The following is a 72,089-nucleotide window of genomic DNA, read 5'->3' on the forward strand; positions in this document are numbered from 1 at the left end:
GGATAGTAAATGGCAAACACCAGACCTTTGGCTGTTGAGTGCATTTCTATCAGAAGCTCTGATTATGCCCTGAACTACTGTGAAAGATTGACATATTTGTACCTGATGTCAGGCTCCAGGGAGATAATTAGATGGTTTGGTGGTTTACATTAATTATATTAATTTAAACAGATTTGTGCAGCTGCTGCTGGACTCGTGTTTTTGTTTTGATGGAATGAACTATTTTTCAAGGAAACTGGCACAGCTGTAAAGTGAAATACCCAGAGAATACACTCTGAACCGAGTTACAGCTATGTTAATGAAAAGTTTAACTTTGGTTGCAATGGTGAAAGTAAACTTTGTGCAACAGGAATCCCCAATTATAAACCCTTTAATGCTGAGTTAAATGCCCTCAGCACAAGGCATAACTGACCAGAGATACTCTTGGCCTGAAGGAACCTGCAGCCAAGACCTCACTTCTGATCAGTATACACCTCCAGTCTGTGATCCCAGGGCATATGCACCTGACTCCAAATCCCTCTCAATGGTGCATTCACTTCAACGCAGCTGACTGTATTCAGTGTGAAACACTCGAGATCATCATGGTACTTTCACCTGTGCATGCTAACATTTTGTGTGGAAACGTTCAGTTGAGCACACTTGCATTTGGAATTGATGGTCAAATTCAGTGCTGTTATCTTCAGTGGATACATGTTCATTTGGGTGCATTTAAAATTCGTGTGGACTGGTGGAGGGTGACGCATTTATATGCAGTGTCATCAGGTCAGGTTGAACCCGGTCACAATCTGTGTGCACAGGTTTGATTAAACACGGTTATATTCAGGGTACAGAAGTTTAGTTCAGCACAGTTACTTTCATTGATAACGTGTTCTTCTCAGTTACATTCCACGTACACGGGTCCAATTTGCATTCAGTATTGACTGGTCAAGTTCAGTGCAGTTGCGTTTGGCAGAGACAAGGACAATTAGCACGGTGATACTTAGTGTGGACTGGTTCAGATCTGCACGATAATATTCAGTGTCAAAAGTTCCAGTTCAACACACTCAAATTCTGAGTGGATGGATCCAGTTTTGTACTGTTACTTTCAGTGACGGCAGCTTCAGTTCCACCGGTTCCAGTGAATGTGGACAGGTACAATCAACACGGTTATTGCCAAAGTGATCTTGCTCAGGGGGTCAACGTGCTTATGTTCACATGCAGATGGCTAGATGAGCACGGTTATTGCTGGCGTGTGCAGATCCGGTACTCTACATTACTTTCAATTTGGAGAAGTAAAGTTCTTCAGCAATACATTTACTGCAGAAACAGTCAATGTCTAACGGTGTCATTCAGTGTGAACAGGACTAGTTCAGCATGCTTACATTTAGTATGTAGAGATCCAGTTCGGTGAGGTTGCATTCAATCTGGACAGGTTTTGGGGAGAAAGGAGGTGAGTTACTCGCCACAGAAATCCCAGCCTCTGACCTGCTCTTGTAGCCACAGTATTTATATGGCTGGTCCAGTTAGGTGTTGGCTGTTGAATATCAACCATTGTTACAGAGTCCTTTTATTTCTTCATGTGCATCGCTGGTAAGGCAGACATTTTTGTTGCCCATCCTAATTGCCTTAGAATAATATCATATCCAACAGTATATCTGCTACTAGGACGCCTGCAAATTCCTCTCAAATGTCTTAGCTTCTCCAAGCTATTTTGTAACTCTCCGCATACTGATTTTATGTCCCACTCTTTGAGCCAAGATCCTTCCTAACTATGCCCTGACGTGGTCCTTTATTATCAGGGCTAATTAACTCATTTTTCATTTTATCTGTCTTTGCGAAATACCAAGTACCCTGGAATACGTATTACCGAACCATGGTCACCATGCAACCACGTCTTAATAATGCTCATAGGTTAAAGCATCTATTGCTGGTTTGCCATTACTCTGTCTTCGAACATATAAACATACGAATTAGGACCAGGAATAGGCTACTCGACCCCTCGAGCCTGCTCCACCATTCAATAAGTACATGGCTGAAATGATGACTCCACATTTCCAACTACCCCTGATAACCTTTCACCCCCTTGTTTATCAAGAATCTATCTACCTCTGCCTTAAAAATATTCAATGACTCTGATTCCCTTGAGGTTCTGCTTGCCAGTCTCATTCTTCGCTCCCCAAATCAGATTAAACACTGTCGTCCCTCTTTCAACCTACGTCATTGGTACCAATATGGACAATGGCCTCTGGCTGTTCACCCTCCCCATTCAGAGTGGCCTGCACTTATCCTAAATTCACAGAGTTCTGCTCTCAGTCACTAACTCTCAATGTTCCACCCCAGCTCTCATCTTCCATATTAGCTGCTGCTGACTGTTCTAGAGTGACTGCTGCTGAGTCCAAGTGTTTCTTCTGCTCCTGGAACCTGACAGTGTGCTCCAGTGTTTCTGTCTTCACACTTTTCTCCACAGTGAGTGAGGCCATTGATCTGATGTCATCTCTAATGAGTCTAAAGGTTTGAAGTTCAATTCCTCCTATATGACAAAGCCGATTACATTTCTTGATAACACAGTGCAGTCCTGAGGAAGTGTTGAGGCAATTTTGGTCCTTATTGGGATACAGCCTATTTCAAATGCAAGTTTTTTGCCCTACTCTCTTGTTAGTTCCCACTCTTTTCCACGGTTTTTGTGCTATTTATCCTCTTTTGTGTCTTCTGACGTGTTGCTGATGTCAGATTCCTGTCTATTTGATGTCCAGGTGTTTTCGATGCCTTCTTTCCATTATGCTTCATTAAATTATGTTACATTCTGATGTCATTGATCTGTCTTGTTTTTAATCTGCTTGATTGATATAGATACAGAAACATTTGCCTGTAGCTGAAGCAGTAGTGCCCAACTCAAGATCACTTATCAAAGTTGTGAATTTCACACAGAATCCTGTAAAACGGCTAATTTTGCTGGGTTTGAACCAAAAACTGTCCTTTTCTTGCTCACTCACACGCATACAATCTCTTGCTTTCTGTTAGCCTTTTCTCTCTCTGTTACAGCTAACATGGCAGTGATTGTGATCCTGTCCCGAGGAAGATGCGGTCGAGCATGGCTTTAACTCTTTTCAACTATAGAGGATAAGGTATTTAACTGGGGAATGACGTGTGAATTTGTTGTGGATACCGTCATATTTGACGTTGCATCGGAAAATAGTAACAGTTCGAAGTCATTCATCACTTTATCCTGTTCCGAAATGCAGTTCCTTCACAGCAGATTGTCATGTCAACTTCATTCACCCACCTTGGTTCCATATCCTATAGCTTTAAAATGTTCAGTTGAACTCGCTTCAAGCGCCTTTTGGGGGATGCTGAAGTGTATATTTGCACGACGTTCTGTGAAAAAGTACTTTCTGACAACATGTCTCATGCTCGAGCTCTAAATTTAAGGCGAGGTCCCTTTGTTCTGAACTCACAGCCTGAGAAAATAGTTTATCTCCATTTTGTCCCATCAAATGCTTTAAGCATTTGGTTCATCACTTAGACCTTTATATGCAAGGAAATGCAAATCTAGCCGATGCAACCAATCCTCATAATGCAACCACGATATCATTTCAGTGAATATTTGTCGCACTCCCTCCATGGCCAACATATCTTTCGTTTGTTGCAGTGCCTATTCTGATGAAAGATTAATGACCTGAATGGTTAACTCTGTTTCTCCCTCCACAGATGCCGCCTGACCTGCTGATTATTTCCAGCATTGACTATTTTGATGTCAGATTTCCAACATCTGCAGTATTTTGCTTCTGTCAAACATTTGATTTCCTCCTAGAAATGGCTGGTTCATTCTGTAAACAGCGGGCCATTTATTGCTTCATAACAATGTCATTCATTCCATGTTTAATTTCCTTGATTAATCGCCCCTATCCGAGTCGATCGCTGTGTCCTTCCCTGATATCTTTGTCATTCTGGGGAAGGGAGGGGAAATTCGCAAAGTCACATGGGTTTAATGAACAGGAAGGACAATGAGTAATGATTGGCCAGTTACCAACCAAGACACGTCCATTGTTACACTCTTCACATGTGAGCATGAAGTGAAGGAGTTTGGTCATTTCTCTTGATGAAATACGTGGTATTGATTTTACTTTTACCAAAGAGTGTTATTCGACCCTCCTCTCAAAGTAGATTCTGCGTGAAAGATGAGGGCCTATTATTTAGTAGTCTCTTGTGACCCTGTTCCTCTCCAGAAGTGTGCACAGTCACTGCCGTCCGGAAGCGAAGTCTTGATGACCTGGGCGCTGAACTCCCCGATTCTGCAGTGGTCACTTATGACCCTGTGTCTCTCCGATAACAAGACCCCATCATCGGGCGGAGCGATCTCAGTGAGTTCGGCTCTGAACCGTTATTTACAGAAGGCAGTTTTTGTGGCCGTTTTCCAGAGTGTGTTGGAACCTTTGTGTACTACAAACGAATGCAAATCGGTGCAAATAGTCGCGCTCCAGAATCCTCATTTATTTATATTGCATAGTTCACCATTCATTGAGTGTTTTAAAAGTGTCCTGAACTGCTGCTCTGCAGCCAACGACTCACTTCTCTATACTCCACTTACATCATTGCACATTGATGCATCAAAATTAAACCTTAACCCGAACACCATCCGGTGATGTTTGTCTCAACAGCGTCACATATATAAACAGAATCAAATCTAAATGCAATTGAAGTTGGGAATTGAAAACAAAAATAAAACGGGAAACACTTGGCAGGTCTGACGGCGTCCGGGGAGAGAACTGAAGAGTTCATGTTTCAGGCAGAGAACAGAGGGCCTGAGGTTTCTGAGCAGCTGCTCCTTCAGCAGGATCCACACCTCCGACATTAACTGCTCCCTTCTCTCCTCACGTGACGTCTGACCTCAGCATTTTCTTTATTACGTAAATAACTTAAAATAGATTAACCAATTCATTAATGAAAACAAAATAAACGATTCAATGTATAAACAAATACAACTAGAATTAGAATTAGAACATTACAGCGCAGTACAGGCCCTTCGGCCCTCGATGTTGCGCCGTCCTGTGAAACCATCTGACCTACACTATTCCATTTACATCCATATGTCTATCCAATGACCACTTAAATGTCCTTAAAGGTGGCGAGTCTACTACTGCTGCAGGCAGGGCGTTCCACGCCCCTACTACTCTCTGAGTAAAGAAACTACCTCTGACATCTGTCCTGTATCTATCACCCCTCAGCTTAAAGCTATGTCCCCTCGTTTTTGCCATCACTATCCGAGAAAAACGACTCTCACTATCCACGCTATCTAACCCTCTGATTATCTTATATGTCTCTATTAAGTCACCTCTCCTCCTCCTTCTCTCCAACGAAAACAACCTCAAGTCCCTCAGCCTTTCCTCATAAAAAACCTTCCCTCCATACCAGGCAACATCCTAGTAAATCTCCTCTGCACCCTTTCAATACCTTCCACATCCTTCCTATAATGCGGTGACCAGAACTGCATGCAATACTCCAGGTGCGGTCTCACCAGAGTTTTGTACAGCTGCAGCATGACCTCGTGGCTCCGAAACTCGATCCCCCTGCTAATAAAAGCTAACACACCATATGCCTTCTTAACAGCCCTATTAACCTGGGTAGCAACCTTCAGGGATTTATGCACCTGGACATCAAGATCTCTCTGTTCATCTACACTACCAAGAATCTTCCCATTAGCCCAGTACTCTGCATTCCTGTTACTCCTTCCAAAGTGAATCACCTCACACTTTTCCGCATTAAACTCCATTTGCCATCTCTCAGCCCAGCTCTGCAGCCTATCTATGTCCCTCTGTACCCTACAACATCCTTCAGCACTATCCACAACTCCACCGACCTTCGTGTCATCCGCAAATTTACTAACCGACCCTTCTACACCCTCTTCCAGGTCATTTATAAAAGTGACAAACAGCAGTGGCCCCAAAACAGATCCTTGCGGTACACCACTAGTAACTAAACTCCAGGATGAACATTTGCCATCAACCACCACCCTCTGTCTTCTTTCAGCTAGCCAATTTCTGATCCAAAGCTCTAAATCACCTTCAACCCCATACTTCCGTATTTTCTGCAATAGCCTACCGTGGGGAACCTTATCAAACGCCTTACTGAAATCCATATACACCACATCCACTGCTTTACCCTCATCCACCTGTTTGGTCACCTTCTCGAAAAACTCAATAAAGTTCGTGAGGCACGACCTACCCATCACAGAACTGTGCTGACTATCGCTAATGAACTTATTCTTTTCAAGATGATTATAAATCCTGTCTCTTATAACCTTTTCCAACATTTTACCCACAACCGAAGTAAGGCTCACAGGTCTATAATTACCAGGGCTGTCTCTACTCCCCTTCTTGAACAAGGGGACAACATTTGCTATCCTCCAGTCTTCTGGCACTATTCCTGTCGACAATGATGACATAAAGATCAAGGACAAAGGCTCTGCAATCTCCTCCCTAGCTTCCCAGAGAATCCTAGGATAAATCCCATCTGGCCCAGGGGACTTATCTATTTTCACACTTTCCAAAATTGATAACACCTCCTCCTTGTGAACCTCAATCCCATCTAGCCTAGTAGCCTGAATCTCAGTATTCTCCTCGAGAAAATTTTCTTTCTCTACTGTAAATACTGATGCAAAATATTCATTTAACGCTTCCCCTGTCTTCTCTGATTCCACACACAACTTCCCACTACTATCATTGATTGGCCCTAATCTAAGTCTAGTCATTCTTTTATTCCTGATATATCTAGAGAAAGCCTTAGGGTTTTCCCTGATCCTATCCGCCAATGACTTCTCGTGTCCTCTCCTTGCTCTTCTTAGCTCTCCCTTTAGATCCTTCCTGGCTGGCTTGTAACTCTCAAGCGCCCTAACTGAGCCTTCACGTCTCATCCTAACATAAGCCTTCTTCTTCCTCTTGACAAGCGCTTCAACTTCTTTAGTAAACCACGGCTCCCTCGCTCGACAACTTCCTCCCTGCCTGACAGGTACATACTTATCAAGGACACGCAGTCGCTGCTCCTTGAATAAGCTCCACGAGTTAATGGATCTTTTCAATAAAGAACTATGTGTAGATCCACATGGCCGACTAGTGGCATGCTGTAATTTCAGTATGTGGGAGTTTGTGGAGAGCATTGCGATCCCAGACAGTCTTCCAAGATTTCTGCACTCCATCAATAGCCTTTTTTGCAACCATATTTTAATCGCCCCACCACTGTTGGCCGTGTCTCCAGTTGCCTGGGCCCGCAGCTTTGGAATTCCCTTCCTAAATCAGTCCGTTAATAAGAGTGAAGAAATTAAGGCAAATAAGAGCAGCAGAGAAAAAGTACTGGAAACACACAAGGGACTAAAATCTGACAAATCCCCAGGACCTGATATCCTACATCCTCGGGTTGTAAACGAGATAGCTGCAACGATAGTGGATGCGCTGGTTATGATTTTCCAAAATTCCATAGTTCTGGAACGATTCAAGCAGATGGGAAGTTTGTAAACATAACTCCACTATTCAAGAAAGGAGGGAAAGAGAAAACACGGAACGACAGGCCATTTAACCTGACGTCAGTCGTCGTGAAAATGGAGTCATAGAGTCGTGTAGCATAGAAACAGGGCCTTCGGCCCACCACGTCCATGCGTACCATAATGCCTATCTATACTAATCCCACCTGCCTGCATTAATTCCATATCCCTCTATGCCTTGCTCATTCAAGTACCTGTCCAGAAGCCTCTTAAATGTTGCAACTGTTCCTGCCTCCACCACCTCCTCAGGCAGCTCATTCCAGATACCCATTATTCATTGTGTGAAAAATGTACCCCTTTGATCCACTTTAAACCTCCTCCCTCTCACCTTAAATCTATGCCCTCTAGTTTTAATCACCCCTACCATGGGAAACAGACTCTGGCTAACTACCCTATCTATGCCTCTCATAATTTTATATACCTCGATCATGTCCCCTCTCAGCCTCCTTCGATCCAGGGTAAACAGACCCTGCCTGTCCAATCTCTCTTTATAACTCAAGCCCTCCAAACTAGGCAACATCCTTGTGAAGCTTTTCTGCACCCTCTCTAGCTTAATCACATCTTTCCTGCAGTGTGGCGACCAAAACTGCACACAGTACTCCAAATGCGGCCGAACCAACGTTATGTCCAACTGTAACATGACATCCCAACTCTTGTACTCAATGTCACAGCCGATGAAGGCACGCATGCCATATGCCTTCTTCATCACCCTGTCTACCTGTGTTGCCACTTTCAGGTAACTATGTACTTGTACCCCAAGGTCTCTCTGCGCATCAACACTCCCCAGGGCCCTGCCATTCACTGTATATGTACTGCCGTAGTTTAATTTCCCAAAATGCATCACTTCAGACTTGTCTGCGTTAAATTCCATTTGCCAATCCCTTGCCCACTTTCCCAGTTGATCTATATCCTGTTGTAACCTCAGACAACCTTCTTCACTGTCCATTAAACTACCAATTTTGGTGTCATCTGCAAGCTTACTAATCATGCCCCCCACATTCACATCCAAGTCATTGATATGTATGACAAACAACAGAGGGCCCAGCACCGATCGCTGTGGCACGCCATTGGTCACCGGCCTCCAATCTGAAAAAAACCATCCACGATCACCCTCTGCCTCCTATCACCAAGCCAATTTTGTATCTAATTTGCTAGCTCACCCTGGATCCCATGTGTTCAAACCGTCAGCTCCAGCCTACCGTGCGGGACCTTGTCAAATGCCTTGCTAAAGTCCATGTAGACAACGTCCATCGCCCTGCCCTCGTCAATCCTCTTGCTCACCTCCTCGAAAAAAATAATCAAATTCGTCACACATGATTTCATATGCACAAAGCCAACCTGACTATCCCTAATCAGACCATGCCTTTCCAAATGCATAGAAAACCTGTCTCTCAGAATCCCTTCCAATAATTTTCCCACCACTGATGTAAGGCTCACCAGCGTATAGTTCCATGGCTTATACCTGCTGCCCTTCTTAAATAAAGGCACATTAGCTATACTCCAGTCTTCTGGTACCTCGCCCATGGCTAGCAATGATACAAAAATCTCTGCCAGGGCCTCAGCAATCTCCTCCCCTGCTTCCCATAGCATCCTAAGATACACCTGGTCATGCCCTGTGGATTTATCCACCTTAATGCACTTCAAAACCTCCAACACCTCCTCCTTTGTAATGTTGATATGCTCCAGGCTATCGCTGTTCCCTCCCTTGAACTCACTATCTTCCATGACCTTCTCCATGGCAAATACTGACGAGAAGTATTCATTTAAGACCTCGCCCATTTTCCGTGACTCCACACATCGATTGCCACACTGATCCTTGAGGGGACCTACTCTCTCCCTAGCTACCCTTTTACTCTTAATATACTTATAGAATCTTTTAGGATTCTCCTTTAACTTATCTGCCAGCGAAATCTCATGGCCCCTTTTCGCCCCCCTAATTTCCTTCTTAAGTGTACTCCTACATCCCCTATACTCCTCGAGGAGCTCGCTTGATCCCAGCTGCCTCTACCTGACATATGCCTCCGTCTTTGTCCTGACCAGACCCTCAATATCCCTCATCAAACAAGGTTCCCTAAACTTGCCAGCCTTGCCCTTCCATCAAACAGAAACATACTGGCCCTGAGCTCTTCCTATCTCACTTTTAAAAGCCTCCCATTTGCCAGATGTCCCTTTACCTGTAAACAGCCTCTCCCGTTCAACTTTTGAGAGTTCCTGTCTGATGTCATCGAATTTAGCCTTCCTCCAATTTCGGACTTCAACCTGAGGACCAGTCCTATCCTTTTCCATAACTATCTTGAAGCTAATAGAGTTATGGTCACTGGTCCTAAAGTGCTTCCCCACTGACACATCAACCACCTGCTCCTCCTCATTTCCTAAGACGAGGTCGAGTGTAGCCCCTTCTCTAGTAGGGCCATCCACATGCTGGAATGTATTATTAAGGAAGCATTACAAATGCACTTCGAAAAGCATTGTGTGAGTACACAAAGACAACATGGTTTTACGAAAGGGAAATCCTGCTTGACAATTTCATTGGAGGTTTACAAAAGTAACTGGTGGGGGAGATAAAGGGGAAGCAACGGATGTAGTATACTTAAATTTCCAAGTAAAAAATTCGATAAGGCGCCACATAAAAGGTTAATACACAAGCTAAAGGCTCTTGGAGCCAGTGGTAATATATTAGCATGAATTGAGTATTGCTTAACATTTTGGAAGCAGAGAGAAGGGATAAATGGGACATTTTCAAGTTGACAGGCTGTGACTAGTGGAGTGAGACAAGGATCAGCGTTGGGGCCTCAGCTATTTACAATCTATATTAATGACTTAGAGGAAGAGACAGACAGTAATCTGTCCAGGTTTGATGTCGCTATAAAGGTAGGTGGTAATGCAAGCTGTGAAGAGGACACAAAGAGGCTGAAAGAGATATAGACAGGTTAAGTGAGCGAGCAACATGATGACATATGGTTTATAAAGTGGGGTTAATTCATGTTGGACGTAAGAATAGAAAAGAAGTTTTTTTTTAAAAAATGGCATGTGTTACGATCAGGTGAGGAGGTGTCGAAGCGCTCCCCTCTTATCCCTCTCCTTTTTTGACCGCAACAGGTTTATTTCTTTTTGAAAAGAATATGCTTGCCAATAACTGTTTACACGCTGTGATGATAAAACAAACCAATCGAACAGGTTTTCTTGAGCTCAACAAGGAAATGGGTTATCTTGGTTGGACTTAAACTGAACTAAGTAACATAATAAAATATGCTCCGACTTTCACACACACGCACACACATACACACACATACATACAAATTGTTTACAGAGTGGGGAAGGGGAGACTGGTCAAATTAGAGTCCAGAGAAATAACGGGGGTATATAGTCTGGGTAGGTCTCAGAAGTAAGAATTTTCTATGCTTCATTGAGATCACCTCTCATTCTTCCGAACTCTAGAGAATATAGATAGAATCTCCTGAATCTCTCCTCATAGGGCAATCCCGCCATCCCAGAATCAGCCTGGTGAACCTTCGTTGCATTTCCTCTTTGGCAAGGGCATCCTTCTTTCGGTAAGGAAAGCAAAACTACACAGTACTCCAGGTGCGGTCTCACCAAGGCGCTCTGTACTGGTAGCAAGAGTTCTTTAATCCTGTACTGAAATACGCTTGCAATACGGCCAAAGTACCATTTGATTTCTTAATTGTTTGCTGCACCTGCATGTTAGCTTTCAGTCCAAGGACATCCGAATCCCTTTGGAAATCAGCACTTCCCAATATTTCAACATTTAAGAAATTCTCAGCATTTCTGTTTTACCTACCAGGGTAGCTTATTTCACATTTGTTCACATTATATTCCATTTGCCATGCACTTGCCCACTCACCTAGTCTGTCTAAATCCCTAGACGTCTCTTTGCTTCCTCCTCACAACTTACATTTCCACCCAGTTTTATTTCTTCAGCAACCTTGGAAACATTACATTTGTTCCCCATATCCAAACCATTTATATAGACTGTCAATAGATAGGGCCCAAGCACCGATCCTTGTGGCACCCACTCGTCACAGTCTGTCAACCTGACTCTCTCTTTTCTGCCCATTAACCATTTCGCAACCCATGCTAGAATATTACCCCCAATCCCATGTGTTCTAATTTTGCTTACTCAGCTCCTGTGTTGAACTTTATCGAAAGCCTTCTGAAAAGCCGTCTGAAAATCCAAATACACCATATTCACTGGTTCCCCCTTATCTGTTCTGCCAGTTACATCCTCAAAAACTCGAACAGTTTTGTCAAACTGTGGAGAAAAGAGTGAAGATGGAAACACTCCAGAACATTGTCAGATGTCAGGAGCAGAAGTCACACTTGAATTCGGCAGTGGTCACTGTAGAATCGTCAGGAGAAGCTAATGTGGAAGAGGAGAGCCAGGGTGAACCATTGAGAGTTAGAGACTGAGAGTAGAAGCAGTGCACTCTGTAATTTTAGGGCAAGTGCAGACAACTTACAATGGGAAGGATGAACAACTAGAAGTTGTTGCCTATATTGGTACCAACGACGGAGGCTGCAAGGGGAATGACGTCCTTCAGTCTGATTTTAAGGAGACAGAAAAGAGACTAGCAAACAGAACCACAAAGGAAGGAATCTCCTCATTGCTTCAGGTGTATTGCGCTGGTGAGTATAGAAATAGGAGGAGGGAGCAGATGAATGTGTGGCTGGAGGTGTTGAAGAGGAAGGTCTTTAGATTCCTGGCGCCTTGGGACTGATTCTGGTGGAAGTGGGAGCTCTAGAGACCAAATAGGTTGTATCTTCACAGAGCCAGGGTAAATGAACTGGAAGTTTTAGTTTGCTAATGCTGTTGGAGAGGGTGTAAACGAGATTGGCATGGGAGTTGGGAACCACGATGTAGCATTGGGTCTGATAAACAAGGTGCACAAAGGATTAGGAGAAGCAGATAACACGAGAGTAAGAAACGACAAGGCATTAGATGTGGGCAGAGTAAGAGGCAACGCAATATGGTCTAATTTATGTTTACTGTGCTTGTATGTCAATCTCCAGAGCTGTGATCCCGGCTCTGTGGAGTTGCAACCCATCCGGCCTCTATCGGTCCCATGGAGCATGGTATATTAGTTCATAAAATTGCAGGTGCAAAGAGACATATGATAATATGATGTGACGATAACAATGAAATGGATAAAAATTGAGTAAGTAAGTAAAAAAATCTTATGGACAGAAAACAGCGAGTTGTAGTAAATGGTTGCTTTTCAGATTGGAGGATGGTAGACAGTGGTGTTCCCCAATGGGCAGTGCTGGGATCACTCTTGGAAACAGAGTAGACTCTCAGAATTTACTGGCTAAACCAAACTTGGAAGTGCGGTAAACAGTGAATCTGGTATGAAGCACCTGTAACAGGATGTATATAGGCTAGCAGAATGGGCAGAGAGGTGGCAGATGTATTTAGCAATGACAAATATGAGGTGATGCATTTTGGCAGATGGAATAGGGAAAGGAAACATATACTTCATGGCACAGTTCTAAAGAGTGTGCTGGAACAGAGGGACCTGTGAGTGCATGCGCATCAATTTTTGAAGGTGGCTGGATGTATTGAGATAGTGGTAAATCATATGGGATCTTGAGATCCATAAATATAGGGATTGAGTATAAAAACAGGGAAATTATGCAAAACCTTTATAAAGCCCTGGTTAGGCTCCAACGAGAGTATTTGTCCAGTTCTGGTCACCACACTTCAGGAAAGATGTCAAAGGAGAGGGTACCGAGGAGATTTACCAGAATGGTTCCAGGGATGAAGGATTTTAGTTACATGGTTAGGTTGGAAAATCTGGGTTTGTTCCCCTCAGAATTAAGGAGATTGAGGGGAGATTAATAGAAGTATACAAGATTATGACAGGTTCAGATAAGTAAGACAATGAAAACTGCTCCCATAAACAAACGTTGCAAGGACTAGGAGACACAGATCGAAAGGTTTAGGCAAAAGATGCAGAGGGAATATGAGGAAGCAATGTTTAAGCAGCTGCCCACAAGGGTAGTGGATGCAGAGATGATAAATGACTTCAAGAGGAAGTTGGATGACCATCCGAGAGAAATCGACTTGCAGGGCAAAGAGGAAAGAGCCAGGGAATAAGACTGACTGCATAGTTCCGTAGAGAGCCGGCATGGACTCCGTGGACCGAATGGTCTCCTTCTGTGCTGTAAATGACTCTATAACTCTATGACCTGACTCAAAAAAGGGAGGACTGGGAAACAAATATTACTGGATCCAAAATATTCAGTCAAGATTCGAATGGAAAGAAAGGAGAACATGTAGCTGTGATTACTAAATAGAATATTTCAGCCCTGGAGATAGAGCATATCCTGGAGCACTTAAAAGTCTCTGTCACTAACGTTTTCCTCGCCTCATGTCTCAGTCTGTTGTAGTCTAGTTTATAGCGATTGCTGTGATCAGTCCAAGACTCCACTAACGTTGTATCATGGGACTACCAGGATTGTGTTCGGCAAAGTGACTGAAGTGCATAGTCGATAGCGAGGATAATATCCTCATTTGATAAGTTTCTTTTTTATGATTTGCGCGCTTATTGGTTATTTTAAAAAGAGGGCACTTTTGCTCGAGTAATTTTATTTTGTTTGATGACACAGTGGTTTTTGTCCTAATTTAGTCAATGAACAAAGTAGAAGACGAACTAGTTTTTGTCTTTTTCCTCGAGTATTTCCTCTGTTCCTACGTTTATGGGCGCAAGATTGCAGCTGTAGTGCGGTGCCCATGGATTGGAGAACAATGCATGGGGCATTACTGGTTTCCATTTCAGAGCCTATTCTACCCTTAAGAACAAATCACTCCCAGCAGGGATATTGATGTACCTTCATTGAACACTTCTTGCTATCTAATAACAGATCAGAGGTCGGACTCTCTGTCACCCCTATGAATGTAAGGATACTGCTGGGCCCTCCGTGCTCATGGGAATGTACCAAGCATAAATCAGCATGGGGAAGAGAACTGATAACTAAATGAGAGCATGCTGCAACACCGGATTGTGCAGTGATGCAGTACTGCTTGTGTATTCTTTGTTTCATGCAATGGGTAAGGATCTCCAAGCGAGTAACTATTTTTCTGGGAGTCGAGGCGGTGTGTGACATGGACAAGAACAACAATGCATGTAAGATAACGTGCAGTTCATGTTGGATTGTATTTTTTCAACATTTAAACAATTTAACAATTAGACTTAGTGAATATTTCACTCCATTCTTTAACTCCTCTCTGAATTTTCTCTGGGTCCCTGCATAAATAAACGGATTGACACAGAAACTCAAAAGCTGAAGCATAAATCCGGCTTCCTGGAGAATGAAATTTGATTCATTGAAATTGGAACCAGAGAAATAACTACCTTTTGCAATTCGAACATAGAGGAAATTTATAAGAAGTACCAAATATAACAGGATAAAACTGCCTGAGATGCAAAAGAGTAAAACAATGGAGTTTCTCCGCTTCTCCATCTCTGGGTCGCTCTGAGTCTCCCCATTGCTGTGGGTCCGGAGTCTCCTGCGGCCTTTACTGGCCACAAGAATGTGTCTGACAGTCAGAGCATTGAGCAGTAAAATCAGAATGAATGGGAGACAAGGGGTTAAAATGCGATGAATCCAATCATATGTGACCCATGCAGGTGACGTATAAAATATTGGTTTTATGCTGCAGAACCAGGGTACATTGTTAATTATATGCAAAGGTTCATATATAAAATACTGGAAGGCATTTTTTAAACAGCTGAGTGTAGACACAGTTCCTATAACCCGCATCGCCATTCTTTTGGTGCAATATTTTATTTTCAGCTTTTGGCAACAAATGGCCATAAATCGATCAAAGGTGAAAGTGACCGTCAACCAGACAGAACAGTCCAGAATCGCAAAGTTTAGGGTAGAACGAAGGCTGCATACCGGTGTGATGAACATGAAACTGACTGGGAAATAAATATCAACAATCCGGTTTAATATCACAACGGTGATAACGACCAGCAGATCTGTCACTGCCATGGACATCAGGTAGCAAGTAATACATCTGGAGAGACCGCATCTTCCTCGGGCCAGGATCACAATCACTGCCAGGTTAGCTGCAATAGAGACAGAGAGACTCAGAGAAAGAGATAGAGTGTTTGTGTGTAAGCGAACCAAAACATAAAAATTACTGGTCTGACTCCTGATGAACTCAGCTGTTTTACAGAAGTCTGTGTAAAATTCACAGCTTTGACACCTGATCCTGAGTGGAAAACGACTGCTTAACCTCCGGTCACTTGTTTCTGTGTTTAAAATAATTTGAATTAAAAATAAGATTGGTCATTATCATTGGAATGTAAAATCTTTTAATAAAAGATAATGGAGAACAAAAAGGCGTCAGAAACACATTGAAGCCAAAATGGGAACATCAAACAGACAAGAAAATTAACCTCAGCAACATCTTCTGGACGATATTTAAGAGGATAAATAACACAACAACTGACAATAAAAATATAGCAGTAAATTAGGAAAAACGTGCATTTCGAGCGGATTATATCCTGCTGGGGAACAAAAAGGCCCTGATCCGATGAATTACTGTAAAATGATTCACTTTTGGGAAATTCGACTGTCCGTGTTCAAAAAGATCCACAAATAGAGAGAACTGAATGGACAATTAGTGTTTTCTGACTTTACGGAGGGGATGTTGTTGAAGACGCGGAGATAATTCCGACCACTTCTCCCATAGGTCAGCTGCGAATTTCTGTGTGGAACAGTGCTCGCAGAAGTGGCAAATTTTCATGTCTCATTTGAGGAAAGGTCCCTCCTAAAATGCAGTACTTCCTCAGTACTGCACTTTCAGCACAGATGATGAGCTTAGTCCTATAGTGGGTATTGAAATCAAAATGCTTTGACTCAGATACGAGAGAGGCCACAAAATATGGAGAAAAGAATGATGGCGGGAACAATCCAGAGGATTACCAGGGGCGTAGAACAGAAGAAACATTCAGACTCAGCAAACTTCACTGCTAATCAGTTCGCAGTATCTAACCTTTGAGAGGAGAGCTGGCTGAAGCAGTTAGAGTTTGAAGCTGACAGCAGAAGCACTGCCCTCTGGGTTTAGGGTAAATCCAGATTCAGTCATACAATGTCCACTTGTTGCATTGCTTATAATTCTGTTAATAACTCGATTCCTAATAATGTCCCATCAATAAATTCAATCATTAAATTCAGTCAGGAATTACTTAATTATTGAACAATTTCAATCTATGAATCATTTGTGAAAATCAGACAGCTTTCAATGTCATTAACACAGTAGACCTCCGTGTACACTGTGGGGACAGTGATAATTCATCCACAGTAACATTTTCAGCAGCTATATAGAACTGCATTTACACTGTGATAACAATGTGATAATTCACTCACAGTTAAAGTGTCAATAATACAACAGAATTGCATTTACACCGTGATATCAGTGTAATAATTCACCCACAGTAACTGGGTCAAGAATACAATATAACTACATTTACACTGCTATAACAGTGTTATAATTCACCAATATGAAGAGTGTCAATAACACAATAGAAAAAGATTTCTACCAGTGTAACAGTATGATAATTCACCAACATTAAGAGTGTCAATAACACAATAGAATTACATTTACACTGCTATAACAGTGCGATAATTCACCAATATGAAGAGTGTCAATAACACAATAGAAAAATATTTCTACCAATATAACAGTATGATAATTCACCAACATTAAGAGTGTCATTAACACAATAGGATTACATTTACACTGCTATAACAGTGCTATAATTCACCAATATGAAGAGTGTCAATAACACAATAGAACAACATTTCGACCTGTATAACAGTGCGATAATTCATACACACTGACAGCGTCAATAACAGAGTATATCTCAATTTACATCATGAAGTGGCACAAATAAAGGGGTAAAATTACTCAGTTAGAAGCAGTAAATTACACTTTCAAGCAGAATAAATTACACCAGTCAATGCTAAAGTGTTATCACTGAAGAGCAGAAATTATGCCGCCAAAGTGGAAAGTGATATTGGAAAGTGGGCAAAATTACACTGCAAATTCAAAGAAATTATGACAGTTATGGGGAGCAATGATGCTTCTAAAAGGAATAAATTATAAATTGTGACGACAAATTATCAGTAAAGGAAATAAATATGTTATTAAAATGGAGAATTAATATAAAGTGAAAACATGATATGTTAAAAGGGGCGAATTTCTAACAATTGGAGGGGCCCATTCCAGTAGAGAAAATGTCCTATTAAAGAGGAGAATAGATATCCAAAACATGAAGGTGCGCTATTGGTAAATGAGAACAGTGACAGAACTAATCAATGATTTCCCTAACAAATATCTGAGTAAAATACTTTACCTGGAACCCCAATAGCTGCAAGGACGGGATAGTAAATGGCAAACACCAGACCTTTGGCTGTTGCGTGCATTTCTATCAGAAGCTCTGAGTACGCCCTGAACTACTGTGAAAGATTGACATATTTATACCTGATGTCAGGCTCCAGGGAGATAATTAGATGGTTTGGTGGTTTACATGAATTATATTAATTGAAACAGATTAGTGCAGCTGCTGCTGGACTCGAGTTTTTGTTTTGATGGAATGAACTATTTTTCAAGGGAACTGGCGCAGCTGTAAAGTGAAATACCCAGAGAATACAATCTGATCCTAGTTACAGCTTTGTTAATCAAAAGTTTAAGAGTGGTTGCAATGGTGAAAGCAAACTTTGTGCAACAGGAATCCCCAGTTATAAACTCTTTAATGCTGAGTTAAATGCCCTCAGCACAAGGCATAACTGACCAGAGATACTCTTGGCCTGAAGGAACCTGCAGCCAAGACCTCACTTCTGATCAGTATACACCTCCAGTCTGTGATCCCAGAGCACATGCACCTGACTCCAAATCCCTCTCAATGGTGCATTCACTTCAATGCAGCTGACTGTATTCAGTGTGAACCACTCGAGATCATCATGGTACTTTCAGTGTGCATAGGTGCACCTGTGCACGCTAACGTTTTGTGTGGAGCAGTTCAGTTCAGCACACTTGCATTCGGTATTGATGGTCAAATTCAGTACTGTTATCTTCAGTGGATACATGTTCATTTGGGTGCATTTAAAATTCGTGTGGACTGGTGGAGTTTGATGCAGTTATATGCTGTGTCATCAGGTCAGGTTGAACCCAGTCACAATCTGTATGCACAGGTTTGGTTAAACACGGTTATATTCAGGGTACAGAAGTTTCGTTCAGCACGGTGACTTTCATTGATAACGGGTTCTGCTCAGTTACATTCCACGTGCACGGGTCCAATTTTGCACGCTAATTCTCAGTGTTGAAAACTCCAATTCAACACTGTTGCATTCGGTATTGACTGGTCAAGTTCAGTGCAGTTGCGTTTGGTAGAGACAAGGGCAATTAGCACGGTGCTCCTTAGTGTGGACTGGTTCAGATCTGCACGATAATATTCAGTGTCAAAAGTTCCAGTTCAACACACTCACATTCTGATTGGACGGATCCAGTTTTGCACTGTTACTTTTAGTGACGGCAGCTTCAGTTCCGCCGGTTCCAGTGAATGTGGGCAGGTACAATAAACACGGTTATTGCCAATGTGATCTTGCTCAGGTCAATGTGCTTATATTCGCGTGCAGATGGCTAGATGAGCACGGTTATTGCTGGCGTGTGTAGGTCCGGTACTATACATTACTTTCAATTTGGAGGAGTAAAGTTCTTCAGCAAAACATTTACTGCAGAAACAGTCAATGTCGCACGGTGTAATTCAGTGTGAACATGACTAGTTCAGCATGCTTACATTTAGTATGTAGAGATCCAGTTAGGTGAGGTTGCATTTAATCTGGACAGGCTTTGGGGAGTAAGGAGGTGAGTTACTCGCCACAGAAATCACAGCCTCTGACCTGCTCTTGTAGCCACAGTATTTATATGGCCGGTCCTGTTAAGATTTGGCTGTTGAATATCAACCATTGTTACAGGGTCCTTTTATTTCTTCATGTGCATTGCTGGCAAGGCAGATATTTGTTGTCCATCCTAATTGCCCATAATAATATCATATCCAACAGTATATCTGCTACTAAGACGCATGTAAATTACTCTCACATGTCTTAGCTTCTCCAAGCTATTTTGTAACTCGACGCATACTGATTTTATGTCCCACTCTTTGAGCCAAGATCCTTCCTAACTATGCCCTTACGTGGTCCTTTATTATCAGGGCTAATTAACTCATTTTTCATTTTATCTGTCTTTGCAAAATACCAAGTACCCTGGAATACGTATTACCTAACCATGGTCACCATGCAACCACGTCTCAATAATGCTTATAGGTTAAAGCATCTATTGCTGGTTTGCAATTACTCTGTCTTCGAACATATAAACATACGAATTAGGACCAGGAATAGGCTACTCGACCCCTCGAGCCTGCTCCACCATTCAATAAGTACATGGCTGAATTGATTACTCCACATTTCGAACTACCCCTGATAACCTTTCACCCCCTTGTTTATCAAGAATCTATCTACCTCTGCCTTAAAAATATTCAATGACTCTGCTTCCCTTGAGATTCTGCTTGCTAGTCTCATTCTTCGCTCCCCAAATCAGATTAAACACTGTCATCCCTCTTTCAACCTATGTCGTTGGTACCAATATGGACAATGGCCTCTGTTTGTTCACCCTCCCCATTCAGAGTGGCCTGCATTTATCCTAAATTCACAGAGTTCTGCTCTCAGTCACTAACTCTCAATGTTTCACCCCAGCTCTCATCTTCCATATTAGCTGCTGCTGACTGTTCTAGAGTGACTGCTGCTGAGTCCAAGTGTTTCTTCTGCTCCTGGAACCTGACAGTGTGCTCCAGTGTTTCTGTATTCACACTTTACTCCACAGTGAGTGAGGCCATTGATCCGATGTCATCTCCAATGAGTCTAAAGTTTTGAAGTTCAATTCCTCCAATATCACCAAGCCGATTACATTTCTTGATAACACAGTGCAGTCCTGAGGAAGTGTTGAGGCAATTTTGGTCCTTATTGGGATACAACCTATTTCAAATGCAAGTTTTTTGCCCTACTCTCCTGTTAGTTCCCACTCTTATCCATGGTTTTTGTGCTTTTTATCCTCTTTCGTGTCTTCTGACGTGTTGCTGATGTCAGTTTCCTGTCTATTTGATGTCCAGGTGTTTTCGATGCCTTCTTTCCATTATGCTTCATTAAATTATGTTACATTCTGATGTCATTGATCTGTCTTGTTTTTAATCTGCTTGATTGATTTAGATACAGAAACAATTGCCTGGAGCTAAAGCAATAGTGCCCAACTCAAGATCACTTATCAAATCTGTGAATTTCACACAGAATCGTGTAAAACGGCTACTTTTGCACGGTTTGAACCAAAAACTGTCCTTTTCTTGCTCACTCACACGTGTGCAATCTCCTGCTTTCTCTCAGCTTTTTCTCTCTCTGTTACAGCTAACTTGGCAGTGATTGTGATCCTGTCCCCAGGAAGATGCGGTCGAACATGGCTTTAACAGAGGACTTAACTCTTTTCAACTATAGAGGATAAGGTATTTAACTGGGGAATGACGTGTGAATTTGTTGTGGATCCCGTCATATTTGGCGTTGCATCGGAAAATAGTAACAGTTCGAAGTCATTCATCACTTTATCCTGTTCCGAAATGCAGTTCCTTCAGAGCAGATTGTCATGTTAACTTCATTCACCCACCTTGGTTCCATATCCCATAGCTTTAAAATGTTCAGTTGAACTCGCTTCAAGTGCCTTTTGGGGGATGCTGAAGTGTATATTTGCACGACGTTCTGTGAAAAAGTACTTTCTGACAACATGTCTCATGCTCGAGCTCTAAATTTAAGGTTCGGTCCCTTTGTTCTGAACTCACAGCCTGAGAAAATAGTTTATCTCCATTTTGTCCCATCAAATGCTTTAAGCATTTGGTTCATCACTTCGACCTTTATATGCAAGGAAATGCAAATCTAGCCTCTGCAACCAATCCTCATAATGCAACCACGATATCATTTCAGTGAATATTTGTCGCACTCCCTCCATGGCCAACATATCTTTCGTTTGGTGCAGTGCCTATTCTGATGAAAGACTAATGACCTGAATGGTTAACTCTGTTTCTCCCTCCACAAATGCCGCCTGACCTGCTGCTCTTTTCCAGCATTGACGATTTTGATGTCAGATTTCCAACATCTGCAGTATTTTGCTTCTGTCAAACATTTGATTTCCTCCTAGAAATGGCTGGTTCATTCTGTAAACAGCGGGCCATTTATTGCTTCATAACAATGTCATTCATTCCATGTTTAATTTCCTTGATTAATCGCCCCTTTCCGAGTCGATCGCTGTGTCCTTCCCTGATATCTTTGTCATTCTGGGGAAGGGAGGGGAAATACGCAAAGTCACATGGGTTTAATGAACAGGAAGGACAATGAGTAATGATTGGCCAGTTACCAACCAAGACACGTCCATTGTTACACTCCAGGTCAAACACTCAGACACCATGTGAGCATGAAGTGAAGTAGTTTGGTCATTTCTCTTGATGAAATACGTGGTATTGATTTTACTTTTACCAAAGAGTGTTATTCGACCCTCCTCTCAAAGTAGATTCTGCGTGAAAGATGAGGGCCTATTATTTAGTAGTCTCTTGTGACCCTGTTCCTCTCCAGTAGTGTGCACAGTCACTGCCATCCGGAAGCGAAGTCTTGATGTCCTGGGCATTGAACTCCCCGATTCCGCAGTGGTCACTTGTGACTGTGTCTCTCCCGTCATCGGGCGGAGCTATCTCAGTGAGTTCGGCGCTGAACCGTCATGTACAGGAGTCAGTTTTTGTGGCCGTTTTCCAGAGTGTGTTGGAACCTTTGTGTACTACAAACGAATGCAAATAGGTGCAAATAGTCGCACTCCAGAATCCTCATTTATTTATATTGCATAGTTCACCATTCATTGAGTGTTTTAAAAGTGTCCTGAACTGCTGCTCTGCAGCCTACGACTCACTTCTCTATACTCCACTTACATCATTGCACATTGATGCATCAAAATTAACCCTTAACCTCAACACCATCCGGTGATGTTTGTCTCAACAGCGTCACATATATGAACAGAATCAAATTTAAATGCAATTGAAGTTGGGAATTGAAAACAAAAATAAAACGGGAAACACTTGGCAGGTCTGACAGCGGAAGGGCAGAGAACTGAAGAGTTCATGTTTCAGGCAGAGAACAGAGGGGCTCAGGTTTCTGAGCAGCTGCTCCTTCAGCAGGATCCACACCTCCGACATTAACTGCTCCCTTCCCTCAACACGTGACGTCTGACGTCAGCATTTTCTTTATTATGTAAATAACTTAAACGAGATAAACCAATTTATTAATGTAAACAAAATAAACGATTCAATGTATAAACAAATGCAACTAGTCAACGGATCTTTTAAATAAACAACTTTGTGCAGATCCACATGGCCGACTAATGGCATGCTGTAACTTCAGTGCGTGGGCGTTTGTGGAGAGCATTGCGATCCCAGACAGTCTTCCAAGATTTCTGCACTCCATCAGTAGCATTTTTTGCAACCATATTTTAATCGCCCCACCACTGTTGGCCGTCTCTCCAGCTGCCTGGGCCCAAAGATTTGGAATTCCCTTCCTAACTCAGATCGTTAATAAGAGTGAGGAAATTAAGGCAAATAAGAGCAGCAAAGAAAAAGTACTGGAAACACACAAGGGACTAAAATCTGACAAATCCCCAGGACCTGATATCCTACATCCTCGGGTTGCAAAAGAGATAGCTGCGATGACAGTGGAGGCGCGGGTTATGATTTTCCAAAATTCCATAGTTCTGGAACGATTCAAGCAGATGGGAAGTTTGTAAACATAACTCCACTATTCAAGAAAGGAGGGAAAGAGAAAACACGGAACTACAGGCCAGTTAACCTGACGTCAGTCGTCGTGAAAATAGAGTCATAGAGTCGTACAGCATAGAAACAGGCCCTTCGGCCCACCGCATTCATGCCGACCATAATGCCTATCTTTACTCTTCCCACTGCCTGCTTTAATTCCATATCCCTCTATGCCTTTCTCATTCAAGTACCTGTCCAGATGCCTCTTAAATGTTGCTACTGTTCCTGCCTCCACCACCTCCTCAGGCAGCTCATTCCAGATACCCGCTATTCTTTGTGTGAAAAATGTACCCCTTTGATCCACTTTAAACCTCCTCCCTCTCACCTTAAATCTATGCCCTCTAGTTTGAGTCACCCCTACCGTGGGAAACAGACTCTGGCTAACAACCCTATCTATGCCTCTCATAATTTTACATACCTCTATCATGTCCCCTCTCAGCCTCCTTCACTCCAGGGTAAACAGACCCAGCCTATCCAATATCTCTTTATAACACAAGCCCTCCAAACCAGGCAACATTCTTGTGAATCTTTTCTGCACCCTCTCTAGCTTAATCACATCTTTCCTGTAGTGTGGAGACCAGAACTGCACACAGTACTCCAAATACGGCCGAACCAACGTTATGTACAACTGTAACATGACGTCCCAACTCCTGTACCCAATGCCTCAGTCAACGAAGGCATGCATGCCATATGCCTTCATCATCAACCTGTCTACCTGTGTTGCCACTTTCAGGGAACTATGTACTTGTACCCCAAGGTCTCTCTGCGCAACAACACTCCCCAGGGCCCTGCCATTCACTGTTTAAGTCCTGCCGTGGTTTAATTTCCCAAAATGCATCACTTCACACTTGTCTGCCTTAAATTCCATTTGCCAATCCCTTGCCCACTTTCCCAGTTGATCTATATCCTGTTGTAACCTTAGACAACCTTCTTCACTGTCCACTAAACCACCAATTTTGGTGTCATCTGCAAGCTTACGAATCATGTCCCCCACATTCACATCCAAGTCATTCATATATATGACAAACAACAGAGGGCCCAGCACCAATCCCTGTGGCACGCCATTGGTCACTGGCCTCCAATCTGAAAAACAACCCTCCACTACCACCCTCTGCCTCCAATCACCAAGCCAATTTTGTATCCAATTTGCTAGCTCACCCTGGATCCCATGTGTTCGAACCTTCTGGTCCAGCCAACCATGCAGAACATTGTCAAAGGTCTTGCTAAAGTACATGTAGACAACGCCCATCGCCCTGCCCTCGTCAATCCTCTTGGTCATCTCCTCGAAAAAATTAATCAAATTCGTGACACATGATTTCCCACGCACAAAGCCAACCTGACTATCCCTAATCAGACCATGCCTTTCCAAATGCATATAAATCCTGTCTCTCAGAATCCCTTCCAATAACTTTCCCACGACTGATGTAAGGCTCACCAGCCTATAGTTCCATGGCTTATCCCTCTGCCCTTCTTAAATAAAGGCACATTAGCTATACTCCAGTCGACTGGTACCTCGCCCGTGGCTAGCAATGATACAAAAATCTCTGCCAGGGCCTCAGCAATCTCCTCCCTTGCTTCCCATAGCATCCTAGGATACACCTGGTCAGGCCCTGTGGATTTATCCACCTTAATACACTTCACAACCTCCAACACCTCCTCCTTTGTAATGTTGATATGCTCCAGGATATCGCTGTTCCCTCCCTTGAACTCACTAGCTGATATGACCTTCTCCATGGCAAATACGGACGAGAAGTATTCATTTAGGACCTCGCCCATTTCCCGTGACTCCACACATAGATTGCCACACTGATCCTTGAGGGGACCTAATCTCTCCCTCGCAACCCTTTTACTCTTAATATACTTATAGAATCTTTTAGGATTCTCCTTTATCTTATCTGCCAGGGAAATCTCATGGCCCATTTTCGCCCTCCTCATTTCCTTCTTAAGTGTACTCCTACATCCCGGCTCATTTCCCGGCGGAGAAGCAGGAGAAGGTAGCGACTCTTCGGTGGGTAAGTGAAGGCAACAGGAGCTGTGTTTTAAAAGTTGTTTTAAAAGTTGTACTTACTGTTTTCCTTGTGTTCAAGTTACTTTTGGCGCGGGAGGAACCGGAAGCTGGACGGCAGCAAGGACTCCTGGGTAGGTATTTTCTTTAAAGGTGCGGAGCAGAGTTATGTGTTGAGCCGGAAGAGATAAGTGAGGTTTTGAATGAGTACTTCTCTTCGGTATTTACGAATGAGAAGGGGTGTATTACTGAAGAGGACGGTGTGAAACAGACTGGTAAGCTCGAGGAAGTGCTCGTTAGGAGGGAAGATGTGTTGGGGTTTTTGAATAACTTGAAGATAGACAAGTCTCCCGGGCCTGACGGGGTATATCCAAGGATGTTATGGGAAGCAAGGGATGAAATTGCAGAGCCGCTGGCAATGATCTTTTCATCTTCTCTGTTGACGGGGGTGGTACCAGGTGATTGGAGGGTGGCAAATGTTGTGCCCCTGTTCAAGAAAGGGAATAGGAACAACCCTGGGAATTACAGGCCAGTTAGTCTTACTTCGGTGGTAGGCAAGTTGATGGAAAAGGTGCTGAGGGATAGGATTTCTGAGCATCTGGAAAGACACTGCTTGATTCGGGACAGTCAGCACGGTTTTGTGAGGGGTAGGTCTTGCCTCACAAGCCTGATTGAATTCTTTGAGCAGGTGACCAAGCAAGTGGATGAGGGTAAACCAGTGGATGTGGTGTACATGGATTTTAGTAAGGCATTTGATAAGGTCCCCCATGGTAGACTTATGGAGAAAGTCAGGAGGCATGGGATAGTGGGGAATGTGGCCAGTTGGATTAAGAATTGGCTAACTGATAGAAGGCAGAGAGTGGTCTTAGATGGTAAATACTCAGCCTGGAGCCCAGTTACCAGTGGCGTGCCACAGGGATCAGTTCTGGGTCCTCTCCTGTTTGTGATTTTTATTAACGACTTAGATGAGGAAGTCGAAGGGTGGGTCAGTAAATTTGCAGATGATACAAAGGTTGGTGGAGTTGTGGATACCGAGGAGGGCTATTGTCGTCTGCAAAGGGACTTGGATAGGTTGCAGTGCTGGGCTGAAAAGTGGCAGATGGAGTTTAACCCTGAAAAGTGTGAGGTCGTCCATTTTGGAAGGACAAACACGAATGCAAAATACTGGGTTAACGGTAGGGTTCTTGGGCATGTGGAGGAGCAGAGAGACCTTGGGGTCTATGTGCATAGATCGTTGAAGGTTGCAACTCAAGTGGATAGGGCTGTGAAGAAGGCATATGGGGTGTTAGCGTTCATTAGCAGAGGGATTGAATTTAAGAGCCGTGAGGTGATGATGCAGCTGTACAGGACCTTGGTAAGGCCTCATTTGGAGTACTGTGTGCAGTTCTGGTCGCCTCATTTTAGGAAGGATGTGGAAGCCTTGGAGAGGGTGCAGAGGAGATTTACCAGGATGTTGCCTGGAATGGAGAATAAGTCTTACGAGGAAAGGCTGAACATTCTAGGCCTCTTCTCATTAGAACGGAGAAGGATGAGGGGTGACATGATAGAGGTTTATAAGATGATCAGGGGAATAGATAGGGTAGACAGTCAGAAACTTTTTCCCCGGGTGGAGCAAAGCGTTACAAGGGGTCATAAATTTAAGGTGAAGGGTGGGAGATATAAGGGGGATGTCAGGGGAAGGTTCTTTACCCAGAGAGTGGTCGGGGCATGGAATGCCTTGCCTGGGGAAGTTGTTGAGTCAGAAACTTTAGGGACTTTCAAACGGCTTTTAGATAGGTATATGGATAAAGGAGAATGATGGGGTATAGATTAAATTGTCCTTGACAGAGGACAAAGGATCGGCACAACATCGTGGGCCGAAGGGCCTGTTCTGTGCTGTATTTTTCTATGTTCTATGTTCTCTATCCCCTATACTCCTCGAGGAGCTCGCTTGATCCCAGCTGCCTATACCTGACATATGCCTCCTTCTTTGTCCTGACTGGACCCTCAATATCCCTCACCAAACAAGGCTCCATAAACTTGCCAGCCTTGCCCTTCCATCTGACAGAAACATGCCGGCCCTGAACTCTTCCTATCTCACTTTTACAAGGCCTCCCATTTGCCAGATGTCCCTTTACCTGTAAACAGCCTCTCCCATTCAACTTCTGAGACTTCAACCTGAGGACCAGTCCTATCCTTTTCCATAACTATCTTGAAGCTAATAGAGTTATGGTCACTGGTCCTAACGTGCTCCCCCACTGACACATCAACCACCTGCTCCTCCTCATTTCCTAAGAGGAGGTCGCGTGTAGCCCCTTCTCTAGTCGGGCCATCCACATGCTGGAATGTATTATTAAGGAAGCATTACAAATGCACTTCGAAAAGCATTGTGTGAGTACACAAAGACAACATGGTTTTACGAAAGGGAAATCCTACTTGTCAATTTCATTGGAGTTTTTCAAAAGTAACTGGTGGGGTAGATAAAGGGGAAGCAACGGATGTAGTATACTTAAATTTCCAAACAAAAACATTCGATAAGGCGCCACATAAAAGGTTAAAGGCTAAAGGCTCTTGGAGCCAGTGGTAATATATTAGCATGAATTGAGTATTGGTTAACATTTTGGAAGCAGAGAGAAGGGATAAATGGGACATTTTCAAGTTGACAGGCTGTGACTGGTGGAGTGACACAAGGATCAGCGTTGGGGCCTCAGCTATTTACAATCTATATTAATAACTTAGACGAAGAGGCAGGCCGTAATCTGTCCAGGTTTGATGTCGCTATAAAGGTAGGTGGTAATGCAAGCTGTGAAGAGGACACAAAGAGGCTGAAAGAGATATAGACAGGTTAAGTGAGCGAGCAACATGATGACATATGGTTTATAAAGTGGGGTTAATTCATGTTGGACGTAAGAATAGAAAAGAAGTTTTTTTTTAAAATGGCATTCGTTACAATCAGGTGAGGAGGTGTCGAAGCTCTCCCCTCTTATCCCTCTCCTTTTTTGACCGCAGCAGGTTTATTTCTTTTTGAAAAGAATATGCTTGCCAATAACTGTTTACACGCTGTGATCATAAAACAAACCAATCGGACAGGTTTTCTTGAGCTCAACAAGGAAATGGGTTATCTTGGTTGGACTTAAACTGAACTAAGTAACATAATAAAATATGCTCCGACTTTCACACACACACACACGCAAACACACACATACATACAAATTGGTTACAGAGTGGGGAAGGGTGGACAGGTCAAATTAGAGTCCAGAGAAATAACGGGGGTATATAGTCTGGGTAGGTCTCAGAAGTAAGAATTTTCTATGCTTCATTGAGATCACCTCTCATTCTTCTAAACTCCAGAGAATAAAGGTAAAGTCTCCTGAATCTCTCCTCATAGGGCAATCCCGCCATCCCAGAATCAGCCTGGTGAACCTTCGTTGCATTACCTCTTTGGCAAGGGCATCCTTCTTTCGGTAAGGAAAGCAAAACTACACAGTACTCCAGGTGTGGTCTCTCCAAGGCGCTATATACTTGTAGCAAGAGTTCTTTAATCCTGTACTGAAATACGCTTGCAATAAGGCCAAAGTACCATTTGCTTTCTTAACTGTTTGCTGCACCTGCATGTCAGCTTTCAGTCCAAGGACATCCAGATCCCGTTGGAGCACTTCCCAATATTTCAACATTTAAGAAATTCTCAGCATTTCTGTTTTTCCTACCAAGGTGGCTAAGTTCACATTTGTTCACATCAAATGCCATTTTCCATGCACTTGCCCACTCACCTAGCCTGTCTAAATCCCTAGATGCCTCTTTGCTTCCACCTCACAACTTACATTTCCACCTAGTTTCATTTCTTCAGCAACCTTGGAAATATTACATTTGTTCCCCAAATCCAAACCATTTATATAGACTGTGAATAGATGGGGCCCAAACACTGATCCTTGTGGCACCCACTCGTCACAGCCTGTCAACCTGACTCTCCATTTTCTGCCCGTTAACCATTTCTCAACACATGCGAGAATATTACCCCCAATTCTAATTTTGCTTTCTCAGCTCCTGTGTTGAACTTTATCGAAAGCCTTCTGAAAAGCCTTCTGAAAATCCAAATACAGCATATTCACTGGTTCCCTCGTATCTGTACTGCGAGTTACATCCTCAAAAACTGGAACAATTTTGCCAAACTGTGGAGAAAAGAGTGAAGATGGAAACACTCCGGAACATTGTCAGATGTCAGGAGCAGAAGTCACACTTGAATTCGGCAGTGGTCACTGTAGAATCGTCAGGAGAAGCTAATGTGGAAGAGGAGAGCCAGGGTGAACCATTGAGAGTTAGAGACTGAGAGTAGAAGCAGTGCACTCTGTAACTTTAGGGTAAGTGCAGACAACTTTCAATGGGAAGGATGAATACCTGGAAGATGTTGTCTATATTTGTACCAACGACGTAGGCTTCAAGTGGAATGACGTACTTTCGTCTGATTTCAGGGACCCAGAAAAGAGACTGGCAAACAGAACCACAAAGGAAGGAATCTCCTCATTGCTTCAGGTGTATTGCGCTGGTGAGTATAGAAATAGGAGGAAGGAGCAGATGAATGTGTGGCTGGAGGTGGCGAAGAGGGAGGTCTTCAGATTCTTGAGGCATTGGGACTGATTCTGAGGGATGTGGGAGCTCTAGAGACCGAATAGGTTGTATCTTCACAGAGCTGGGGTAAATGAACTGGAGGTTTTAGTTTGCTCGTGCAGTTGGAGAGGGTTTAAACTAGATTGGTATGGGGGTTGGGAACCACGATGTAGCATTAAGTCTGATAAACAAGGTGCACAAAGGATTAGGAGAAGCAGATAACACTGGAGTAAGAAGCAACAAGGCATTAGATGTGGGCAGAGTAAGAGGGAATGCAATATGGTCATAGGTAGGTTAACTGTGCATGTATGTCAATCTCCAGAGCTGTGATCCCGGCTCTGTGGTATTGCAACCCATCTGGCTCTATCGTCCCATGGAGCATGGTATATTAGTTCATAAAATTGCAGGTGCAAAGATAACTATGGTAATATGATGTGACGATAACAATGAAATGGATAAAAATTGATTAATTAAGTAAAAAAAACTTACAGAAAGAAAACAGTGAGTTGTAGTAAATGGTTGATTTTCAGTTTGGAGGATGGTAGACAGTGGTGTTCCCCAATGGGCAGTGCTGGGATCACTCTTGGAAACAGAGTAGACTCTCAAAATTTACTGACTAAACCAAACTTGGAAGTGCAGTAAACAGTGAGTCTGGTATGAAGCACCTGCAACAGGACCTATATAGGCTAGCAGAATGGGCAGAGAGGTGGCAGATGTATTTAGCAATGACAAATATGAGGTGATGCATTTTGGCAGATGGAATAGGGAAAGGAAACATATACTTCATGGCACAGTTCTAAAGAGTGTGCAGGAACAGATGGAACTGTGAGTGCATGCGCATGAATTTTTGAAGTTGGCTGGACGTATTGAGATAGTAGTAAAGCATATGGGATCTTGGGATTCATAAATATAGGCATTGAGTATAAAAGCAGGGAAATTATGCTAAACCTTTATAAAGCCCTTTTTAGGCTCCAACGAGAGTATTTGTCCAGTTCTGGTCACCATACTTCAGGAAAGATGTGAGTGTCCTTGAGAGGGTACCGAGGAGATTTACCAGAATGGTTCCAGGGATGAAGGATTTTAGTTACAAGGTTAGGTTGGAAAAGCTGGGTTTGTTCCCCTTAGAAAAAAGGAGATTAAGGGGAGATTAATAGAAGTATACAAGATTATGACAGGTTCAGATAAGTAAGACAATGAAAACTGCTCCCGTAAACAAACGTTGCAAGGACTAGGAGACACAGATGGAAAGGTTTCGGCAAAAGATGCAGAGGGAATATGAGGAAGCAATGTTTAAGCAGCTGCCCACAAGGGTAGTGGATGCAAAGACGATAAATGACTTCAAGAGGAAGCTGGATGGCCATCCGAGAGAAATCGACCTGCAGGGCAATGGGGATTGAGCCGTGGAATAAGACTGACTGCACAGTTCCGTGGAGAACTGACATGGACTCGATGGACCGAATGGGCTCCTTCTGTGCTGTAAATGACTCTATAACTCTATGACCTGACTTAAAAAGGGAGGACTGGGAAGCAAATATTCCTGGATCCAAAATATTCAGTCAAGATTCGAATGGAAAGAAAGGAGAATATGTAGCTGTGATTACTAAATAGAATATTTCAGCCCTGGAGATAGAGCATATCCTGGAGCATTTAAAAGTCTCTGTCACTAACGCTTTCCTCGCCTCATGTCTCAGTCTGTTGTAGTCTAGTTTATAGCGATTGCTGTGATTAGTCCAAGACTCCACTAACGTTGTATCATGGGACTACCAGGATTGTGTTCGGCAAAGTGACTGAAGTGCATAGTCGATAGCGAGGATAATATCCTCATTTGATAAGTTTCTTTTTTATGATTTGGGTGCTTATTGGTTATTTTAAAAAGAGGGCACTTTTGCTCGAGTAATTTTATTTTGTTTGATGACACAGTGGTTTTTGTCTTAATTGGTCAATGAACAAAGTAGAAGACGAACTAGTTTTTGACTTTTTCCTCGAGCATTTCTTCTGTTCCTACGTTTATGGGCACAAGATTGCAGCTGTAGTGCGGTGCCCATGGATTGGAGAATAATGCATGGGGCATTACTCGTTTCCATTTCAGAGCCTATTCAACCTTTAAGAACAAATCACTCCCAGCAGGGATATTGATGTCCCTTCATTAAACACGTAAAATTGCGAAATATAACAGATCAGAGGTCGGTCACTCTGTCACCCATATGAATGTAAGGATGCTGCTGGGCCCTCCGTGTTGATGGGAATGTACCAAGCATAAATCAGCATGGCGAAGAGAACTGAAAACTAAATGAGAGCATGCTGCAACACTGGATTGTGCAGTGATGCAGTGCTGCTTATGTATTCTTTGTTTCACGCAATGGGTAAGGATCTCCAAGCGAGTAACTATGTTTCTGGGAGTCGAGGCGGTGTGTGACATGGACAAGAACAACAATGCATGTAAGATAACGTGCAGTTCATGTTGGATTGTATTTTTTCAACACTTAAACAATTTAACAATTAGACTTAGTGAATATTTCACTCCATTCTTTAACTCCTCTCTGAATTTTCTCTGGGTCCCTGCATAAATAAATGGATTGACGCAGAAACTCAAAAGCTGAACCATATATCCAGTTTCCTGGAGAATAAAATTTGATTCATTGAAATTGGAACCAGAGAAATACTTAAGGTTTGTGATTCTGACATAAAGGAAATTTATAAGAAGTACAAAGTATAACAGGATGAAACTGCCTGAGATGCAGAAGAGTAAAACAATGGAGTTTCTCCGCTTCTCCATCTCTGGGTCACTCTGAGTCTCCCCATTGCTGTGGGCCCGGAGTCTCCTGCGACCTTTACTGGCCGCGAGAATGTGTCTGACAGTCAGAGCATTGAGCAGTAAAATCAGAATGAATGGGAGACAAGGGGTTAAAATGCGGTGAATCCAATCATATGTCACCCATGCAGGTGACGTATAAAATATTGGTTTTATGCTGCATAACCAGGGTACATTGTTAATTATATGCAAAGGTTCATAGATAAAATACCGGAAGGTATTTTTTAAACAGCTGAGTGTAGACACAGTTCCTATAATCCGCATCGCCATTCTTTTGGTGCAATATTTTATTTTCAGCTTCTGGCAACAAATGGCCATAAATCGATCAAAGGTGAAAGTGACCGTTAACCAGACAGAACAGTCCAGAATCGCAAAGCTTAGGACAGAACGGAGGCTGCATACCGGTGTGATGAACATGAAACTGACTGGGAAATAAATATCAACAATCCGGTTTAATATCACGACAGTGATAATGACCAGCAGATCTGTCACTGCCATGGACATCAGGTAGCAAGTAATACATCTGGAGAGACCGCATCTTCCTCGGGCCAGGATCACAATCACTGCTAGGTTAGCTGTAATAGAGACAGAGAGACTCAGAGGAAGAGGGAGAGTGTATGTGTGTAAGAGAACCAAAACATAAAAATTACTGGTCTGACTCCTGACGAACTCAGCTGTTTTACAGAAGTCAGTGTGAAATTCACAGCTTTGACACCTGATCCTGAGTGGAAAACGACTGCTTAACCTCCGGTCACTTGTTTCTGTGTTTAAGATAATTTGAATTAAAAATAAGATTGTTCATTATCATTGGAATGTAAAATCTTATAATAAAAGATAATGGAGAACAAAAAGGCGTCAGAAACCCCTTGAAACCAAAATGGGAAAATCAAACAGACAAGAAAAATAACCTCAGTAACATCTCCTGGACGATATTTAAGAGGATAAATAATACAACAACTGACAATAAAAGTATAAACTAACAGGAAATTAGGGAAAACTTGCGTTTAGAGAGGATTATATCCTGCTGGGGAACAGAAGGCCCTGAACCGACAAATTACTGTAAAATGGTTCACTTTTGGGAAATTCAACTGTCAAAATGTTCGAAAAGATCCACAAATAGAGAGAACTGAATGAACAATTAGTGTTTTCTGACTTTACGGAGGGGATGTTGTTGAAGATGCGGAGATAATTCCGACCACTTCTCCCGTAAATCAGCTGGGAATTTCTGTGTGGAACAGTTCAAGCGGAAGTGGCAGATTTTCACGTCTCATTTGAGGAAAGGTCCCTCCTAAAATGCAGTACTTCCTCAGTAATGCACTTTCCGCACAGATGATGAGCTTAGTCCTGCAATGGATATTGAAATTAATACGCTTTGACTCAGATACGAGAGATGCCACAAAATATGGAGAAACGAATGATGGCGGGAACAATCCAGAGGATTACCAGGGGCTTGGAGCAGAAGAAACATTCAGAGTGAGCAAACTTCACGACTAATCAGTTCGCAGCATCTCACCTTTGGGAGGAGAGCTGGCTGAAGCAGTTAGAGTTTGAAGCTGACAGCAGAAGCACTGCCCTCTGGGTTTAGGGTAAATCCAGATTCAGTCATACAATGCCCACTTGTTGCATTGCTTATATTTCTGTTAATAACTCGATTCCTAATAATGTCCCATCAATAAATTCAATCATTAAATTCAGTCAGGAATTACTTAATTATTGAATAATTGCAATGTATGAATCATTTGTGAAAATCAGACAGCCGCTTTCAATATCATTAACACAGTAGACCTCCGTGTACGCTGTGGGGATAGTGATAATTCATCCACAGTAACATTTTCAATAGCAATATAGAACTGAATTTACACCGTGATAACAGTGTGATAATTCACTCACAGTTAAAGTATCAATAATACAACAGAATTGTATTTATACTGTGATAACTGTGTGACTATTCACCCACAGTAAAGGTGTCAATAACACAATAGAACTACATTTACACCGTGATATCAGTGTGATAATTCACCCACAGTACAGGTGTCAAGACCACAATAGAACTACATTTACACTGCTATAACAGTGCGATAATTCACCAATATGAAGAGTGACAATAACACAATAGAACAACGTTTCTACCAGTATAACAGTGCGATCATTCAGAGACACTGACAGTGTCAATAACAGAGTATATCTAAATTTACATCATGAAGTGGCACAAATAAAGGGGTAAAATTACACAGTTAGAAGCAGTAAATTACACTTTCAAGCAGAATAAATTACACCAGTCAATGCTAAAGTGTTATCACTGAAGAGCAGAAATTATGCTGCCTAAGTGGAACGTGATCTTGGAAAGTGGGCAAAATTGCACAGCAAATGCAAAGAAATTATGTCAGTTATGTGCAGCAATGATAATTCTAAAAGGCATAAATTATAAATTTTGATGACAAATTATCAGTAAATGGAAGAAACTATGTCATTAAAATGGAGAAATAATATGAAGTGAAAAAATGTTATGTTAAAAGGGGCGAATTTATAACAATTGGAGGGGCCCATTTGACTAGAGAAAATGTCCTATTAAAGAGGAGAAATGATATACAAAACATGGAGGTGCACTATTGGTAAATGAGAGCAGTGACAAAGCTAATCAATGATTTCCCGAACAAATATCTGAGTAAAATACTTTACCTGGAACCCCAATAGCTGCAAGGACGGGATAGTAAATGGCAAACACCAGACCTTTGGCTGTTGCGTGCATTTCTATCAGAAGCTCTGAGTATGCCCTGAACTACTGTGAAAAATTGACATATTTGTACCTGATGTCAGGCTCCAGGGAGATAATTAGATGGTTTGGTGGTTTACATTAATTATATTAATTTAAACAGATTAGTGCAGCTGCTGCTGGACTCGCGTTTTTGTTTTGATGGAATGAAATTTTTTCAAGGAAACTGGCACAGCTGTAAAGTGAAATACCCAGAGAATACACTCTGATCCTAGTTACAGCTATGTTAATGAAAAGTTTAAGAGTGGTTGCAATGGTGAAAGTAAACTTTGTGTGACAGTTATAAACCCTTTAATGCTGAGTTAAATGCCCTCAGCACAAGGCATAACTAACCAGAGATACTCTTGGCCTGCAGGAACCTGCAGCCAAGACCTCACTTCTGATCAGTATACACCTCCAGTCTGTGTGATCCTCCGGCGAATGTACCTGACTCCAAATCCCTCTCGATGGTGCATTCACTTCAACGCAGCTGACTGTATTCAGTGTGAACCACTCGAGATCATCATGGTACTTTCAGTGTGCATAGGTGCACCTGTGCATGCTAACCTTTTGTGTGGAAATGTTCAGTTCAGCACGTTTGCATTCGGTATTGATGGTCAAGTTTAGTACTGTTATCTTCAGTGGATACATGTCCAGTTGGGTGCATTTAAAATTCGTGTGGACTGGTGGAGGTCGACGCAGTTATATGCAGTGTCATCAGGTCAGGTTGAACCCGGTCACAATCTGTGTGCACAGGTTTGGTTAAGCACGGTTATATTCAGGGTACAGAAGTTTCGTTCAGCATGGTTACTTTCATTGTTAACGGGTTCTGCTCAGTTACATTCCACGTGCACGGGTCCAATTTTGCACGCTAATTCTCAGTGTTGAAAAGTCCAATTCGACACTGTTGCATTCAGTATTGACTGGTCAAGTTCAGTGCAGTTGTGTTTGGTAGAGACAAGGACAAATAGCACGGTGATACTTAGTGTGGACTGGTTCAGATCTGCACGATAATATTCAGTGTCAAAAGTTCCAGTTCAACACACTCAAATTCTGAGTGGATGGATCCAGTTTTGTACTGTTACTTTCTGTGACAGCAGCTTCAGTTCCACCGGTTCCAGTGAATGTGGACAGGTACAATCAACACGGTTATTGCCAAAGTGATCTTGCTCAGGTCAAGGTGCTTATATTCGCGTGCAGATGGCTAGATGAGCACGGTTATTGCTGGCGTCTGTAGATCCGGTACTATACATTACTTTCAATTTGGAGAAGTAAAGTTCTTCAGCAATACATTTACTGCAGAAACAGTCAATGTCGCATGGTGTAATTCAGTGTGAACAGGACTAGTTCAGCATGCTTACATTTAGTATGTAGAGATCCAGTTAGGTTAGATTACATTCAATCTGGACAGGCTTGGGGAATAAGGAGGTGAGTTACTCGCCACAGAAATCCCAGCCTCTGACCTGCTCTTGTATCACAGTATTTATATGGCTGGTCCAGTTAGGTTTTGGCTGTTGAATATAAATCTTTGTTACATGGTCCTTTTATTTCTTCATGTGCATCGCAGGCAAGGCAGATATTTGTTGCCCATCCTAATTGGCTTTGAATAATATCATATCCAACAGTATATCTGCTATTAAGACGCATGCAAATTACTCTCACATGTCTTAGCTTCTCCAAGCTATTTTGTAACTCTCCGCATACTGATTTTATGTCCCACTCTTTCAGCCAAGATCCTTCCTAACTATGCCCTTCTGTGGTCCTTTATTATCAGGGCTAATTTTTCATTTTATCTGTCTTTGCGAAATACCAAGTACCCTGGAATACGTATTACCTAACCATGGTCACCATGCAAACACGTCTCAATAATGCTCATAGGTTAAACCATCTATTGTTAGTTTGCCATTAGGAGCAGGAGTCGGCTACTCAACCCCTCGATCCTGCTCCGCCCTTCAATATGTTCATGGCTGAACTGATTTACTCCACATTCCCAACTACCCCTGATAACCTTACATCCCCTTGCTTATCAAGAATCTATCTACCTCTGCCTTAAAAATATTCAATGACTCTGCTTCCACTGCCTTTGGAGGAAGAAAATTCCAAAGACTCACGACCCTCTGAGAGAAAAAATCTCTTCATCTCTGTTTTAAATGGGCGACGCCTTATTTTTAAACAGTGACCCCTAGTTCGAGATTCTCCCACAAGGGGAAATATCCTTTCCACATCCGTCCTGTCAAGAACCCTCAGGATCTTATATGTTTCAATCAAGTCGCCTCTTACTCTTCTAAATTCCAACGGATACAAGCCTAGCCTGTCCAATCTATCCTCATAAGGCAGCCCACCCATTCCAGGTGTTAGTCTAGTCAACATTCTTTGTACTGCCTCCAACTCATTTACAGCCTTCACTAAATAAGGAGACCAGTACTGTACACAGTACTCCAGATGTGGTCTCGCCAATGCCCTGTTTAGCTGAAGCATAACCTCCCTACTTTTATATTCAACTCCCCTGGTGATAAACAGTAACATTCTATTAGATTTCCTAATTACTTGCTGTACCTGCATACTAACCTTTTGCAATTTATGCACGAGGACACCTTGCTCCTTCTGCATCTCTCACCATTTATATAATATGCTTCATTTGTATTCTTCCTGCCAAAGTGGACTATTTTATACTTTCCCACTTATACTCCATTTTCCAGGTCTTTGCCCACTTACTTAATCTATCTTTTTGCCTTTGTGGCCTCCTTATGTCCTTTTCACAAGTTACTTTCCTACCGATCCTTGTGTCATCAGCAAATTTAGCAACCATACCTTCGGTCCTTTCATCTAAGTCATTTATATAAATTGTAAAATGTTGAGGCCCCATCAGAAATCCTTGTAGCAAACTATTCGTTACATCTTGGCAACCAGAAAATGCCCCATTTATACATACTCTCTGTTTCCTGTTAGCTAACCAATTTTATATATATGCTAATATGTTACCCCCTACACCATGAGCTTTTATTTTCTACAATAACCTTTGATGTAGCACCTTATCAAATGTCTTCTGGAAATCTAAATACAATACATCCGCCAGTTCCCCTTTATCCACAGCCATGTAACTCCCTAAAAGAACTCTAATAAATTGGATAAACATGATTTCCCTTTCACAAAACCATGTCGACTCTGCCTGATTACCTTGAATTTTTCTAAATGCCCCGTTATAACATCTTTAATAACAGCTTCTAACATTTTACCTAAGACAGCTGTTAAGCTGACTGGCCTGTGGTTTCCTGCTTTCTGTTTCCCTCCCTTTTTGAATAAAGCAGTTACATTCGCTATTTTCCAAATTATAGGAACCTTCCCTGAATCTAGGGAAATTTGGAAAATTAAAACTAACGCATCAACTATCTCACTAGCCAATTTTCTTTAACACCTTAAGGTGAAGTCCATCAGGATGCGGGGACCTGTCAGCCTGCAGCTCCAAAAATTACAGTACGACTTCCCTGGTGAATGTAATTTTCTTGAGTTCCTCCCTCCCTTCCATTTCCTGACATACAGCTAATACTGGGATGTTATTTGCATCCTCAACAGTGAAGATCAATGCAAAATATCTGTTCAGTTCACCTGCCATCTCCTTATTATCTTTTCGCAATTACCCAACTCACTTTCTGTAAGACGAACGCTCACTTTGTTAAGCCTTTTCTTTTTAAAATATTTATCGAAACTCTTATTATCTATCTTTATATTTCCAGCTCGCTTTCTCATGTACTCTAATTTTACCTTCCTTATCAATCGTTTAGTCCATCTTTGCTGTTTTTTATATTCTGTCCAATCTTTTGACCTGCCTCCCATCTTTGTGCAATTATAAGCTTTTTCTTTAAGTTTGATACTACCTTTGACTGTTTTAGTTAACCACGGATGGTGGATTTACTTGGAATTTTCTTTCTAGTTGAAATGTATCTATTATGTGTATTCTGAAATATCCCCTTAAATGTCTGCCACTGCATCTCTATTGACCTATCCCTCAACCTGATTTGCCATTTCATTTTAGATAGCTCTGCTTTCATGCCTTCATAATTGCCCTTCTTTTGGGCCTCCTTATCTCGAGAGACAATGGATACGTGCCTGGAGGTGGTCAGTGGTTTGTGAAGCAGCGCCTGGAGTGCCCTTATTTAAGTTTAAATACTAGTCTTGGACCCATTCTTCGCTCCCTCAAACTGAATGTAAAATTCAATCATATTATGATCGCTGCTACCCAGTGGCACCTTAACTATGAGGTCATTAATTATTCCTATCCCGTTGCACAATGCCAAGTCTAGTATAGCCTGCTCTCTGGTTGGCTCTAGAGCGTATTGTTCCAAGAAATTATCCCCAAAACGTTCTATGTACTTTTGATCTAGGCCACCTCTGCCCATCTGATTTTTCCAGTCTATATGTAAGTTAAAATCCCCCATAATTATCGCTGTACCTTTCTGACAAGCTGCTATTATTTCTTCCTACATACCCCGTCGCACATTGTGGTTAATGTTAGATGGCCTGTACACCACTCCCACAAGTGACTTCTTGCCTTTATGATTCCTCATCTCTACCCAAACTGCTTCTACACCCTGGTCTCCTGAACTTAGGTCATCCCTTTCAATCACGTGAATACCATAATTAATCAACAGAGCTAGCCCTGCACCTTTTCCTAGCTTCCTATCCTTCCTAAATGCCATGTGTCCTTCAATATTCAGGTCCAAATCTATGTCGTCCTGCAGCCAGGTCTCTGTAATGGCTATTAGACTTATGCATTTCAAATTGTGCTATCTTGCTACAAATTCTTCGGACATTCAGCTAAAGAAGTTTTATTTTTAATTTTCTACCATTTCCCCTTGATGTTTCTGATTTATTGATACACTATTACTGTTAAACTCTCCATCCCTTCCTTTCACATTCAGCTTAACTTTGCCCAAATTCCTATACTGCTCTGTGTCCTTGAGTATTCTCTTTACATTTATAAATTCCACATCACCTTAAGACTCCACAATTATTTTTTTATCTTAAAGTCCTATCTACAGCCTTAGTTATTGGATTTATTGGTCCCAGCCCGGTTCAATTGGATCTCATCCCAATTGAGCAGCTCCCTCTTTCCCCAGTACTGGAGCCAGTGACCCATGAATGCAATGCCCGTGTTTCACGCCACTGTTTGAGCAGCACATTCAACTCATATCATTGATCAGTTATTCCTCTGCCACTCCCCAACGTTGTCATTTTCACCAAATACCTGGGTCTGAGTAAAGCTACATCGATCAACTACTCCTCTATTAGCTGGACCTACTGTCCAGTTCACCAAACATTGCGGTCTGAGGAAAATAATTTCAGCAGCTACTCTTCTATTAGCTGAGAATTCTGTTCATTCGCCAAACACCTAGGACATTGTAAAGCTAAATTAATCATTCAATCCCCAATTGCCTGCAGATTTTATCCCATTGACCAAACACCTAGGGCCTGTTAAAGCACTTTGATCAGCTGATCCTCTATTACCTGTACATTTTATCCCATTGACCAATCATCTGCGGCAGGGTAAAGATACATTGAGCAGCAATTCCTGCATTACCAGCGAATTCTGTCCACTTTTCAAATACATGAGAAAGGTAATGGTACTTCGATTAGGCAATCTTTATTACCAAACATTCATTAACTTGTTTGGAGTGTATGTGTTTAAAAGCACTAAGTTTAGTTGGTGTGCTGCAGGCCCAAAACGTGGGAATATTATGTACTGGCGATGTCTGAGATCTGACTCAAAATAGGGAATGGATTTCATGCTTAATATTCATGGATGCAAAATATTCAGAAAGAATGGGAATGACAAAAGAGGGCAACAGTTTCGATTAAGAAACATTTTGCAATGCTACAAAGAATGTCCTTGAGGGATCAAAGACAATATCTATTTAGATGGAATTGTGAAAACGAGAAGGAGCTATTCCACTACATGGTGCATTTTGCGTGCCACAAAATAGTGTGAAGTAGAAAGCGGAGAAGAATTGCAATGAAATTAACGAGTGTTACAAGAACTATGGAGTTGTGATAGTGGGAGATTCTAATTACTGCAATATTGAATGGGGCAGTGACTGTGTTAAGGGCAGAGATTAATGGAATTTCTGATGTGCCTTCAAATGAATTTTCTAGCTGATTACATTTCCTGCCCAATGAGGAAACAGTAATCGCGGATCTAGTCCAGATTGTCACTGTCGAGGAGCAGCTCAGGAGTAGTGTATTTTAATTTTTAGATGAGATATGGAGATGAACAAGGGACTTCCTAGAGTAAAAAGAAACTGGGCAAGCAGTCGATGAATTTCAGTGAATTGAGGAGCAACCTGGCCCGGGTAAATTGGAGTCAAAGACCGATGACCAGAAATGCACTGAAGAAATGGATGGCATTAAAGAGGGGATGGTTCAGGCACAGTGTAGGCATATTTTCACAAAGGGGGACGGGAGGGAAAACAAAGTCAGAGTTCAGTGGATGCCGAAGGTGTTAGAAAGCAGGATGAGACAGATAAAGTGAGTGTATAACGGATTCAGCTTGATAATATGACGAAGAATCAGGCTGACTATAAAAATTACACAGTAGAGGTGAGAATGAATAATACGTGCAAAGACACAGTACGTTTTTTTTAAAAGAAGGAGTTGTGAGAGGAGTGGTGTGGCCGAGCAAGGACCAAAGTGAAGATGTATTGGTCACGGTTGAAGGCATGCCGGTGACATGAAATGAGCACATTTTCATCTGAGCTTAGCAAGGAAGAGGACTTTGCAAAATTTATGGCCAAACGAGGAGGTTGCTGGGGCACCAGATGAGATAAAATTGATAAATAGGACGTAATAAAAAAATAGGCGGTGCTTAAAGTAGTTAACTCAACCTGTTCAGATGGGACGAATCCAAGGTTGCTGAAGGAAGTAAGGAGAAAAACTGCGGAGCTGCTGTTCACGAACTTCCAGTCCTCCTTAGGCACAGCAGTGGTGACAAAGGACTGAAGGATTGCAGATGTCACATCCTTGTGCAGGAAAGGGAAGAAGGATAAGACTGTCAATTACAGGCTAGTCAGTTTAACATAGAGGTGGGGAAGCACTTCAAAACATTAATCCAGGAGAAAAGTAATAATCACCTGTACAGGTGTACACGGGATTGTTACTGAAATTAAATAAAACAAACAGGGGCAGAATGAATATAAAATTATCTAAGTGGCAGAAAGCAGAGAGAAAGCAAAATACTGCAGATGCTGGGAATTCACATTTTATAAAATCGAAAATGCTAGAAATACTCAGAGGCCAGGCAGCACCTGTGGAGAGGCAAACAGACTTAACGTTTCAGGTCGATGGCTTTAACTGAGTAATGAAAAAAGTAAGAGATGTCACAGAGTTTGAGAAATTACAGAGGCAGGGAAAGAAGAGAGGGGAGGAAAGAACAAAAGAGATCTGTAATAGGATGGGAGGCATGAGAGATTAAAGGACAAAATGTGTGATTGTGCAGGGCAGAGAAAACACAAGGCTGTGGTGAATGGCTGTTTTCTGCACTGGAGGGAAATATACAGTGACGTTCCCAAATGCTCAGTGCTCTGAATACTGCTGTTCTTGATCAACATTATGGCTTTTACTTGGGGATAAATGGCACAATTTTGAAAATTTCAAATAACATGAATCCTGATAATGTAGTAAACAGTGAGGATCATAGTAATAATCTTGAAGAGGACATAGACAGGCTGGTTGAATCGGCGGACATGTGACAATGAAATAACCAATGCAGAAATGTGTGAAATGATACATTTTGGCAGGAAGAATGAGGGGAGATAACAGCTGCTAAATCATGCAATTTTAATGTGAGTGCAAGAGCAGGGACAACTCGGGGGTGTTTGTGCACAAATCTTTGTAGGTGGCAGGTCAGGTTAACAAAGCAGTGAATAAATCAAAATGGGATCCTGGGTTTCATACATTGAGACATAGAGTACAAAAGCCAGGAACTTACCGTGAACCATAATAAAGCACTGTTTCGACCGCAACTGGGGTATTGTGTCCAATGCAGGAACTTTAGGAAGGATTTGAAGAGGGGACAGAAGAGAATTACTATAATGACACCAGACAGGAGGGATTACAGTTGCATGGATACACTGGGGAATCTGGGCTTGTAATCCATCAAACGGAGAAGGAAAAGGGAAGACTTAATAGATGTGTTTAACTCATAAATAGCTTTGTATAGAATCCATGAAAAGAAACTGTTTCCAATGGCTGACGGATCAATAACGATACAGTACAGAGTTAAGGTGTGTGGCAAAAGACCCACAGAATCACAGAATTGTTACAGCATAGGAAGAGGCCATTTGGCCCACTGTGTCTGCGCTGGCTCTCCAAATAAACAATTCACCTAGCGACATTCCCCTGCCTTATGTGTAACCCTGCACATTCTTCCTTTTCAGATAAATAATTCCCTCTTGGATGCCTCGGTTGAACATGCCTGTGCCGCACTCACAGACAGCGTATTGCAGACCTTAACCACTCGCTGGTCCCTGCCGCCGGTCTCGCCGTGGTCTGACGCTCTGCCATTGCACTTTTCTCCCAGTCTCACTGTGCTCTGACTCTCCGCTGCTGCTCTCTTATCCCTGCCGCTAGACTCCCCGTGCTCTCGCCCTCAGTCACTGCTCTTTTATCTCTCCTGCAAGTCGATGCAAACGCGCCATCGGAAGGTCCCTACTGGGGGGTGTTGAGGCCTACACCGAGTGTTTCTGAAGCTTCCCCGCCGGCTCCGTCACCTACCCGCAGCTGGACTGATTCACAAACGTCCCTCTGCCGCCATCACTCCAAACACTGCTCCGCAATGCGCCTGCGCACTCACGACTTCACCTCACCTTATTGCTCAAGAGTGGAGCGGGAGAGTAAGGCAGACTGGCATTTCAAGCATAAATAATAAAATGATGAAACAGTTAGTTGGATCATTTGCCTCCATCCAAACCATTAGAAATATATTTCGTCACTGAATTCAAAGAAACTAATGGAAATTGATTCTTCCTTTACATATAAAGAAGTGGATCACACCATCGCAGCACGCCAAGCTACATTTAAGTTGTGGCTATTGTACAGCTGGTATCAGGCAACAAAATCAGGACACATTGAACGAAATTAATGATGTTTTACTGAAGCTAATAACTTACTTTTTTTCTTGATGTAAATTGCTGGTCTCAGGGTATCAATGTCCTGTCGTTCTATTGCCTGGTTATTCCTGTCCTGCCATGCTAGTCCCTGGTTATCACTGACTAGCTGTGCGACTCCCTCAATATCCCTGACCAGCTGTTCTGTTGACCGACTGTCCCTGTCCAGCTATGATAGTTTTGGTCATACCTGTCCAGCTGTGCCAAATCCTGCATATCCTGGATCAGCCTCGCTTGTCAGAACCATGTTGAATTTATTCGAGAATGTCCCCTTGTGCAAACGAAATTTTACGAATGTGTGGTTGCGACGATGGAAATCCGACTGAGCAAACAAAACTGGACACAGTCACAGGATGAGAAAGGCACTTCCCAGATGCGGAGGGCGGCTGGTATCCATCCAAATGGATCTTCGCGAGGGTGGTCTGATTCTGAAAATTCAAGGAAAGAAATTTGGGAGCTCCTTTGGGATTTTAAAGACTTTGTGATGACTATTAGGAATGTAGGAATATGGGATTAATGTAGGATTAGTTGGTGGTTGATGGTCGGCACAGACTCGGTGGGCCAAAGGGCCTGTTTCAGTGCCGAATCTCTAAATAAATAATAAATAAAATAAATACATTTTTACCCGCATGACTTGTGTGATTTGGAATGGAAAAATATTTTGTTATAGCCATGTGGTAAAGGGTGTCTGTGGTGCCCACTGTTCAGCTCTCAACTGACCGCAATTGTGTTTTGTTTAAAATGATGCACTGGCCCCTAAGTGTTTTACTTGCCAAATAAGCAGACAGGGACAGGATTTCTTATAAGTTTAAAACCTGAGATTAACTATTTATTGAACAATATTAATTCCCCAACATCTTTGCAACACCACTTTGGCACACATTCACTCTCAAGAGAAGATAGGTTGAAGATACATGATAAAAGTTCAAGGTGCAGTGGGTATTCATGGTTTACGGTAAACCTGTTGAATATTCTCAGTAGAAAAGTATTTGTAAAGATTCAGGACTGTGTGGATTGTTGTTTTGATTTGTTGAGATTCTGTAAATTTCTGGTGGCTAAGATTTCAGATTGGATCGGCACTTTCAGTTCTCTGCTGCACAAACTTGCATTGTAAAATTCTCTGCAGGGCTCCTTCCTTGTTGTGGCTGCATCTTTCCACTGCCCTTGGCTCAACTGCCTTCTGTCATGTTTCTGTGATTTTGCTTTTATGTTTCTGTGATCTGTTCCCCCCTCTCTCCAGAGAGCTACCTTTGAAGATAATCTCTCTGATTATCTTATCTTAGCAGGTGCATGGTCCTCTCTCCTGTTGTGATCACACAATGGACCAGGAAGTAACTACTTCACACCTTTCTCAGAAAGAAAAACATTCAATTCAGGAATGTCTCTTGATAGTTTCAGGATGGGTGTAATTGACACCTTTTAGCCTGCAATACACCGTTTTGTCTGCATCAGACAGTGAGACAGTTTGAATAGACAGGCCAAGTCAGCAGGCCTTCTGTAGTCATTTTGTAAGCACATTGTCCACTTTTTTAAAGGGAAAGTCAATTTTTAAGGAGCCCACCGTGAATAAAGCTCGTATCTTAAAAGTAGGAATATGATATGTCTTTACCGGACATGACACTTTGTTAATTTATTTTTTATTCATTCATGGGATGTGGGCGTCGCTGGCCAGGACAGCATTTATTGCCCATCCCTAATTGCCCTTGAGAAGGTGGTGGTGAGCTGCCTTCTTGAACCGCTGCAGTCCATGTGGGGTAAGTACACCCACAGTGCTGTTATGAAGGGAGTTCCAGGATTTTGACCCAGCTATATAGTTCCAAGTCAGGATGGTGTGTGACTTGGAGGGGAACTTGCAGATGAGTCAGTGCAGATGATTGAGCATTTCACCAGGTTCTGTAACATTTTCTCTGACCTGAGGCAACAGATAGATGTTTACCCAGTGCAGCAGTTATCAGCTGCACATCACATGCGAAAGGTACCTTGTCACTTGGCAAACATTTCCTTCATTGTGCAACAGAATATCGTAGAATTATGAATAATGATGGTGGATTAATGGTCTGATGGATTAACTGCTTTGTAAGAGCATCTTCCCGGACTAGGAATCAAGCCTGGTCCACAGTGAAAGCATTGGATCCGAGGCTCGTGGCCACCAGGGAAAGCCACAGTCACGTATTGTGAGCAGTGTAAATATAATTAGATTGATCAGTCTTGTACAGAGCTATATTTTTGATTTCTAATGTTGGATGTTATTTTTGTTGGATTCTCTCGAACTACTGCTTACAAATGTATTTCCACGTATTTGCATTACTTATTCATTTTTTCGGCTGTCCATTTTCATATGACAAGTATTTTCTGCCTATTTATTTCCCTCTTACTATTCAGTTGCATCTAAATATATTCATAGAACATGGAACATAGAAGATAGAACAGTATAGCACAGTACAGGCCCTTCAGCCCACGATGTTGAGCCGCACCTTTAACCTACTCTAAGATCTAAGTAACTACCTACCCTTCATTCTCCTATCATCCATGTACCTATCCAAGAGTCGCTTAAATGCCCCTAATGTATCTGCTTCTACTACAACCGCTGGCAGCGCATTCCACGCACCCACCACTCTCTGTGCAAAGAACCTACCTCTGACATATCCCCGAAACCTTCCTCCAACCACCTTAAAGTTATGCCCCCTGGTGATAGCCCTTTCCACCCTGGGAAAAAGTCTCTGACTATCCACTCTATCTATGCCTCTCATCATCTTGTACCCCTCTATCAGGTCACCTCTCATCCTTCTTCGCTCCAATGAGAAAAGCCCTAACTCCCTCAATCTTTCTTCGTAGGACATGCCCTCCAGTCCAGGCGGCATCCTGGTAAATCTCCTCTGCACCCTCTCTAAAGCTTCCACATCCTTCCTATAATGAGGCGACCAGAACTGAACACAATATTCCAAGTGTGGTCTAACCAGGGCTTTGTGGAGCTGCAGGATACCCTCGCAGCTCTTAAACACAATCCCCCTGTTATTGAAAGCCAACACACCATACGCCTTCTTAACAACCCTTTCAACTTGGGTGGCAAATTTGAGGGATCTATGGACGTGGACCCCAAGATCCCTCTGTTCCTCCACACTGCCAAGAATCCTGTCTTTAAGCCTGTATTCTGCATTCAAATTCGACCTTCCAAAATGAATCACTTCACACTTTTCCAGGTTGAACTCCATCTGCCACTTCTCAGCCCAGCTCTGCATCCTGTCAATGTCCCGTTGCAACCAACAACAGCCTTCAACACTATCCACAACTCCAGCAACTTTCGTGTCATCGGCAAACTTGCTAACCCAGCCTTCCACTTCCTCATCCAAGTCATTTATAAAAATCACAAAGAGCAGAGGTCCCAGAACAGATCCTTGTGGAACACCACTGGTCACCGAACTCCATGCTGAATACTTTCCATCTACTACCACCCTTTGACTTCTATGGGCCAGCCAATTGTGTATCCAGACAGCCAACTTTCCCTGTATCCCATGCCTCCTTACTTTCTGAATGAGCCTACCATGGGGACCCTTATCAAACGCCTTGCTAAAATCCCTATACACCACATCCACTGCTCTTCCTTCATCAATGTGTTTTGTCACATCTTCAAAGAATTCAATAAGGCTTGTGAGGCATGACCTGCCCCTCACAAAGCTATGCTGACTGTCTCTAATCAAACCATGCTTTTCCAAATAATCATAAATCCTGTCTGTCAGAATCCTCTCCAATAATTTGCCCACTACGGACGTAAGACTGACTGGTCTATAATTCCCAGGGCTATCCCTATTCCCTTTCTTGAACAAGGAGCAACATTTGCCACCCTCCAATCATCCAGTACTACTCCAGTGGACAGTGAAGACGCAATGATCAACGCCAAAGGCGCAGCAATCCAGGGTTCCTTCACCCTACCATCCCTTCCCTGCCTCATTGGGACAAACCTATCCAGCAATTGCAGCAAGTGCTCCCGAAACAACCTCCACATTTCTGTCGTGCAATTCCCTGAGAACATCTGTACCCTATTTATGCTCCCCAGTTCCTGCTTAATAGCATTGTAATTCCCCTTCCTCCAATTAAATATTTTCCCACCCCGTCTGCTCCTGTCCCTCTCCATGACTATAGTAAAGGTCAGGGAGTTGTGATCACGATCACCGAAATGCTCTCCCACCGAGAGATCTGCCACCTGGCCTGGTTCGTTGCCAAGCACCAAGTCCAACATAGTCTCCCCTCTAGTCGGCCTATCTGCATATTGAGTCAGGAAACCTTCCTGGACACATTTCACAAAAAGTGCTCCATCCAAATTATTTGCACTAAGGAGGTTCCAATCAATATTCAGGAAGTTGAAGTCACCCATGACAACAACCCTGTTACTTCTGCACCTTTCCAAAGTCTGCCTCCCAATCTGTTCCTCCATGTCTCTGTTGCTATTGGTGGGGTCTATAGCAAACTTCCAATAAAGTGACTGCTCCTTTCCTGTTTCTGACTTCCACCCATAATGACTCAGTAGACAAACCCTCTTCGACGACCTCCCTTTCTGCAGCTGTGATACTATCCCTGATTAACAATGCCACTCCCCCACCTCTTTTACCTCCCTCCCTATTCCTTTTGAAACACCTAAACCCCGGAACATCCAACATCCATTCCTGCCCCTCTGATATCCAGGTCTCCGTAATGGCCACAACATCGTAGCTCCAAGTACTGATCCATGCTTTAAGTTCATCACCCTTCTTCCTGACACTTCTTGCGTTAAAATAGACACACTTCAACCCAACATACTGGCTGCAACTTTGCCCTGTCAACTGTCTAACCTTCCTCACAGACTCTCTGCACTCGGTATCTGCCTGTTCAACAGCTACCCCACCCACTGATCTGTGGCTCCGGTTCCCATCCCCCTGCCAAACTAGTTTAAACCCTCCCGAAGAGCTCTAGCAAACCTCCCGCCCAGGATATTGGTGCCCCTCCAGTTCAGATGCAACCCGTCCTTCTTGTACAGGTCCCACCTTCCCCAGAAGGTATCCCAATGATCCACATATCTGAATCCCTCCCTCCTACACCAGATCTGGAGCCATTAATAATACACTAATACACTGATTACATAACACAGTGGTGCATAGTGCTGATTCTGAGAGATGATTCTGGAACTTGGGACATTATAATTAGATTTGTTGCAGTACCGTGATATAAGGTAATGAAAGCAGACACAATATTCTCTCTGGCAGCTGAACATAATACGGAGAACTGGCTTTAACTTTCTGAAATGTATTTATCCATTGCTCATAGGTGATTGGAATTTCATCAAGTCTGTGCATGTTCTTTCAAAGAACAATACAGTTAGCCCCAATCCCTCTGCTTTCCCAACGTCGCTGCTATTTCTAACTTCATGTATTCACAAATACAGGTAACAATTTGACAAACCTTACCAATGAAAAAAATATATCACTTTATTTAACAACTTGCTGCTATGAACCTGCAAATGAGCACCGTGGAATTTGGTCTTCCACTCTTCTTCCTCCCCTCCTGTGCAGCTGAGTCACCCATGGTGCCATGGACATGGCTCTGGCCACACTCCTCTGATGAACCATCGCTCTCACCAGTATCCAAAATGGAAAACCAGTTAATGAGCGAGATCATCACAGGGGACTCCTGCACTAACTGCCAAGTTCTCTTAGACTGCCTGGTGGTCACCCATTCCCTCTCTGCCTGCATGCTCCCAACCTGCGGTGTGATCACCTCCCTCAGTGTGCTACTTAGATAGTCCTCTGCCTCGCGGATGCATCACAGTGACTCCAGCCACCACTTGAGTTCTGAAACCCAGAGCTCAAGCTTCTGCAGCTGGTGACACGTGCTGCAGGTGTGTCTGTCTTGGACACATGGTGCATCCATGACTTTCCACATGCCACCGGATACACATTCCACTCGGCTGAGCTGCCCTGCCATACCTTAACTTTACAAACTATTTATCATGTGTACTTACCAGTTACTCACCAATCAGCTTCTTACCTTGTACCTGCAGCTACAGAAACCAGACTAAACTAACTATCTAATTAACTAATTACAACTGCTATCCAGTAGAGAACTTGTTTATCCTGCCATCAGGTTTGCATTTCAATTTGGGTTAGGTCTCGAAGAGAATTTCATTTCAAGATGAGGCCACAACGCACCACGTTTAAAACAAGTGACTTGTGAAATGGCCGACAGAGTTTTTTTTAGCACGTCTGAGACAAAGCCCTCTCAATACCTATCAACAGGTAGATTGATGAAATAAGGTGATCCTGGGAGAGCAGATATGCTCCAATACCATTTAAAGTTATCGACCATACTTCTATATTAGTGCCATACTGTCAATGATCAACCGAACCATTCTCCTTCAATTTACCATATTAATTCCTTTCCTAATCCAACAAAAAGCTGAAACAAAGCATCACTTCACTTTGTATATTCCATGGATTACACACCTTGCACTTTGTTTAATTTCGCCTCATAATCTAAGGGCAGAATCCTGCAAACATTCTGGTGGTTCTGCACTGCCCTGTTTCCAAGGCTAATGTGTATCTCTTACAAAATGCCGTGCCCAGAAGTTTTCACAGTACTCCAGGAGTGAGTAAACCAGGACTTCTTTAAATAGCTGTAGCAAACTTCACCTCCTTTATATAACTTACTTTGTAACAGATTTATTAACGAGGGTAATTAGATATATTTGTATATATAATTGGTATAGATGTACTCAGAAAAATAAGGACATGTTTGATTGGAATAAACTTTTCAAAAATGTTGGTTTGAAATCAGTTCCATAATTAAATATTTCAATAAAATATATTCTAAACTGGATGAAAATCCCGAGTTCCACTCTGAGTGCCATTGGGTCAGGGGAACCTTGTCAATTTTCTCACACTCTGCATCAGCACTGCAGAAGCCCCTGCACCACCGTAAATGTATTTTTGTTAAATCAGAGTTCTCAAAACAACATTGGATAATTGGTTGAAAGGCAAAAAAAATCAAGGCTTTGTATAGGGAGCAAGGAAGTGGCATTAATTCAGCAGTTCTTTCAAAGAGTAGTTCTTTCAGATGCAGGATGGGCCAAATAGTTTCCTTATGTGCTGTGTCATTCTCTTATTCTATTAGCAAATCCATATCTGCCAACCTCTACCACCTTCTCAAATATAGCACCAACATTCTATTTCTGTAAAGCAAGTTCCAGAGAAAACAGCATGACTGCACAGGTTACTATTCTAAGTATGATCCTAACCATCACCCAGCCACAGCATTTCCATGGTGCAGTGGTCACCATGTTCACCTGACACGAGAAAGGCCCTGTTTTGAAACCAGATAGGAGCATTTTCAATAATAAAAACAGAAAGTGCTGGAATTACTCAGCAGGTCAGGCAGCAACTGTGGAGAGAGAAACAGAGTTAACGTTTCAGGTCTGTGACCGTTTATCAGAACGGGCAAAGGTTATAAAAGAGTTAGGTTTAAAGCAAGTGAAGTGCGGGGGGGGGGGGGGGGGGGAGGGGGGGGGGTGCGTGGGGAAAAGAACAAAGGGCAGAGGCCAGGAGAGATTAAATAATAAAGCTGCCCTGGGGAAAAGGCAAAGAGTTTGTTAATGCTTGTGGTGAAAGATGAAGCATTATTCCAGAAAGAGTGTCAATAGCAGAATAATGAGCAGATCTGACTACATGAAAAACAGGCACATGATTAAAAAATATAATAAACTATATAAAAAAAGACCAGTCATGCTCTGAAGTTACTGAACTCAATGTTCAGTCCGCAAGGCTGTAGAGCACCTAACTGAAAGATCAGGTGCTGCTCCTCGAGCTTGTGTTGATGTTCACTGGAAAAGTGGAGCAGGTCAAAGACAGAAATGCTGGCATGAGAGCAGTGGGGGGAGGGGGGAGGGAAGCTGTTGAAATGACAAGTGACTGGAAGCTCGGGTCCATGCTTTCGGACTGAGCAGAGGTGTTCAGCAAAGAAGTTACCCAATCTGTGTTTGGTCTCCCCAGTGTAGAGGAGACCACATTGTGAGCAGTGAATACAGTCTACTAAATTGAAAGAAATACAAGTAAATCACTGGAAGGAATGTTTGGGGCCTTGAATAGTGAAGTGAGAGGAGGTAAAAGGGCAGGAATTACATTTCCTGCGATTGCATGGAAAGATGCCATGAGAAGGGGACGAGGTGTCGGGGTAATGGAGGAGTGGAGCAGGGTATCGTGGAGGGAATGATCCGTTCGGAATTCTGACAGGGGAGGGGAATGGAAGATGTGCTCGCTGGTAGCTTCACGCTGGAGGTGGCAGAAATGGCAGAGGATGATCCGTTGGATGCAAAGGCTGGTGGGGTGGAAAGTGAGGACAAGGAGAAGCCTGTTGTGCTTCCTGGAGGGAGGGGTGGGGGTGAGGGAAGAAGTGCGGGGAATGGGTCGGACACGATTGAGGGCCCTTTCAGTCACAGTGTGGGGGGATGGGGGGGAATCCTCGACTGAGGAATAAGGAAGACATCTCAGAAGCACTGCTGTGGAACGTTGCATCATCAGAGCAGATGTGTCTGAGGCGGAGAAACTGTGAGAATGGGATGGAGTCCTTACAGGAAACAGGGTGTGAGGAGGTGCAGTCCAGGTAGCCGGCGGACTGAAAATAAGTAAAGCCCCTATCAGTCAAAATACTTCAAAAGTGATTTGTAATTGATTGATCGGTAGAACCCAAAGGCTGGTGGCATTAGAATTCTCACAGCCCTTGTTGCCTGTGAGTCCCACAGAGCTGTTTTGGACTGCTTTATTTTCACAGCTATTTAAATGATCTGGAACGATGGATCACAAGGCAACGACTACACTTGCAGGTAAAACAAAGATGATGCAGGTGGCAGACTGCACAGCTGAAGAGGTAAGCTACAGGAAGATTAAACTACTTGGAAATTGGGCAGAGTGACAGATGATAATTAATGTAGAGAAATGTAAAGTACGTCTCACGGAGAGAAGAAATTCAAAAAGAATCTATCAGTTAAATAAAAAGAAATTAATTTCCATGGATAACAAAAGTGATCTGTGCTTCTTTTATTAACAATAAAAACTAGATTGTATTGTGAGGAACGATTATGTATTGTAAGCATGTTGGCATAGGAAATGGAAGGATTAAGGGGCGGTATGTCTTCTATTTTCCAGATTATGAAGGGTCTAGATGATGCAGAGCTCGACAGGTTTTCCATAACACTAGAACCAGAGGTTACAGGCTGCAGTGAAGGGGGTAAATACAAAGCCAATCAACTGAAACAATATTTCACTAACTGCTCTATCTATGGAGCAGTCTTCCTATGTCAGGTGGAAACAGTTAATATTAATTATGACACTGCAAATTGGACAGATTTCCTTCATAGGGTGACATTTTACGATACAGTATGTCAGAAATTTGACATGACATGTGGTAAGTCTAGCTTTGCTTGAGAGAAACAGATGACTTTGTAAATAGGGTTCCTAAAACTCTCCACCACTGGGCTTTTCCTTTCCTAGTGCATCGGTCTGTCGTAGACGAGTTTATAGCAATTGCTGTGATTAGTCAAAAATTCTATTAACATTTTATCATGGGTCTACCAGGCAATGTGACTGGAGTGCACTGTTGATCATGAAGATAGCATCCTCATTTAATTTAGAACATAGAACATAGAACAGTACAGCACAGTACAGGCCCTTCGGCCCACAATGTTGTGCCGACACTTTAACCTACTCTAAGATCAAACTACCTACATACCCTTCATTCTACCATCATCCATGTACCTATCCAAGAGTCGCTTAAATGTCCCTAATGTATCTGCTTCTACTACCACCGCTGGCAATGCATTCCACGCACCCACCACTCACTGTGTAAAGAACCTACCTCTGACATCTCCCCTACATCTTCCTCCAATCACCTTAAAATTATGCCCCCTGGTGATAGCCCTTTCCGCCCTGGGAAAATGTCTCTGGCTATCCACTCTATCTATGCCTCTCATCATCTAGTACCCCTTTATCAAGTCACCTCTCATCCTTCTTCGCTCCAATGAGAAAAGCCCTAGCTCCCTCAACCTTTCTTCATAAGACATGCCATCCAGTCCAGGCAGCATCCTGGTAAATCTCCTCTGCACCCTCTCTAAAGCTTCCACATCCTTCCTATAATGAGGCGACCAGAACTGAACACAATATTCCAAGTGTGGTCCAACCAGGGCTTTATAGAGTTGCAGCATAACCTCGCAGCTCTTAAACTCAATCCCCCTGTTAATGAAAGCCAACACACCATACGCCTTCTTAACAACCCTATCAACTTGCGTGGCAACTTTGAGGGATCTATGGACATGGACCCCAAGATCCCTCTGTTCCTCCACACTGCCGAGAATCCTGTCTTTAAGCCTATATTCTGCATTCAAATTCGACCTTCCAAAATGAATCACTTCACTCTTTTCCAGGTTGAACTCCATCTGCCACTTCTCAGCCTAGATCTGCATCCTGTCAATGTCCCGTTGCAACCTACAACAGCCTTCCGCACTATCCACAACTCCAGCAACCTTTGTGTCATCGGCAAACTTACTAACCCAGCCTTCCACTTCCTCATCCAAGTCATTTATAATAATCACAAAGAGCAGAGGTCCCAGAACAGATCACTGTGGAACACCACTGGTCACCGAGCTCCATGCTGAATACTTTCCATCTACTACCACCCTTTGACTTCTATGGGCCAGCCAATTCTGTATCCAGACAGCCAAATTTCCCTGTACCCCATGCCTCCTTACTTTCTGAATGAGCCTACCATGGGGAACCTTATCGAACGCCTTGCTAAAATCCATATACACCACATCCACTGCTCTTCCTTCATCGATGTGTTTTGTCACATCCTCAAAGAATTCAATAAGGCTTGTGAGGCATGATCTGCCCTTCACAAAGCCATGCTGACTATCTCTAATCAAACTATGCTTTTCCAAATAATCATAAATCCTGTCTCTCAGAAACCTCTCCAATAATTTGCACACTACCGACATAAGACTGACTGGTCTATAATTCCCAGGGCTATCCCTATTCCCTTTCTTGAACAAGGGAATAACATTTGCCACCCTCCAATCATCTGGTACTACTCCAGTGGACAGTGAGGACGCAAAGATCATCGCCAAAGGCGCAGCAATCTCTTCCCTCGCTTCCCGTTATAACCTTGGGTATATCCCGTCTGGCCCCGAGGACTTATCTATCCTCATGTCTTTCAAAATTTCCAGCACATCCTCCTTCTTAACATCAACCTGTTCGAGCATATCAGCCTGTTTCACGCTGTTCTCACAAACGACCAGGTCCCTCTCACTGGTGAATACTGAAGCAAAGTATTCATTAACGACCTCCCCTACCTCCTCCAACTCCAGGCACAAGTTCCCTCCACTATCCCTTATCGGCCCTACCCTCACTCTGGCCATCCTCTTGTTTCTCACATAAGTGTAGAACGCCAAGGGATTTTCCTTAATCCTATCCGCCAAGACTTTTTCATGTCCCCTTCTAGTAACTTTCTTTTTTCTGATTTGGGTGTTTATTTCTCCAATCCGATTTAAAAAGAGGGAACTTTTGTTTGAATAATTTTATTTACTTTGATGAGACAGGGGTTTTGTCCTAATTGGCCCACGAAAACCGTTGAAGGCGAATTAAATGCGTTTTGTCTTTTGCTTCTACCATTTCCTCTGTTTCTATTTTATTGGCACAAGAGTGTGGCTGTGATGCAGTGCCTATCGATTGGAGAACAATGCATGAAGCATTACACGATTCCATTTCAGAGTCTATCCTGCCCTTAAGACAAAAATCATTACCAGGAGGGATATTGGTGTCCCTTCATTGAACAGTTAAACTTGATATCTAATAACAGATGAGAGGTCGGAATCTCTGTCTTCCACATGCAAGTCGCGATACTCCTGGGCCCTTGGGTCTGCTGGGAATGTGCTAAGCTAGAGTCAGCTCGGGGAAAAGAAATGAAAACTAAAGAGAACATATTACAACACTGAATTTTGCGCTGATTCGGTGTTGCATTCCGCCATTCACACAACGGATAAGGACCTCAAAGCGAGTGACTATTTTTCTGGGAGGGAGGCCGTGTGTGACATGGACAAGAACAACAATGGATGAAATAAATGTGCAATTCATGTTGGATTTTACTATTTTCATCATTTCAACAATTTAACAATTAGACACAGTGGATACTTCACTCCATTCTTTAACTCCTCTCTGAATTTTCTCTGGGTCCCTGCATAAATAAATGGATTGACGCAGAAACTCAAAAGTTGAAACATAAATCCGCTCTCGTTCAAAATAAAATTGGATTTACTGAAATTGGAGCCGGAAAAATAACTTAATTTCGCAATTCGGACATAAAAGAAATTTATAAGAAGTGGCAAATATAAAAGGATGAAACTGCCCGAGATGCAGAAGAGTAAAACGATGGACTTTCTCCGCTTCTCCATCTCTGGGTCACTTTGATTCTCTCCATTGTTGTGAGCCTGGAGTCTCCTGCGGGCTTTGCTGGCCACGAGAATGTATCTGACGGTCAGAGCGTTGAGCAGTGAAATCAAAATGAATGGGAGACAAGGGGTTAAAATGCGGTGAATCCAGTCAAATGCAATCCATGCAGGTGACGTATAAAAAATTAATTTCACACTGCAGAACCAGGGTATATTGTCAATTATAAACAAAGGCTTATATATAAAATACCAGAAGCTATTTTTTAAACAGCTCAGTGTGCAGACTGTTCCTATAACCCGAGCCGCTGTTTTCTCGGTGCAATATTTCATTTTCAGCTTCTGGCAGCAAATCGCCATAAATCGATCAAAGGTAAATGCAACTGTTACACAGACAGAACAGTCTATGATCGCATAATTTAGGGCATCATGGAGACTGCATATGGGTGTGATGAACAGGAAACTGTATTGGAAATAAATGCGAACAATCCGGTTTAATGTCACAGTCGTGATCATGACCAGGAGATCCGTCACTGCCATGGACATCAGGTAATAAGTGATACATCTGGAGAGACCGCATCTTCCTCGGGCCAGGATGACAATCACTGCCAGGTTAGCTGTAACAGAAACAGAGAGACTAAGAAACAGAGGGAAAGTGCATGTGCGTGAACGAGCCAGAACAGGAAAATTACTGGTCTGAAACACAACAGAATCATCCATTTTACAGAATTCTGTGCGAAATTCATAGCTTTGACACCTGATCCTTAGTGGAAACTATCGCTTAATCTCCAGACACTTGTTTCTCTGTTTAAAATAATCATCCTGCTTAAAAATAAAACAATACAATAACATCAGAATGTAAAATGATACAAGCAAGCATAATGTAAACCAAGAAAGCATCAGAAACCCATTGAAACCAAAATGGGAGCAGCAAACAGACAATAAAAATAACATCAGCAACATACTCTAGAAGATATTTAAGAGGTTGAATTATATAATAACTGGCATTAAAAATGACAAACAACAGGAAATTAGAGGGAAAAAACTTGCATTTAAAACGGATTATATCCTGCTGGGGATCTCAAAGGCCCTCATCCATTGAATTGCTGTAAAATGATTCACTGTTTGAAAATTCGGTTGTCAACTTGGTCGTAAAGATCCTCAAGCAGAGAACAGAATGGACAATTAGTGTTTTCACTCAGGAAGATGGGATGTTGTTGAAGATGCAGTGAGCATTCAGACCACTTCTCCCATTGCTCTGTTAGGATCTTTGGTGTCGACCCGCACCAGTGAATTATGAAGACTCATTTGAGGAAAGGGCTCTCCTATAATGCAACACTTCCTCAGTACTGCGCTGCAGGCATAGATGGTCAGTTTCATCCTATATGGGTATTGAAATTAAAACTCTTTGACTCAGATGCGAGAGTTACCACCAATTATGCAACGTATGGAAAAATGACTGAGGACGGAAACAGTCCATGACATTGTCAGGGGTTTTGAGTGGAAGGAACATTTGGACTCACTAAATGTGGTCACAGTAGAGTATCAGTTGGCAGCAGTTAATGTGGAAAAGGAGAGCTGGGCTGAAGCAGTACGAGATGAGACTGAGGGCAGAAACACTGCACTCTGTAAGTTTCGGGTTAGTATACATTCAATCATAAAACGGCCAGTTTCAAAATTGCTTATACTTCTGTTCATAACTCGATGCCTAATAATGTTCCTTTAATGACTTCACTCATTAAATTCAGTCCGAATTATTTAATTGTTTAATAATTTCACTTAGTGACTCATTTGTGAAAATGAGACAGCCATCGTCGATGTCATTAACACAGCAGACCTCGATGTACGGCGGCACAGTGGCGCAGTGGTTAGCACCGCAGCCTCACAGCTCCAGGGACCCGGGTTCGATTCTGGGTACTGCCTGTGCGGAGTTTGCAAGTTCTCCCTGTGTCTGCGTGGGTTTCCTCCGGGTGCTCCGGTTTCCTCCCACATGCCAAAGACTTGCAGGTTGATAGGTTAATTGGCCATTATAAATTGCCCCTAGTATAGGTAGGTGGTAGGGAAATATATAGGGACAGGTGGGATAGGAATACGGGATTAGTGTAGGATTAGTATAAATGGGTGGTTGATGGTCGGCACAGACTCGGTGGGCCGAAGGGCCTGTTAAAGTGCTGTATCTCTAAACTAAACTACACTGTGGTAACAGTGATAAATCTCCCACAGTAACAGTGTGAATAACACAATAGAAATACATGTGCACCATGATAAAAATGCAAAAGTACACACAAAGTAACAGTGTAAAGAGCACAATATGACTACATTTACACCATAATAACTGCATGATAGTTCACCTGCCTTAACAGTGTCAACAATAGCATTACATTTACACTGAAATGGCACACGTAAAGGGGAGAACTTATACAGTTACAAGCACTAAATTATACCTTTAAGCTGGTGAAATTACGCCAGTTAATGGGAAAGTTATGTCATTGAAGAGGTGAAATTGTGCCACCAGATTGTAATGTGACACTGGAAAGCGAGAGAAAGTATGCTGGTAATGCAAAGAAATTATGCAAGTAATGGGGAGAAATTACACTTCTAAAATAGAGAAATTATATCATTAATGACTGGAAATTGCATTAATGATTGGAGATGATTATATCATTGAAATGGAGAAATATACAGTTAAAGTGAAAATAGATACTGTAAAAGGCAAAAAATTGAACCCGTTGGAGGGAAGAAATCTTCCCATTAAAGTGGAGAAATTATCCGATTAAATTAGAGAAAGGATATCCATAACGTGGAGAAGCACTAATGGTAACTAAGAGCAAGGATAAAACTAATGAATGATTTTTGTAACGAATAACTAAGTACAATATTTTACCTGGAATCCCAATAGCAGCAAGGACGGGATAGTAAATGGAAAACACCAGACCTTTTGCTGAACCGTGCATTTCTATCAGAAGCTCTGACCACGCTCTTAACTGCACTGAAACATTATCATATTTATACCTGATGTGAGCCTCCAGGGAGATAATTACATGGTTTGATGTTTTACATTAATTACACTAATTGAAATAAACAGATTAATGCAGCTGCTGTCAAGCTTTTGTTTTTGTTTGATGGAATGGATTCTTTTTCAAGGGATCTGACATGGTTCAAAAATGAAATACCTGGAGATTACAAAACTATCCTAGTTCGTTACCATAATGGAAAAGTTTAATAGGCAGTTGCAATGGTGAAAGTGAACCTTGGATACGAGGAATCCCCAGGTTAAAGCATTTTAATGCTGAGTTAAGGGTGCACAGCACAAGGTATAACTCACATATCTTAGATTCTCCTTGTTATTTCGTATCTCGACCCATACTGATTTTATTTCTGTTCTTTTGAGCCATGATCCTTCCTTATTACTGTCCTCATGTGATTCTTTATTTTCAGAGCTACCCTGCCTCGTTTTTCATTTTGTCTGTCTTTGCAAAATGTCAAGCACCCTGGAATATTTAGTTCTTACTCTTGGTCATCATCCAAACACGTCTCAATAATCCTATTAGATCAAAGCATTAACTGCTATTTGTACCATTAATTGTTTATCTTGCTACAAATCCTCGGGCGTTTAGATAAAGGGTTCTTAATTTTAACTTTCTGCCATTTTCCTTGCGATTGTACCTTATTTGCTGATACACTATTACTATTAAAGTCTCTGTCTCCTCCTGTCACATTCTGCTTAACTTTACCAAAATCGCTGCACTGTTCTGTGATCTTCAGATTTCTCTTTGCACTTATAAATTCACCACCACTTTAAGCCTCCCCAACTTTTTATCTTCAAGCCTCAGCTGCAGCCCTAGTTATTGGATTCACCTGGACATTTGTCCCAACGCAGTTTCGGTGGTACTCATCCCAACGGTCCTACTTGACAGCATGGCTACCCGACCTGAAACCGACAGAACCCGACGATATGTTTCGGGTCTGGGTCGGGTCGCTCTTCTGGTTCCGGCTTTCGAGCTCGGGTCAGATACGGCTGGGTCGGGCACAGTGACAGCTAGGACATCAAGGCGGGAAACACTCCGTATGAGTCTGCAGTGAGCAATTCCATCCAAGATAGAGCACAACCTCTTTAATATAACCAACTTTATTCCAGCGGTCGGGTCAGGTCGGGTCGGGCACGGGAAAAACGGAAGGACTCGGGCTGAGTCGGGCTTGGGTCGGATGTGGTTTTGTCGGGCTCGGTCGGGTTTCATTTGCAGACCCGATCCGGCCTTTGAACTGCCCCCTCTTTCCCCATTACTAGAGCCAGTGACCCATGAAAATAAATACCTGTCTCCCACACCACTGTTTGAGCCACGCATTCAACTCACAGCATTGTTCAGTTATTCCTCTATCACACCTATATTCTGTCCCTTTCGCCAAACACCTGGGGCATGATAAATCTACTTTGATCAGCTATTGCTCTATTACAGGGTCGTCCAACCTTTTTGCGTGGGGGGCCACATTACAAATGTGTCTCACATAGGGGGCTGGTTCAACAATTTAAGAAGGATAATGGCATTAAACATTTATCTTACTATTAATCAAAACAGCTACAAATGTACATTTTGTCAAAAAGCTTTAAACAAAAAAACTATTTTATTGAATTACTTTCTCGTCAATAAGTTGGACACTGATTTAGTAAGAAACTGACATTTCTTTGCTTGCACAAGTCGCCAATGACTGTCCGCACAGTTGTTGTTGTGATGCAGTGTATTTCCAGATCTATGTCCATCCATTAGGACTGATCCCGATCTCTCTCTCTCTCTCTCTCTCTCTCTCGCTCCCTGTGCCCCCTTCTCTGTTGTCCCCACTCTTTGTTCCCCCATCTCTGTTTTCTCCCCCCCTGTTGTATCTCCTCGCACTTTGTGTCCCCACCTCTCTGTCACCACTTTCTCTCTCTGTCCCCCTCTCTCCCTCTGTCCCCATCTTTCTCTCTGTCACCCTCCTTCTCGCTCTCTGACTCCGTCTCTCTCTCTCTATCCCATCTTTCTCTTTGTCCCCCTTTCTCTCTCTGTCTTTAACCCCTATCTCTCTCTCTCTCCCTCTATCCCCTTTTTTCTCTCTGTCCTCCTTTCTCTCCCTCTCTCTCTCTATCTGTGCACATTTCTCTCTGACAGTTGCAGAGAGCGGGACCGCTCCACAGATGGTCGTTCAATTATTTAAAAAAGATTGCAAGTCAATTTCACAGCTGACAGATGCTGGAGCGGGAACATCGTTTCTGGGCAGATTTGATGTTTTCCCTCTGGATCCGACTTTTTTTTTTCAAAGCCCTCTGAAAAACCTAGAATCTGTCCGACGTTAATCAGATCGTAACACCTGTCAGCTGTGAAACTGACTTGCAATGTTTTTTTTAAAAGCCAGTCTGCCAGAAGACGAAGGGACATTTCTCACCTCCAGTCATGGACCCCTGGTGAGAATGAGGAACGGCCCCAGGTACATTTTATATTTGTGGGCCGGGTGGAAATCCTTTGCAGGCTGAATCCTGGCCCGTGGGCCGTATGTTAAGCACCTCTGCTCTGTTACTTGGACATACTGTCCAGCTCACCAAACACTAGGGTCTGAGTAAAATAATTTCAGCAGCTAGTCTGCCATTAGTTCAGAATTCACCAAACAACTGGCACAGGGTAAAGTTACATTGATCAATCATTTTGTTGCACTTACTCCAAATAATCCACCTGGATTCCAGCTGAAGTTCGATCCTTCATGTTTCGAATCCACTCTGGATTACACTTCTCTCCGAAACATACAACGTTCCTCGGACAGCTGTTCTCGTCACATCCTGAGATCTACACTCAGTGCCATGTGCCATCATATGTACACATGCGACCTCTCCCTCCAGGAGCACCGGCTCACCTTATCTCAGATCTTTCCAGCTCCACAGTTTGATTTCTTCCTTCGTCTTATCTGACACATTAACGATTTGTTTTTCTCTTTGGTGCAGGTGTTCCAGCCACTTATGGGTACCAATCGCCCTCCAGATCTTTTTTCCCCTTCCCTTCCCTCTGATCCTATCCCTTCTCCTAATATAACACCTTGCCGTTTATTCACAATACCTTTTGACCTTTCCATCTCTGACACTGAACGATCTATACTTAGCAAAGGACTCCGTTTTATCTCCATACGACCCTGCTCAATGAATTTCGTGCTTGGCTTGATGTTGAGATCTTCTTCTGTCATATTCACCTTTGGGCTCACTTCCTTGACCAAGAGTCCTCCCCCTGACGAGTGGGCCAATTCACCCACCTGCATTATTCTCCTTTCACTTGGACCCTTCCCTTTGGCCTCTTACCCACTCTTGATATCTTCATTGCGAACTGTCAGCATGACAGTGGCCGTCTTAATTTCTCTGCTCCCCTCACTTGCTGTAACCTGTCTCCCTCTGAACTTGCTGCATTCCGTTCTCTTAGGTCTAATCCGGACATTATGGTCAAACTTGCCGACAGGGCTGGTGCTGTTGTTGTCTGGTGGGCTGAACTGTACCTTGTGGAGGCTGAGCGCCAACTCTCAGATACCTCTTCCGACCTCCCCTGGACCATGACGCCACCACTGAACAACAAACTACTGTCTCCAGGACTGTCACTGACTCAGCTCCACTGGAGATTTTCCCTCTACCACTTCCAACCTCATAGTCCCAAAACCCCAGGAAGCCCGCTTCCACCTCCTTCCTAAAATCCACAAACAGGATTGTCCTGGCAGACCCATAGTTTCAGCCTCTTCCTGCTCCACAGAACATATTTCTAGCATCTTGATGCGACTTCTCTCCCCTTGTCCAGTCTCTTCCTACGTAGGTCTGTGACTCTTATGACACTCTACGCCATTTTGGCAGTTTCCAATTTCCTGGCCCTAAGCACATCTTCTTCAGAATGGACGTCCAAGCTCTGTACACCTCCATCCCCCCACCCTTTCAAAATTATGAACTCCCTTCCTAACACCAGTATGGGTGTACCGACACTACATGCACTGCAGTGGTTCAATAAGGTGGCTCACCATCACCGTCCCAACGGCAACTCGGGATGGGCAGAAAATGTTGGTCTAGCCAGCGATGCTTGAATCACATAAATGAAAAAAGCAAACGACATTATGAACACAGTTAATATAGAAAAATATATTCCTGTAAACGTATTCTCGCTAATTGAATGTGTGTTTATACATAATTTCACTACAAATTTCAGAATGATGATATTGTACTTTTGTTGTGCACACAGTTATGGGAATGTACCTTGGAGAAGTAATTGTAATCTTGTTACAAGAACTTTTTCAATTGAAAGCTTAGAAAGCTCTGTGTTTTTAAAAACCGAGAAAAATGATTTCTTTCTCTGAAAATTGAATGCTGAAACTTGGTGTTTGAACTGAGTGAAACAGACTGCAAGGCACGTGTTTCCAAACAACTCAGCAGAGGGAAATGACGGGTCACATGACTCGATTGTTGTAGTTTTAGTTTCACTTTTGCATTGTGAAAGACCAGTGAACTGACAAGCAGCATGCAGTGAAATCTGGCTAGGATCTGCTTGCAGACTAGAGGAAAAGACTTCTGTCCGAAAGGAAGACTTGCATCCCTTGGGAAAAAAAGGGTACATTTAAGGTGTGGTTGTGGTCTGCCTGGAGAGAGGCAAAGACCCCTGCAGAGAAGAAAAGGCCCAGGACTTTCTGTGGAGGAAGAGTGCTTTGCAGAGAGGACCCTCCTGCAGTTAAAAGGTAACAGAGGCCTATTGCCTCCAGTATCTGAAGAATCCCTGCCTCAAGACTGATTCCTGCTGCTTCTTGTGTTTTGGAAGATCCTGAAATCTCAAGAAAGATTCTATTGTTAGAGTGCTACTTTAGAACGTAAGCTGACCTTTTGCTACACCCTTTGCTGAAAGACCTGTATGATGTCTGCTGCAGACGAATTGCCTTGAACACCTATCCATCACATACCGTTCAATAACCTCGCCTGGAGAGACTTCAAGTGGCATCCGATGATTCGACTCTGAGACACCTCATCATACCGGAAACATCCTACCAGAAAGTGACAAACTCAATCATTTTATTTTTTTCCTGCTTATTCCTAAGAGACAGTTGTAAACCAAAACATCCTCTTTCCCCAGTTAACCATTGCTTTAATGTATGTGCGTGCTTGAGGGTTAAGAAGAATAAGAAGCTTGAAAAGAATCCTTTCATATACAGAGTTATCTCGCTATTGTTTAAGAATTGTCTTGTTAATAAACAGTTAATTTTGTTGTTGTTTAAAGAATTCTGATTTAGTGTGCCTTATTCTGGGGGCAAATAGTGTGTTTAATTTGGCTTTTCTCCGGTAGGTGGGAAACTTTACTAATATACTGTAACCTGTGGAGTAGTGGGACTGAATTAACAGTGCATTACTCCCGCCTTGATTGTAACAATCTATTTCATTAATGGTTGATGAAGTAAACGACACCCACATTTACATTACAATCATTAAAATCCCTGCCGTTGTAATTTGAAGAAGACTTTTTCTTCCTTTTTCCGAAATTGCACAGCTGATGAACCTCTCCTATCAGTTACATTCACACCGCATCCTGTAAAACAATTCGAATGTATATATGAGGCAGAAAAACATGAATGTATGGTGTAAATGTTAATGAAAATATAACGCTGTTTTGAGCTGACAGATGATCAGGCACCGACTGCCACATGTTCAATATATAAATGTACAATGTAACATGCATGGAATTTAAAATAGTGTTGGCATTTCAACAAAACAACGTCCTGCTCCTCCATATGTTGTTCAGGTAACAACTAGTATGAATAGAACAACACGTGACTCCTCCATGATTTTTCCATTATGACTAATTTCTGTACAGCAACACCAAACTGCTCCCTATAATGTTCCCTTGTCAACTATTAACAGCAGAACTACACGTATCTCCTCCATATGATATTCTCTGGCCATGAATATCAGTACAACAAATCTTCCCGAGAATGTTCCCTGACAACCATTATCAGCACAATGACGTCTGACTCTTCTAAATAATGTCTACTGACATGACTTTAACAGAGGTCTTAACTCTTTTCAAATATAGGGGTTAAGCTATCTACCTGAACAATGACACATGAATTAGTTATTGCCACGGTCATATCTGTGGTTGCAAAGGAATATGCAAACAATAGGCAGCCATTCAGCCACATCGGCTTGTTCCACATTGCAATTCCTAAATGCAAAAACTATCGCAGTTTTGAATTTAACAATATGCCCAGCCTCAAGTGCCTTTCCTGTGTTGGTTTAGTTCCAAATGTACGCTACATTTTGTGAAAACCTACTTCTTGACAACACTTCTGAATGCTCTACCACTTATTTTAAGGTTATGATGCTTTGATCCAGACCAGACTTGTCCAATCTTTTCGCGTGGACGACCACATTATAATTTTTGCCTTATATGGGAGGGGGTGGGGGTCGGGGTGGGGGGTGCGCGTGTGAGTTGATTTCGGAAAGTTAAAGGCATTAAAATTTATCTCACAATTAATCAAAACAACAGCAAAGCTGCAGTTTTGTGAAGAAGCTTTAAATGAGAAGACTAATTTATTGACTTACTTTCTGGTTACTATATTGGATACCGATCTACTGGGATACCTGGCATTTTTTGCTTGCACAAGTAGTCAATGTTGCCCACACACTTGTTGTAGTGATGCAGAGTACTCTGGATCGATGTCATTCTGTCAAGAGTGATCTTGATCACTCTCTCTCCCGCTCTTTGCCCTCTCTCTCTATCTGTCTCCCCTCTCTCTCTCTTTTCCCCTCTCTCTGTGTCATTTCTCTCTCTCTCTCTGTCCCTCCTTATCTGTCCCCTTTTCTTTCCTCTCTCACTCAGTCTTCCCCCGACTCCCTTTCCCCTTTCACTGTCTCTCTCTGTCCTTCTCTCTCTCTCTGGCCCCCACCACCAGCGCCCCACCACCCTCCCCCCCCCCCCCCACTCTTTGTGCCCCCTTCTCTCTCTGTCTCTCTCTGCACCCCCCCCCCCTTTCTCTCTATCTTTCCCTCTTTCTCTGACAGTTGCAGAGCGCTGAAACATCAGCAGATGGTTGATCAGGTTTTTTTTATGTTCCAAGTCTGTTTCAGTGCCGACAGATCCTGGCATCGGGCAGAGTCTGCAATTTTTTAAAGGCCGCTGGTAAACACTGAATCTGCTGGAAGTTCAGAAACTGTTCTTCCTGATGTCAGGATCTGTCAGCTCTGAAAGTGATGTGCAATCTTTTTTAAAAGCCGGTCTGACAATACAGAATTTCTCATCTCCAGTCATGGACTCCTGGGGAGGATGAGGAACGGCCCCGGATACAGTTTACACCCATGGACCGGATGTAAACCTTTAGCAGGCAGGGTCTTGGCCCACAGGCCATTTTGTGGACAACCCTGATCGAAACTCACCACCAGAGAGAATAGTTTATCTCTACCTTTCCCATCAAATACTTTAATCATCTTTAGCATCTCATGTGGTTCACCCCTTTAGCCTCTCTATGCAAGGTAATAAAATCCTAGCCTATGCAACCTGTCCTAATAATGTAACCATTTGAGCCCAGGTATCATTTTGGTGAATCTTTGCTTCATTCATTCCAATGCAAAAACATGTCTCCTTTGAAGAAGTGCCCAAAACTTAACACGAAACGGGGAATAATTCGAGCTTTATATGAATGTTACATAACTTCCATCCTTTGTTTTCCAGTCTACTTGTGGAAAAGATGACATTCTACTAGCCTTTCCATATATTGCCTGTACCTGTCGAGAAGTTCTTATTGATTTCCTAACATGTGACCAAATCTCTCTGCCCCACAGTAGTTCCCTGCTGCTCCCAATTTAGAAAATATGATGATTTATTTTCTCAGGCCCAATATGAATGACTTCACACTTCTCCAGGTGAACTCCTCCTTCCCTTCTGCTAGTTGTGGGTTATATCTCAATTCATTGGCAGAAAACGCCCTTACTCAGACGTTCCTGAAACGTTTAATTTCCATCTCACTATTTCTCCCTTCTTTTCTTGAAGGTTGTGCAATTTCCATCGGGACAGGAAGTCATTTGACAGCTGAATTTTTTAAATGCGTTCGTGGGATGTTGGCATCACTGGCTAGGCCAGCATTTATACCAATTCCTAATTGCTTCCTAACCTTTGATTCCCTTGCCTAACAAGAATCTGTCTAGCTCTACCTTAAAAGTATTCAAAGACCCCGTCTCCATCACCTTCTGAGGCAAAGAGTTCCAAAGTCGCACGACCCTCTGAGAGAAAAAAATTCACCTCTGCTCTGTCCTAAAAGGGCGAGGCCAAATTTTGAAACAGTGTCTCGTAGGTCTGGACTCACCCACAACAGGGAACATCCTTTCCCCATCTACCTTGTCAAGACAGTTCAGTACCTTATATACTTCAATCAATTCTCCCCTCGCTCTTCTAAACACTAGTGAAAACAAGCCCAGTCTGTCCAACCTTTCTTCATGAGACAACCCACTCATTCCAGGTATCAATCCAGTAAACCCCCATTGAAACTGCCTCCAATGCAATTGCATCCTTCCTTAAATAAGGAGAGCAAAACTGTACACAGTATTCGAGATGTGGTCTCACCAATGCTCTGTATAGCTGAAGGATAACATCCTTACTTTTATTTTCAATTTCTGTCATAATAAAGAATAGCATTCCATTACCATTCTTTATTGCTTGCTGTACCAGCATACTAACTTTTTGTGACTCATGCACTAGAATACTAGATCCCTCTGCAACTCAGAATTCTGCAGTCATTCTCTGTTTAAGTATTGGCCTGCATTTTATTCTTCCTGTCAAAGTGAACAACTTCACATTTTCCCACATTATACGCCATCGGCCAAATTATTGCCCATTCACTCAACCTGTCTTTACCAGTCTGCAACCTCCTTTAACGGCCACTAAAGGGCCTCCACCTGCGGAGATTTTACCCTGACGGCCTGTGGCGGGGGGGGGGGGGGGGGGGAGGGGAGGGGGGTGTTGGGGTTGGGTTTGCGTGGGGGGCCCTCATGATCGGGCAACCTGTGCCCGACAGAGCGCCGGCCCGGCTGCCCCAACCCCCCTCCATCCCCACAATCGATCCTTGCATCGCCAGAGCCTGACCGAACACCCCCGGTAAGGCAACAAAAACTTACCTTGGTTCCGGGGTTCCCCCACATCTTCTTCTGGAAGCTGGGTGTAGTCCCAGCAGTGACCACCGATCCCGGTGGCGCTGCTGGGATTCAAACTGTCTGATTGGCCGACAGGTCCATTAGGCGGGACTTCCTGCCTCAAGCAGGTGGAAGTACTGCCTCAGAACAATTACAGGCCGGGGTACTGTAAAATGCAGATCGGAATCCCATGCCAGGCAGAAATGGGTTCGCATTGACTTTTCAGTTTGTGGATGGCTCCTGTCCACTGAGGGAAAAATTCCGGCCATGGTTGCAGCAACTTTGCTTTAATTGTAATTGTGTTCTATTTGGAAGGAAGAGATTTGGAAATGGAGTAAAATGTTTCCACAGCTTCAGTGCTTGAATCAAACCATTGTTGCGGACCTTAATCATCGCATGGCAGAAAGTGAGAACGTCACATGTGAGCTGGTGAGAGTAATTGTACGGATGGAGCCGAGAGCTATTGGTGTGATGAACACAATTATATTCATAATTATTATGCTGGTGTTCTTTCAGCTCCTTGTGAAGGTAATATTTGTTCCAGATTGAATGTTTGGAAACAAGGGCTACAACTGGACAATGCTGTTATACAGGCGAAAATGATGATACAAATGTTAATCCGATAACTCCTGGCAAAAAAGACGGAGAGAAGAAGCTGGGGAGTGTGGAAATGTGAGTTCAAACAACCCATGTATCTCAGTGTATTTCAGTGTTTGTGGGGTCAGCAGTCGCTGAGTTAAAACAGCTTTCAGTAATGCTGAACAGGGATGCCTTGTAAGGGATGAGAACCTCAAGGAATGGGAAGGTCACTAATTCATGCCTTGTGGCCTCGAACATGTTGGTATAGTCATCCCTTATAGCGAAATAAAAACGATTGAAGAGCTTAAGTGGACTATATAACCGTGATAACAGAAGCATTGGGAGAGATTTAGATGAACATGACTGTACCTTTCTGGCTCCATGTTATCTGAAGTCTGATTTTTAATGTATTGTAATTTAGTATTCGTATGCATTGAATGTATAGATTAAAAGTAGAATTAGTATAACTGTTTTGAGAAAACCACTGTTTGCTGTAGTCAAGCTGGAATTGTAAAGCATAGCACCTAAGTTCTTACAGTGAATCATAAACTCAATAATAATGAATCAAATAACCATATTGTATGATTTCACTGAATACTCATATTGATTTGTGTAACATGAGTTCATTAAAGACATAAAAATCTGATTCCGATGTTGTTACAACTGATGTCTATTTTTAAAGTAATGAAAGAAATAGAACAGAAAAGCAGTCCAACGGTAATCACTGAGGTTTTCTTCATTAACACGAATTACAATGTCATTATTCACTGTGTGACTGATCCGGAACAATTGCATTCCTCATTATTGGAAAGACCAGCAGTGGCCACTGCTCCTAGTGGCGCTGCAGGGACTAACAGCTGCCAGCAGCTCCATTAGGCGGGACCACACGCCTCAAGGAGGTGGAGGTTCCTTCAAAGGCGAAGTAAGGGCCGAGGGAGCTAAAAGAAAATCCCCGTGTGGCTCCCCAGACCCGGCGGAGGCAGCTTGCCCCCATCTTTTCGGCCGGCCGCCAACACTAAATTCAAGCCATAGTCTCAGGTAGGGATCATTAGCCAAGGAAATTAGACTTCTCTATGCAGATGAATCCAATCGATCACATTTACTATGGAAACGGGGGATCTATCTAACTAGAATATGCCATATATGACGTTGTTACTGAAGAATAAATGGCCCACAGTTTATAAAAGCAATAAGCCTTTGTCAAGAGGAAATCACCAATGTTCACCAAAAACAATATACTACACAGGCTGGAAATCTGAAATAGAAACTGAAAATACTGAAAATATTCATCAGGTCAGGCAGCATCTGTGTAGATAGAATCAGGGGAAGTGTTTCTGGTGAATAACCTTCCATCAGAACTGAAGCCATGTGTCAGCTGACATACGTGTACTTATCCTTCTCCCTGCAATAACATTGCTTTAAATTTTTGATATGACACAACCGATTATTTTTCTGGCTATCAGGGATATCAATCAAGTCATTTACTTTACCCATTCTTTTGACCACTTTTTGCGGACCACTGAACGGTGTTTTTAATAGTTCACCCTGTAAAGTTAGTAATACGAATACTTTATCCCCTGGTTGAAAATTTCGGGTCTTTGCGTTCTTGTTTGCCCGTTTTTCATGTTGGCTTGGGATGCTTTTAGGTGTTCCTGAGTCACATTGCCAGCTTTCGTGAGCCTTTCCCCGAATAATGATACATAGACTAGTATCAAAGATTCATTCTTTTGTTCTAAGAATCTGTCTTTGATGAATTTTAGAGGACCTCTTTCCTCATGTCTGTAAAACAATTCGAAAGGACTAAAACCTGCAGATTCATTCGGCGAATCTCTAGGGGCAAATAAAAGAAAGTCTAGCCCTTTATCCCAATCATGGTGATATTCGTGATCATTGTATTGAGAGTTTTATGCTATCTTTCTTAAGCTCCCTGTGTCTGTGGGTGATAGGCTGAAGATTTTAACTGTTTGATACCTAAATTACCCATGACTTCTTGAAATATCTTAGACATGAAATTAGAACCTTGATCCGATTCAGTGGTAATCCATATCTCATAAAGAATTGGGCCCATGGAACAGGAGGGTCAATGTCCAATGGGATAAAAAAAATAGCTTCAGGGCAGAAAACTGCGAGTTGTGGTAAGTGATTGTTTTTCAGA

The 72,089-nt window shown here is 42.7% G+C and overlaps 1 protein-coding gene across 1 annotated transcript; it reads right to left on the reverse strand.

The window, feature by feature from the left end:
- Positions 1 to 14,692: 14,692 nt before the first annotated feature.
- Positions 14,693 to 44,991, reverse strand: LOC137348788 (probable G-protein coupled receptor 139). Its single transcript, XM_068014033.1, has 3 exons — positions 44,935 to 44,991; positions 24,592 to 24,712; positions 14,693 to 15,603 (listed from the first exon to the last, which is right to left on the reverse strand). Exons 1-3 carry the CDS (start codon positions 44,989 to 44,991, stop codon positions 14,693 to 14,695), a joined length of 1,089 nt encoding a protein of 362 aa, XP_067870134.1.
- Positions 44,992 to 72,089: the final 27,098 nt, after the last annotated feature.

The sequence above is a fragment of the Heterodontus francisci genome, chromosome 34 (assembly GCF_036365525.1).
Source record: "Heterodontus francisci isolate sHetFra1 chromosome 34, sHetFra1.hap1, whole genome shotgun sequence".
Lineage (NCBI taxonomy): Eukaryota > Metazoa > Chordata > Chondrichthyes > Heterodontiformes > Heterodontidae > Heterodontus > Heterodontus francisci.

What these genes read in the sequence shown, in the direction of transcription:
- LOC137348788 (XM_068014033.1), bottom strand. Translation starts at nt 44,991, where the DNA reads ATGGTTCTGACAAGCGAGGCTGATCCAGGATATGCAGGATTTGGCACA. An exon ending in GATTTGGCACAGCTGGACAG is followed by an intron (nt 24,713 to 44,934) that starts GTATGACCAAAA and finishes TTTTTCGAGGAG; the next exon opens with ATGACCAAGAGGATTGACGA. An exon ending in TCGAACACATGGGATCCAGG is followed by an intron (nt 15,604 to 24,591) that starts GTGAGCTAGCAA and finishes TCTCTATTGCAG; the next exon opens with CTAACCTGGCAGTGATTGTG.